This window comes from Gymnoscopelus microlampas, assembly GCF_963454915.1.
Source record: "Gymnoscopelus microlampas genome assembly, chromosome: 7".
Lineage (NCBI taxonomy): Eukaryota > Metazoa > Chordata > Actinopteri > Myctophiformes > Myctophidae > Gymnoscopelus > Gymnoscopelus microlampas.
Genome location: NC_139944.1, coordinates 15240197 through 15312285, shown reverse-complemented (window position 1 = coordinate 15312285; position 72089 = coordinate 15240197). Strand labels below are relative to the sequence as shown.

The window sequence follows — 72089 nt, the reverse complement described above, 5'->3', positions numbered from 1 at the left end:
CACAGTGCAGCTAGTGGTCATCACAGTGATGGAAGCTCACTTAAAGAAAAGTATAGATTTGCATTGAATGTGTAGGGGTTAGGGGTGTACAATGGGTGGCCAATCACAGTGCAGGGTTAGGGGGGTACAATGGGTGGCCAATCACAGTGCAGCAAATGTCAATGTCCCAACCTCACATATAGGGGCGGTTACACCGCCCAAAAAACAGACTTTTGTTTCTAGAATGGTCAATAAAGTGAAAACAAACATTGATATGCACTGCAAAACGAGTTTGAAATAAAAAGAGGTTACCTTTCTGTATTGCTCCAACTCATTTTGGATGGTCTGAGCCGCATGTTGACGCTCCAAAATAGAACCGAGCTCTGAACAGGTTTTGACAAACTCACTTGACACCTCCACCAGCCGTTGTAAACAATGGGAGCCTTTGGCCCTTTGATGACGCGAGCTTCTGGCGCTTTCAGTGTGTCAGAGCATTTAGAGGTTAGAACTATAGTCATTTAGAGGTTAGGTTTATCGGTTGGGGTTAGAGTTGTGCCTGATTACTGAATACTTAGTTGTGCCAGAGGTTATGAGTTACACTGACAGCCATAAATATAAGTTGCAGTGAGAGTGGATTAATGCCAATAGCTGTACCTGGCAGCAGAGCTCACTGACAGGGAGGAGAACAGTCAATCGATCCTCGTCTGTGGTACATTTTTACAGGGGCCAGTTTCGATTATCAGCCACCTGTAAGTGCGGTTTTGCAGGAGAGTACGGATTTACACTGCTTTACGACAGTGGTATGGCGTTCCACATTTTTGTGGCGTAGCAGGAGAACAAATGTACCCCTCGTTTGAGCCAAATCTGGGTTGAACGTGATTAGTGGAGCTCCATCTGGTTTTGTGATTGTGGACGTTATTGACGTTTTGGAAGTAGTTGGACAGGCACATGGTTGTCTTTGTGGTGTAGTGTATCTTGTAGACAAGGCCCATTGCAAGTTGCTGTACTCTGTCATCTACCCTGAGCTATCCGACCCTAGCAAAATGAGCAGGGGTTAAATTAGTTGCCTGTAGCCTGACCAGTTTGGGATGTCTGGAGCCTTGTTTTTAAGGCCTTTGTGATGCTATGGTACCATGAGGTACATGCATAGTCGAAGTGACTTTGGATGAGTGCTCCTCTTAGTGTCCTCCTCAATGTATTCTTACTGACCAGTGAGGAGATCCTGTACAAAAATCTTGTGTGGTTGACTCTTTTGATCACTTTAGTTGTCATTTTATCACTGGAAATGTAGGTAATTTCCTCTTTTTCTAACATTGTCACCCACTTTTACTGTGAAGCCGTCTGCCTTGCCTAGAGAGGTTTACTATGTGGTGATGATTGGAGCAATGGACAAACGAAGGACAGCACATGTCACTTATTAGTGAATGGTTCAGCACCACTGCTGATGGACAGCAACAGGCCATGTGTGCACTGACCCTTTTTATACAGGGATACAATATCCAGCAGATCAAAGCAGCACACAGAGCCGCTGTGTCAGTCTCCACAGAGGCAGTCTGTTTGTAGTTAAGCTATTACCAACACTACAGCAACACATGCAAAGAATTAACTTACTGTACAGTTAACGTACAGGCTTCCATACTGCTGCTAGTGGCTCCCAAAGTATGGGTCGGGACACATTTGTGGGTCGCGGACCGGACACATTTTTATGGGTTGTGAGAAACTATCCCTCTTTTGTGTGTGTTTCCTAAAATGTTTTAATTATTATTTCAAAAAATATATATTTAAAAAAAAATCACACCCTGTGTGAAGGTAGCGGCGCCTTTGATACATTTTGTCATCGATATATGTTTATAATGTGTTTATAGCCATGTGTCACGTGAAGCTTGACCAATCACTTTGTTGACGGGTCTGACCAATCAGAACGTGACGGGTCTGACCAATCAGAACGTTGACGGGTCTGACCAATCAGAACATTGACGGGTCTGACCAATCAGAACGTTGACGGTGAACACGGACAAAGTCAGGTATAGAGCAGGATCTATACGTAAAGGTATAGAGCGGCTAGCGCCGCTAGAAATGAAAAACACATACACACACACACACACACACACACACACACACACACACACACACACACACACACACACACACACACACACACACAAATAGCAACAGTTTAGCAATTACATTTAACCACTTAAACCCTCGAGACCTAGTAAACTGGACCTTATAGTAGGGTCATTTTTGGCACTTCCGTGACCGCGGAGAGCAAAGGTCCGTTTCTCAATGGATTTGTCATCTAGAAGGGTTATTAAACAAATTTGGCCGGGGTGTATTTTTAAAAGGGGCGGGGAAACTTTGTGAGAGACCAAAATCCAAAATGGCTGCCATGAAAATGAACTTTTTAATGGTTTGACCTACAATGATGCACAATACATGGTTCCAGACCCCTTCAAATACAAGATGGCTGCCAATTATGAGCTCCAAAAGGCTTTTTTTCAAAATCGTCACAGAGCCTTCTTATTATGCTCTAATGAAAGCTCTGCTCGTGGTGAGTTGAATAATATACAGTATAAGTACACAGAAGTAATCTCTGAGGTCAATAAAGTCAATGTTTGTGTGTAAACAACAGTTACTGATTTGCGGTTTCCCATTAAATAGGGTCTCAGTAGCCTACTGAGAATATGTTCATCCCATCACATTTTCATGATGAACCAAAATTAAATTAGCACTATAGCCTAACATAAAAGAGTATTCTGTATGCAAAGCTAGAAAGGTTAGTTGCTTGAGGTGAATTTAAAGGTCAACTCATTTGTCACCCTTATTTTGTAGTATTGCTCCCAGTGTTTCCTGTCTGCCTGCTTACTTTTACCTGCCTTGTCTAACCAGTCTTGTGATTGTGTCAGTGTTTCCACCTGTGTCCTCTTAGCCCCCCAGCCTATCCCAGTGTTGATTGTCTGTTGAGTTCACCTGTGTCATGTTAATCGCTGTCTATTTAAGCCCTGTGTTTGCACTGTATCCTTGTTGGTCTGTAGACCTTTGTCATGTGAGATAGTTAGTCCTTGTTCTTTGTGCTCAAGAATCTTGTACAGTAGATTTTGGATAAGAATCTCTCTCCAGAGCAGGATGCACTGCCGCACGTTCCGTCTGTAATGCTTGGTCTACCAACCCCTCCACTACTACCCCTGCTGTAACCAGAGTGTCTGCCATTCCAGAGCCCTTGAATCGTTTGTAGATGGCATATATGTAGGACATCAGCTGGTGGAAATGTACGAGGATTGGGAGGATGTCCTTGAACATTTCTGGATTCTCCGCCTTGAGCTGAGTGAGCCAACAAGAAAGGAGAATGGAATATTCTTCTGCCACATGGCCTCCACACCATGATGTCATTCACCACTGACTTGCTTGGAGGTTCATTGTATGTTGTGTGGTAATAAGGCTTGTACCATGATTGTCTACATGAGACAGTGCATGTATCAGAGTGAGCACGCTGCGGAACTGACCCATCTACTCTTGCTACTAGTGGGGCATCTGTACTGGCAAAACTTTGTCAGTTCTGCACACTTCTGCTTTAGCTGTGCAGAGATGTCCTTCTTCTTGGTGAGTGTTTCACCAGTCTCTTCGCCTGGTTTCTTTTCATAGCTTTCTAGCTGCACATACTGTACATGACATTTGTTCGATGGACTCCTGTAGAGTCACCTGTCATAGTGTCGATCTTGAAGTCGTCATTGTCGATGATCACGATAGCTGGCTTGCTGTCTGCGATCTCATGTGGGTAGGTTGCTTATGCCTCCACATCCATCAGAGCCCAATGGTCATAGAGGAGCAGTGTATCTGCATAGCTGATGCAGACACCGCTCTTGTGCAGAGTGTCTACCAGATCTTTATTCCTTGTCATGCCATGGACATTTTCGCCCAGGTTGATAGCAGAGCTCTGCAGCGTGCTCGCTCTGTGATACATGCACTGTCTCGTGTAGACAATCATGGTACAAGACCACCACCTAAAGAGCAGCGAGTTCCAGGATACAGTGGTGCCCAGTCCTGCTGTCATCCACCACCCAATAAGAGCAAGCCTTAATATCACACAACATGAACCTCCAAGCAAGTCAGTGGTGAATGACATCATGGTGTGGAGGCCATGTGGCAGAAGAATATTCCATTCTCCTTTCTTGTTGGCTCACTCAGCTCAAGGCGGAGAATCCAGAAATGTTCAAGGACATCCTCCCAATCCTCGTACATTTCCACCAGCTGTTGGCAAATTATATCCTTATATGGCAACTGATATCCTTTTTAAGCCTTAGTTATTATGAGCAAATGACTTATATCAGAACGAGACACTGCTGTGCGTTGTGTGAAATTGTTAACCTGTTGTTTCCATACTGTTTAGTACTAGTGTTCTTGGCGCTTTGAGAATACTTTGAAATTAAGACTGGTTGTACTTCTATCCAAAAATGTGTACTCTAGATGTTTGGTTGTAGTAGAATACCTCTTCATGGTGGTAGGGATACTTTTACTTGAGTAAAACATTTGAGTACTTTTGCTCACTGCTAACACATACGCTCACACACTCCCCCACACACACACACACACACACACACACACACACACACACACACACACACACACACACACACACACACACACACACACACACGCGCGCACAAACGCAGACGTATACGCACACACACACACACACACATGCACAAACACATACACATGCACACACCCACACAGAGACTGAGCGAGGTCGCCTGTAGTATATCACTTTGTAAGCCAGGCCTTGGAAGTTTCACACAGGGAGTCAGAGGGAGATAAAGAGAGGAGAGAAACTGTCTGGTTATATGGCCACACTTGCAGTTCAGAGAGAAACAGGGAGACATTGTAACGTGTGGATTCATAAAATTGGCAATTGTAGTGAGAATCTTATTATATTATTAAAGCGTTGGTTGAAACAGACCTAGATAAAAAATCACCTGAAACCAGAAGTGACTGTTTGGTGTTGGCTAGAGTTAGCTGGCCCAGCATAAGAACACGCTAGATGAATAATTTTGTTAAAACATGGTTTGAAATCAGGAGGTTTGTCCTCATGGCAACCTCAGTTGATAAAAAGGAAAAAGTAGCTAAACAATTGGACGCCCTAAAAGAGGAATGGCAGACTCAGAAAATCTTCCCCACAGATGACAGTGTCACGCCCATAACAGCCACATTACTGAAAGAGTACAAAGAGGTGGAGAAAAAACTTGAGGCCGCTAAAGAAGCGTTCAAATCTGCGTCTCTAATCAAAAGAGGTAAATTTAGGGAATTAGTACAATTTATGGAGAATAGAAAGGCACTGATTTTCTCTCTTGTGTCTGCACATGACAGTGTACAAACTCGATCCAAATTGATTATGTCACCCAAAAAACAAGCCAGCTCAGAGAAGGGGCCTAACCCCATCCCGACAGCCTCAATCTATCCAGGGTTAGGCCAATATTCCACTCCCATACGCAAACGCACACATGCAGGCCCCACTAGTAGAAGAGAAAGGAGGAATGATAGACTTAGAACAAACTGAAGCAGATACAGTAGCTCACTATAGGGACCGCATGACATCTGAACAGGAAAAGGAACACGCAAGACAGATTCAGTCAGAAATGAGGCAACAGTCAAAGAAGGATCAGGCCAGTGAAACGAGTTGGGAGAGAAACCAGGAGGAGCGGAGGCTGAGAACAGAGAGAATGTATAACTCATACATTGAGGAGTCAGATACAGAAAGCGCTGGTCACAGGTTACACATAGGACTTAAGTGAGCGAGTGAGGAAGAACAGTTGTTGAGGAGGATTACAGGGTTAAGCAGAACTAGCAGAAAAGGCAGAGAAAGGTAATAGAAGGCAGTATGACAGAGTAGGACAGAGGTCAGGGTGCGTGCACGGACAGCCACACACAACATGACATTGCATGGCCGCAGCAGTACACATACAGAACCCTATACCCGTAACAACAGCTTTTCTCCACCTCTGGATCTAGAGATAAGACTTCTAAAAGCCCAAATCAAAGATGTAGAGCAGAAGAGTAATGATAACAAAAACATAGACAAACATGCTGTCTAGTCAGAAGTACACCCCATGGTGAAATTCTCACATCCTTATACTGTAGCTGCTACCCTACACATTATAATAACGGCCATTTTCCAAAAAACAAAACACCCAAGTGCAGAGAATTTTTGCGGTCACATACTATCGTCTGGACAATATGGACTATCTGCTTTCCCAAATGGAGTTACACTGTTTGCAGCTCTTGGACAATACAATACAAGTGTGGATGGGCCATTCTGCATGGGCAGTGATATAAACAATGCAACTGGTGCTGCATCACAAGTGAAATATGTGCAGGAGAGAGGATTGTACCTCAGGACCCGTTGGAAATATATCTGCTACATCAAATGAGCATTTTGGGGGAGTGCTCAGGAAAGATGAACTGTTTTGCATCTACGTTCCAACAGATGTCATGTGACGGTGTTATGGAGTCACTGGACAATGTCATACCGGGACTCTCCGGCCCAAAAGCATGTGAAAGCAAATTTTCTTCTGACAAGTTGGCATTTGAATAGTGGATGGCTTATGTAGGGCAGAGTTGGTTTAATTAGTTCCTAGATAGAATCGTTGCCCAAAACGTATCAGGATGTATTTGTATGTTTCTGAAAAAGGTGAGAATGTTAGTGCAGCCCTTTTCAGAAAAAAAGGGGGAGAGAGATAGGCCCTCTGACGGTTTTGACAAATCACAGCATTTCGACATATGTACACATACTGTATAGTATACACAGCCACAACAGACCACATGAACCCCATGCATATACACTGAAATCAATATATACAGTACACTGACATCAATGTGAAAATCAGACATGACCTATCACCACTCGAATCAGACAGCACTATCACACTGAAGCATTATAGGCACCCTGACCAAGGCTTACAAGCAGGATATGAAGTAAGAAGGTGACAGTAAGTTTGAGACAATTTTACAAGCAGGATATGAAGTAGTCAGGCAAGTAAGAATAAGTAAGTTTGAGACAATTTCATCCAAGTGTATTTGGAATCATTTCCTTCATGGAAGAGGGAATTAAAATAACAGGATTAAATGTTCATTAAGAACAATATAAAATAATACAAGTTTATAAGGGGAGCAGTATGTTTCTTAAATATTGGGAAGGATTTTGAAGACTTAAGTGACGCATCTAGAAAGCTCCATACCTAGGGCCGTTAAATTTGATGAAGTATTGATGTTTAGAAGTATGACACCCTTGTGGGGTAGGAATGAATGTCAGAAGTAATGAAATAAAATATATGATAAGAATAAGGAGAGGTTTGTTTAAAAACTATTTTAAAAATGTGAACATAAATAAGTAGGTTTGAAAAACATGGACCTTATTTATAGGCAATAATGAATAGTTAATAAAGAAATGTGTAGTGGGCTCATGTTTATTTGAGTGTGATATCATTCTAAAAAAAAAAGAAACACGGGCCGTCACTCGTGTTGTGAGTTGTGTGTGAAACAGTGATGAGTAACTTAATAAATATGAACCTAAAAAAATAATAATAAAAAAAAAATCTTTTGAATGGTCAGTAATTTAGTCAGATGGTCAGTCATTTAGTCAGATATGATAGAAGTGGTGACAGCCCAGTAGTTAGCAACAGTAGTTTTAAGTAATTCAATTTGTATATCTGTTAACAGCAGTACTGGTTATTCCACATACAAACTAACCACAGGGCGACATTCCAGGACTAGCGATTAAGGGGGACGCCCCTGGACACTGGCAATCTGTAAGAATATGTAATACAAATCCTAATTGCATTGGAAGCCTTTATTTGTCAACAGACACAGGAGATCTACCCAGAAGCCACACCATGCAAACCCTTTGAGAGATTTGTCCCGATGGCACCAACTGCAGCAGTACCACCTGTGTTCCCCCTGTGCATAATAACCACTTGTGCATAAAAATACATGTCATGTTTGCTGTATGTTTGCTTTATGTTATGTTTGCTGTATGTTTGCTTTATGTTATGTTTGCTGTATGTTTGCTGAAGGCTCATGTGCTTATTGGGTGTGAGTGTTGCTGCATTCCTTCTATGCGCTCTGTGTGTCCGCTGCTGCATTTGTTGTTGTATTCCTTGTATGTGCTCTTTGTGTCCGCTGCTTGATTCTGCCTGACAGAGAAAATGGGCCCAAGTGCTCCATATCAGATGGGAGTGATAGACGCTGAGACACAGTCCCTGATGGACAATGAAGGACCGGTGGAGGTGGCCGATGCAGAGGCGACAGTGTAGTCCCGTGCCACTTCTCGTCACGTGGGAAACCCACGTGAAAAGGGGGACTGTTGGCAAATTATATCCTTATATGGCAACTGATATCCTTTTTAAGCCTAGTTATTATGAGCAAATGACTTATATCCTTATATGGCAATGTATATCCTTTTTTAGCCCTAGTGATTAAAGAGCCAATGTGTGCGTTTTTACTATTACTGTTTTTTCAAGTCCCAGTTACTAAGAGCAAATGTGTGTGTCTTCATTTGTACTGTTGTATTGTTGTTCGCATAGACCCTAACAGAAAACACATTATTAACTTATGAAATCATTATAGCCTTGCTAGAATTATGTCCTTAGAAATACAGTCACTGTGATAAACATGATCTATTCGCATGGCAGAACGCTGTGTTGTCTCCCAGAAGACACAATTCACTTCGAATGTCTAGGACCGTCACGGTTAGAGAGAGAATACAATGGTGTCTGCTGCGTCTATTTTGACATTACCAGGTGCTGAGACTAGGCTGGTGAGACCAAGACCGTCGGCTGGACCGGTAAATCAGTGGGGCCACTTGCACACCCTGGGAAGAGAACCTGGACCAATGGAGATGCTTACTGCCGGCCGATGCATTGAGACAGTATGCCCAGACTGTTATCTGTAGGGAGGATGTGCTGCATTCCATAGGTGCGAGGCACTCGGTCCGTAAATCAGCCAGGGGGGGACCACTTGCCTACTCTGATGAAGAAACCATGGTGGACCGACAGCGACTTCTTTTGATAACTTTTAGTATAACATGTATAGGATATTATAAATAGGCTCCAGGGACAGATAGCGGGGCTCAGACCTGATGAACTGACCTCGAAGTAACTTGTTGCTGCTAAGGACAGTTGATTGGGAGCCCAGAGATCTCTGTTAAGTACATTTCTATATTCAATCTGTAATTAGTTTAACTTACTGCTTAATTATTAAATACACTTAATTTTAACAGTCTTGTCTGCTTTTAATTTCACCAATTCAACGGACGCGCGGAGACGTGTGATCTGAAGGGTTACAAATTATTACATTGCACAATTTGTCTGCTGTTTTAGCCCAGTCTCCAACACAGCTGATGTCCTACATATATGCCATCTACAAGCGATTCAAGGGCTCTGGAATGGCAGACACTCTGGTTACAGCAGGGGTAGTAGTGGAGGGGTTGGTAGACCAAGCATTACAGACGGGACGTGCGGCAGTGCAACTACCTAAAAGTCTACAGACGAACAAAGATGCAGTGCAAACACAGGGCTTAAATAGACAGCCATTAACAGGACACAGGTGAACTCAACAGACAATCAACACTGGGATAGGCTGGGGGGGCTAAGAGGACACAGGTCGAAACACTGACAAGTAGGCAGACAGGAAACACTGGGAGCAATACTACAAAATAAGGGTGACAAATGAGTTGACCTTTAAATTCACCTTAAGCAACTAACCTTTCTAGCTTTGCATACAGAATACTCTTTTATGTTAGGCTATAGTGCTAATTTAATTTTGGTTCATCATGAAAATGTGATGGGATGAACATATTCTCAGTAGGCTACTGAGACCCTATTTAATGGGAAACCGCAAATCAGTAACTGTTGTTTACACACAAACATTGACTTTATTGACCTCAGAGATTACTTCTGTGTACGTATACTGTATATTATTCAACTCATCATGAGCAGAGCTTTCATTAGAGCCTAATAAGAAGGCTCTGTGACGATTTTGAAAAAAAGCCTTTTGGAGCTCATAATTGGCAGCCATCTTGTATTTGAAGGTCAACAATAGGTCAAATCATTATGTAAACACCAAATATGTATTCCTTGACCAAAATAAGGTCTGGAACCATGTATTGTGCATCATTGTTGGTCAAACCATTAAAAAGTTCATTTTCATGGCAGCCATTTTGGATTTTGGTCTCTCACAAAGTTTCCCCGCCCCTTTTAAAAATACACCCTGGCCAAATTTGTTTAATAACCCTCCTAGATGACAAATCCATTGAGAAACGGACCTTTGCTCTCCGCGGTCACGGAAGTGCCAAAAATGACCCTACTATTAGTTCTGTACTTGGACTGCTTGTTCCATCTACTCTACACCAAATCTCTTTGCCAAAAACAGCGGACACGTTACGTTGTGAGGTTGTAGATCTGCTATTTTTGGCTAATGTTCCCCTCGGAATATGGATTCTGGGCCAGGTATCTGCTCTCTTGAATGTATCTACAGGTATCGAGGTCAGCATGGTGCAGATGATGCAGGAATACACAGAGGATGACAGTCTTTGTGTGCTTGTATTCCATTGAAATCCCTTTCTTGTCACAACAACTCACTAATCTTGCAGCTGTGTTTGCAAATTTCTATACTTCACCCAGCAGATATGTGAGTTTTTTATTCTCAGTTTTTTAATCTGGGAATCTCTCTGTAATCTCTCCCACACTCCCTCTATCCCTCTCTCTCCCCTCCTCTCTCTCCATCTCTCTGTCTCTGTTGTACTCGACATAGCTGATAAACCAGAGGCGTACTTCCTGGTTCAGGTTCTGTCAGTTCGCTTCATCTGTGTCTCAGCAGATCCGATGGAAAAGCTGTGAATGTTCAAGCGTTCATGAATACAAACACATCCATGTTCCTGCATGCTCTCTGGGATGGGGTGGTTTGGGATGCAGGGACCAAAATGTCAACTCTCCGAGTTAAAGGGATAGTTTACCCCCAAAATGTTTTTTTTCCCTATCGATTACTCACCCCATGGAGACTTGAATTCATGGATTTTTTTTTGTTTTTGTCACATTCCTAAACCAATAATTTGATGGCGGCGGCTCCGGTAGGAGACTCAAAGAGTCAACTTTGGGTCTCCTACCGGATCAGGGTTTCCGCAAGGCCGCCCGCCTTGACCGACAGGATTATATTTTACCGGCCAAATAATAAACTAGAAAATGTGCTCCTCGGAGCACAGGTCTCCGCCAGCGGACCTGTGCTATTTTAACTCTCCATTAATCCTGTCAATATTACATATTGTCACGTGTCACTTGACCGATGTTAGCTTGGCTGATGGATAGGTGTGTCACCTCAAAAGATATAAATGATCTTTAGAAGTGACACACCTATTTATAGGTCTCTATTTCATCATGCGTCTCGCTAGCCAATCAAAGCACACCCTTTCAACATATTGTCACGTGTCACGTGAAGCTTGACCAATGTTAGCTTGGTGGACACACGGAGAGACGAGAACGAAAACATAGTCTCCTGGCGGAGACAATGAATCGGACATATTATAATTAACGTCACAAGCATGTTTGAAGATAGGCTACATGCACCCAACTGCTAATTACACTTTGCAATCTGTTGCTGTTTTTATAGTTAACAAAATAATATTTGATTTGTGCTTCACCATATGACGGTGTTGTTGCGTTATAGATCAGATCGTTGTAGATCAGCTATTTTCCCAATTTTCAAATGTTATCAAAAATAGCAGATGCACAAAATTATTCAAAATGTTTAAAACATTTTTTATTTAAAACTTTGGATTTCTCTTTTTTACACAGATCTTCTCTTCTGGGGGTTCCTGGCACAAAACATTTTAAGATGGGGGTCCGCAGCCAAATACGTATCAGTTTGCGGGTCCTTGACATGAAAAAGATGACTGAAACAGACCGGTCACATGAAGTCTGAGATCCACGATGTCTGGAGATCCACATTAGAGCCATACTGATCCAAAGATTACACACAATTGGATCTTTTTTTAAATCAACATTGATGTCGGATAGTGGTTTTGATAGCTAATTGACTAGTCTCTCATTCTGTCTTCAGACCTTCAGCCTCCTGTGCTCTGTCATTTTGTTGAGGTAGCTGGTGCGCTGCAGATGGAGAAACTTGGCGACCAGGTATGAACTCTGGATTAAGAGCGTGTACTAAATGCCTAAACTGAAAACGAATGACGATGCTGCTGGGAATCAGCCAAGTGGACACCCAGCCCATCACAGCATGAGGGAAGTACCCGTTGGTCTGGCTCTGCAGACCCACGGTGGCCAGCTGGGCCGCTACATACCGTTCCGGGGTGGGCATGTCCAGGGTGGGCTTCCTGATACCGGCCATCTTAGTGACCACACCGAAAGGAAGAACGCTCTGGATAATTATTCCCCGATCCTTGTACTCCTCGTGCAGACCGCGCGAGAAAAAATCCACAAAGGCTTTTGTAGCAGAGTAGACAGTCAACAGAGGAAATGGGTCCATGCCAGTGGCAGAGGACATGTTGAGAATGATTCCTTTGGACCTCTCTATCATTCGGGGAAGCACTGAGCGTGTCATCTGGCACACTGAGGCCATGTTGACATTCATCATGTTTGTGATAAAACTGTCCAAATCTGGAATGTTGTGATAGTACTCAGCATATTGGTAACACACACCAACATTGTTGACTAAAACGCCGATCTCCAAGTCAGCCAGGCCAGCTTCAATTTTGTAGTAGATGTCTGTCCTGCCAAAGTCTACAGCTATGGTCTTTGTCTCAACTTTGAACTGTTCTTCGAGTGCCTTGGCCACATAATCCAACCTTTCCTGGGAGCGGCTGATCAGCACAATGGCAAATCCTCGACGGGCCAGCTCCTCTGTGTAGGATTTCCCGATTCCATCTGTGGCTCCCGTCACAACTGCCCATTTCCCCACCTTTGGGGTGAGAAGCTTCCCGTTCCCCAAGACCCAAATCCTACAGCCTGAGATCGATTTATATATCAGACATAACCCCAGGGATGATATGGTGAAAGCTCCGACCCAGAAGAGAGGCTTTTCTGCCTTAAGCAGTATGGTCTGAATATTAAGCAACGGCATGGCAAATAGCTTAGTGTTGACTGGATTAGTGGAGAGATCACATTTAAAGGTCTGAGAAAGAATGGGACTATGACGTCAGTCATCGTCATATTTTGGAAAGTGCACGTGATACTCCAAATTTGGGTATATTTAACATAAACAGATGGACAAGACATACTACATACAGGCATATGGAGATCTGAGGAATTTATACTAGGGCGATTCCCATTGGGAACGCATGGTTATGCAATACCCATTGTACCTGTTGTCAGAGTACCCATTGTACTGTACCCATCGTCAGAGTACCCGTTGTCAGATTACTTAGTGTAGTACCCATTATCATATCTAACTATATAAATGGCGAGCAACTTCCGCGCCCTCGGTGGTGACACCCCACAGCTCTGTGATCGACTAAACACAACACCGTCAGACCACATGTCGCCAACACTGTCGCCACGGCGGGCGGCCTGAATTTACGTTTCGCGTAGGGCACCTGGCATGCCTCACTACACCGTTCCCACCTCGCAACATAATTAATTCTACTCACCAAATGTCGGACACAACGGAAGTGGAAGCAGCTTCGTACCGTTTACCGTGCGCACGACCTCATCACCACAACAGCGGCCAGCCGCTGCGGGGTTTTTTTCCTTTTTTTCCAAACTTTTTTTTTGGTCACCATTTTCTCCAGGCACCATTTCTGGTGTAACGTCGGGTGTTTCTTTTCACCAGCCAATCACCTTTCACGTTGCCACGTCCGTTGCCACGTCGCGCTGACGTACGCTAAACAAGCGCTGCCGTGCGCACAATGCAAACGAGCCCAAAGGCGCGCAAAAATAAGCCGACCATTGCTTAGACACAAAGTCAGACCTGGCAACGCAGCCTAGGCCAATCCTGTGTGAGAGATCTACAAGCTATGGGCCAGAGACGCCACCGTATCTTAGCAACAACTACAGCGCTCACTCTCATTGGTCCTGTCACGCTAAGAGCAGTCTCCAGACAATGGCATCGCAGACAGCTTGCTGTTACTGCTGTAGCCATCACAGGCAGTTGCAGCACGATGGACAGGGCGCTGTGATAGCTGCCATGTCGCTAACGCTAATCTGGTTGTCATGCCTGCAGCGGCTGTGCAATCACTTTGTCAACAATGCACGTTCGTGTGGTGAATGTCTATATTGCTGCTCAGTTCGTCCATTGTACATGGTGTATGTTTGTGTGTGTCTTCTGGAGAACTATGTCGCTCCACAGCAACTACAGTAACTAACGTAATGGCAGGACCGCCACGTGCAACGCATGTTAGGCTGCATTATGGTCATGTAGTAATTTCAGATAATTTCGCTCCGATTACAGCAGTGTTTATCAACCCTTTCACGCCCCCCCCCCCCCCCCCCCCACAAATACACGTACTTGATCTGGGACCCCCCCATTCTGTTTGACTCCGTTCCACAAGTAAATATTGTGAAAATAGCCGATCTACAAGCTCGAAACGCCTCACATTGAGAGGCTTTGTAAGCTTGGAGATCGGCTATTTTCTACATGATTGCCTCTTTCTTACATTCTTTGCCAATGTGGCCCATGTTTTCATAGCATAGTTTATTGACTACTTCTGTTGCAGAAATGGCCATTTCCTTTACTTTCGGTTTTTTATTGTCTCCGCCAGGCCGAAAGGCATGGCGCAAGACTATGTTTCACCCCCTGTCCGTCCGTCTGTGATAGCTAATCTCTCACATCGTTGACTTGATCGCAGCAAAATAACAGCCCCATGTGGAGAGTCAGTGAGAGCTGGATAAACGACGTAAAATGTGTCAAAAGGAGTCTGTACGGCTGTCGATAAATGAACACATGACGTCAGTGGGAGAGGAGATATTGTGTCTTTTGGACAAACAGCAGCGTGGTGCTGATGTTTGTTGTGTCAAGCAGCTTAATGTCAGAGTGTTTGTGTTGGAGCGCCTCAGTGCGGCTGCAGAGTTCATGTGCAACCTCTTCCACAGAGACACAGAGACACTAGAAACTCTGCTGGGGAAAAAAAACACTGCTGGGCATTGACTTTCCTATGGACATTGATCTACACACTGCAGGTATATCTGCTACACACACAACATCAAACTACACACTGCAGGTATGATGCAGCGTTTGCATTACAGCCAGCATGCCAGCGTAGTTCCCATATGGTTTCAAGGTGGGCTAAACCATATGGACCCCATGTCAGCAATGTCAGCGGCATCCACTTCAGTCCCAACTGCGATGCCCATGCAGGCTATAAGTAGCTTCTACCTGGCCCTTAGGTGGGCCCCAACTAGCCATGTTTATGTGGGACCAAGGCGGGTCCTAACTGCGTTTGCCCATGCAGGCTTTAACTGGGTTCTACCTGGGCCCTAGGTGTACCCTAACCAACCACAGTGCAGTGCCCATCGCTCCAATTGTTGTGATGTCAGGGCTCTCAATACTGCACATTGGTGGAGGAGGAGGGGCCGCAGGGCGACCGCACACATCGCTGAACCAATGGTAGCCCACGGATGTTTCCTCTGTGGATTTACAATCTGCCCCTCTATGCCACATATCATCCGCACTACAGGGTCTTCACTGACCGAGCCACGGCCCCACTCACCCTCATGACGCTACGCCACTTAAACGTGCGGCAGCATGCGCTGGGTTGCCAGGTTTGCACAGCCTGCGCCAGAAACAAGCAACCACCTTCATGAAAAAAAAAAAAACACCGAAATGGTCCGCAATGTTCCAGGGGTGTCCCCGCGCGTCCCAACACTCCACAGGGGGTCAGTGGACCATCAGGGGGTCCGCGGACCCCCTGAAACATAACAAATATTATTTCTTCAAATTTTTTCCTTTTTCAAAAAAAAAATTCCACAGTTTCACTCCGGCGATTTCGGTCCCCCAATATACACACGGCCACGCTGGGCCCCGTGCGCGGCTGGGGTTGAGGGGGGCGTAGCCCCCCGAAACTCTAGTATACTTATAATAGGCCACTTAAAGGTCTATATTTGCCAACTCTTTTCGTCACAATGGTGTGGTAATAATTATGATGGTGTGGTGTGCCCATGATAGTCTCCTGAAATGTGTCTTTGCTGGTAGTCGTGTATTGCTTACTGTATGGTTATATCCTGAGGTGAGTGTCCCACCAGGACATGCCGCTTGAATGCCGCCAGTCCACAAATATGTAGAGGAAGAGGAAACATAAATAAACCCAAAAGTTACAGGTCAGAGATCTCAACAGTCAATAAATCACAAATTGTGACAGCACCTCTACGAATGTGCACCTCCCTGCGACTGGAAATCACACGCGCACCCACACACACACACACACACACACACACACACACACACACACACACACACACACACACACACACACACACACACACACACACACACACACACACACACACAATTGCTAATCCGCAAAATAACACAATACAAAGTCAAGACAACATTAACAATATAAGATAATTACCATAAAATTGCTTCATCAGTCAACTCACATATTTAAAAAAGAGCTTTGACAGTAATTTATAAGCTAAGTGTCTTCCTCTTAATCAATAGGGAGTGGCATATTATGTCATATAAAATGAGTAATAGTAATTCTCTTACAACATCTCCCAACTTGTCATTAAGTTTATATCATCATTTGGAACCTCAGAGAGAAACCCAATGCTCCAATGTCATAGGTAGGCCTACCTGTGCCAGCACAGATGCTCTGGCTGGTGTTTCCTGGACCTGAACGGACTGTGGGAGATCAGGAATACAGTAAGTCACATCCCACACAGCAGCCAGCAGCCACCATCCATTAATGTTTACGCATTAATCGGGAAACCTGGAAGTCTGCCTCTGATGTCACTTACTGTTAGTGTAAATGGCATACGGGATCACCTCGGCCTGGCCGCTGCTGCTCCCCCCGCAGCTGCTGCTTCTGCCCCTGAGGCTCTACTGGCCCGTGAAATGCCAGTCCCCGCACCAGAGCGTTATGCTGGGGATCTAGGAGCTTGTCAAGCTTTTCTAACGCAATGCTTTCTGGTTTTTGAACAGCAACCACAAACCTATGCTTTAGATCGTTTCCGTATATGTTACCTGCTCGGCCTGTTGAAGGGGTCCGCTCTCACCTGGGGCTCTGCTGTCTGGGAGGAACAGTCTCCAGTGTGCCAGTCCTATGCTGCTTTCACCCGTGAAATGAAGAAGGTGTTTGATCATCCTTTACGAGGCAAGGAGGCTACTAGACGACTCATGTCCCTTCGCCAGGGGTGGTGTTGCAGAGTTTGCAATTGAGTTTCGTACACTAGCTGCGGAGAGTAGATGGAATAATGAGGCTCTTCAAGGTGCGTTCCATAAAGCACTGAATGAAGACATCAAGGACGAGTTGGCCTGCCGTGACAAGTCGAAGGATCTCGACAAGTTAATTAGTTGCTCCATTCGTCCTGATAATCGCCTCCGTGAGCGTCGGAGAGAGAGAGGTTTCCGTTCTCAGCGGGTGGACTCGTCTTCTGGTGTTCCATTCCATGCGCCATTCCATGTTCCATCTCCAACCAGGGCTCCACTCCGTGTCTCACCTCCGTCCAGCCGCAGCGCTCAATCTCCGAGAAGCCCAGAGCTCCGCCGAGTCTCCAAATGAGGTCCAGTCCGAGCCAATGGAGTTGGGTCGTGCACATCTGTCCCTGGAGAAGACTCATCGGTTGCAGACCAACTCATACCTGAGTGTTATCACAGCCTCGCTCAAGTATTCAGCAAAGATCAACCTTTGTCTTTACCACCTCAGCGGCCCTACGATTGTCCCATCAACCTCCTGGATGGCGCTCCTCTTCCCAGCAGTTGGTTGTATGATATTTCTCGGCCTGAGCGGGAAGCATTGGAGAAATACATCCGGGACTCTGTGGCGGCTGGAATCATCCAACCCTCTTCATCTCCGGTGGGTGCTGTTTTTTTTTTGTTGGCAATAAAAGATGGCTCATTAAGACCTTGCATTGATTACCGTGGTCTGAACAATATCACTGTTAAAAACAACACGCTCCCCTACTGGCTTTTCTCTCACGCAAGCTTGATTTTGCAGAAAGAAATTATGATGTCGGCAACAGGGAGCTTTTGGCAGTTAAAGAGGCATTGGAGGAGTGGCGCCATTGGCTGGAAGGTGCTGTCCAGCCCTTTTGTATGGACTGATCATAAGAACTTGTCATACATTCAGTCAGCAAAGCGACTTAAATCATGGCAAGCAAGGTGGGCTTTGTTTTTTGGCAGATTCAAATTTTCTCTCACTTATCGTCCAGGTTCCCAGAATGCAAGAGCTGATGCTCTATCTGGTCAATACTCTGTGGAGGAGAGTGGTACCGATCCTGAACCCATTGTGCCACCTACCTGTTTAGGCTACTCGCCGCCGTCACCTGGGAGATCGAGTCGAGGGTCCTGCAAGCTCAAACTCAACAGCCTGACCCTGGTAACGGCCCTCAAAATTGTCTGTTCGTCCCTGATGCTGTGCGCTCCCAGGTCCTTGAATGGGGCATTCTACCCACAAGACCTAGTTCTGGCCTTCTTCGACCCCTGCCGGTTCCGAGTGGTCCGTGGTCACATATAGCTGTGGACTTTTTCACTAGCCTGCCACCATCAGGAGGTAAAACAGTTATATTGACCATCATTGATCGTTTTCCAAAGCTGTCCATCTCATTGCTCTGCATAAACTTCCTTCTGCTAGAGAGACTGCAGACCTCTGACATCGTCTCAGACAGAGGTCCCCAGTTCACCTCTCACGTATGGAAGGCTTTCTGTACAGCCCTGGGTGCTATTGCCAGCCTCTCCTCAGCTTACCACCCTCAGACAAATGGTCAGACTGAACGAGCCAATCAGGAAGTTGAGGCTGCTCTACGCTGTATGGCGTCTGCAAATCCATCCACCTGAAGTTCTCAATTGCCTTGGGTAGAATATGCACACAATTCTCTGTCCAGTGCCTCCACTGGTATGTCACCATTCCTCTGTTCTCTTGGTTATAAGCCTCCTATGTTTCCAGCTCAAGAGATCGAGGTAGCTGTTCCATCTGTCCAGGCCCTCATGCGACGCTGCCATAAGACCTGGAAGCGTGCCCGCGCTGCTCTTTTCAACGCTGGGTAGAGGATTCAGAACCAGGCTAATCGTCATCGAACCCCAGCGCCTCAGTACGTGCCTGATCAGATGGTGTGGCTTTTGGCCAAGGATATTCCACTCAGTCAGCAACAAAAAGCTCCTCGTTATGTGGGTCCTTTTGAAGTCATGTCCATCATTAACTCTTGTGCTGTTCGTCTGAAGCTCCCGGCTTCTCTCCGAGTACATCCTACCTTCCATGTTTCCCAGATCAAACCAGTTTCCACCAGCCCACTGGTCCCTCCAGCGCCTGCCCCGCCACCACCGAGGTTGATTGACGACTACCCGGCTTACACAGTTCAAAGACTGCTGGACGTTAACCGCCATTGGTCGAGAGCTGCAATATCTAGTGGATTGGGAGGGTTATGGCCGGGAGGAGCGTTCTTGGGTCCCTCGAAGATTTATCTTGGATCCATCCCTCATTCACCAGTTTCATCATGACCATCTGGACTGGCCCAGATGTGCGCCAGGTGGCGCACGTAGAGGGAGGGGTACTGCCACGGGGTACTGCCACTTTACCTTTCTCCCCCTCTTTCTAGTTCTCTCATCTAATTGCCAGACCCAGGGGGTCGGCCTACATGAGGCTTTGTCGGTCGGTCTGTCGGTCGGTCTGTCCCTCTTTTCCTCTGCCGGCCAAGTCCGGCCATTCAGATTTCAACCACTAGGGGTCTGGCAGTACCAGGTCTCCTGGTTCCCTTGTTATATGAGTGGAGACGGGGGTTCAAGACAGGAGGCGGTGACCTGATCCACCATTGCCTGAACCCTGCAAGAAACTTTACATTATGACAGTATTTTATACATAAAAAATAACACCCTGTTTGAAGAGAGTGGTGCCTTTGATGAGCACCGTATTGATGTTGTCATCAATGTTTGTTTATTGGACATACACCCGGACACACGGACACACAGACAAAGTCAGATATAGTGGTTGGCACCACTCAAAAAAGGAATTGTAGCAAAAATAGCAAACCTACAAACCCACAATGTTATGTGGCCTGTTTTGATTTAGGATACTAGAGGTTTGGGCCGCTTCACGGCCCTTACATCTAGGCCCGATCAGCTACATCACAGTTACGTTGCACCAGTGATCCAACTGATATGGCCATAAATGGAGATACGCAGTAGGGTGGGGTCCTAGCGGCCAAATGAAAGATGCTACAGCCTAAAAGAAGGAAAGTTGCTGTGGCTAAAATGTTAAAATGTAGTTTTATATTAATAACTGTATAATATGTAAGTACATTGAAGGCGGGGAAAGAAGCCTAAGTATTAGCCAGAGCACGTTTGGAGGCAAGTGGAGTGATCGTGTGCTGAGTAACCCCGGACGTACTTTTGAAGGCCATTTCAATTATAGTAGTAGGATCGGATATGCTATTTCCACTGTTTAATCTTTGGCAGGGTGGGGGGGGGGGGGGTATAGTTACAACATTGTTACAGTATCATGTTGAAGTATTTTGTCCAAAAACATGAGTTTTTTAAAAAAAAAAGGTTTTATCCATATTCTATATATTATTATTAATATAAACTAGAAGTTTGGGCCGCTTCGCGGCCCTCACATCTAGGTCCGATCAGCTACATCACTGGTACGTTGCACCAGTGATCCAACTGATATGGCCATATATGGAGATACGCTGTAGGGTGGGGTCGAAGCGGCAAAAAAAAGGTGCTGCGACCAAAAAGAAGGAAAGCTGCTGTGGCTAAAATGTTAAAATGTAGTTTTATATGAACTGTGCAATATGTAAGTACATTGAAGGCGGGAAAGAAGCTTAAGTATTAGGCAGAGCACTGATCAACAGTCTGTGGCAAGTTTGTAGGCAAGTGGAGTGATCGTGTGCTGGCCAACCCCGGACGTACTTTTGGAGGTAATTTCAATTATAGTAGTAGGATTATATATTAAATGCAGATTTGTTGGCAGTAGTTTTTCATTCAGGATTTGAATAGACAAGAACTTGTCTTGTATCTTAACCACTTCAACCTTTTGTGGACTGGTGTCAGAATATGACTGCTGTTTATGAGCTTTTTTTCAGGGGGTCCCCAGCAAAAGTAGTTAATTTTGCAAGCATCACAATCATTTTAACCACTTTATACATGTATATGTTGGCAAAAATAACATATCTACAAGCTCACTGCAAGCTTGTACATCTGTTGTTTTTTGAAAATATTTTTCAAATGTTATACAAAATAGCAGATGTAAAAAAGATATTCAAAATGTTATAACATTTTTTATTTAAATTTTGAATGTTTCATATTTTATTTTATTTTTAATTTTTTCACAAATCTTCTCTTCTGGGGGTCCCTGGCACAAAACATTTTCAGATGGGGGTCCGCAGCCAAATACATATCAATTTGATATGACATGAAAAAGTTTTTTTTTTTTAAGATATTTTTTGTGGCTTTTATGCCTTTATTTGACAGGACAGTAGGCTGACAGGAAATGGGGAGAGAGATGGGGGGAAGACATACAGCAAAGGTCGTCAGGAACGGGAATCGAACCGGCGACACGCTGTCATGCTGGATTACCAGTTTATGTGATATGCGCCTGGACCGCTAGGCCAGCGGACGCCCTGACATGGAAAAGTTTGACCGACTGACGTTAGATGTTAGATGACTGAAACAGACCGGTCACATGAAGTCCGAGATCCGCAATGTCGTGAGATCCACATTGGAGCCATACTGATCCAAACATTACACACATTTGCCAGATCACCCATATTACTTGTAATGTGATGTGACAATAAAGTTTGATTCTGATTCTGATTGATTCTCCTGTGCACTGACTATCATTCTTTTGAGGTAGCTGGTGCACTGCAGAGAGACACTTGGACATCAGGACGATGCTGATGCTGCTGGGAATCAGCCGAGTGGACACCCAGCCCATCACAGCATGAGGGAAGTATCCGTTGGTCTGGCTCTGCAGATGGCCAGCTGGGCCGCTACATACCGTTTCGGTGTGGGCATGTCCAGGGTGGGCTTTGTGATACCAGTCATCTTACTGCTCATGTTAGTGACTAGTCTTCTGTCTTCAGACCTTCAGCCTGATCATCGTGGACTTCAGAAGGCGGGAGAGAGAGCACGCAACCATCCACATCAATGGTTTTGCACTGGAACAAGTCGAGGACTTCAACTTCCCAGAATAAACATTTCGAGGGACCTCAAGTGGACAACACATACGCACACAGGTGGTTCAGAGTGAGCCCCCGCATTCTCAGGGTGTTCTACACCAGCACCATCGAAAGCATCCTGATGAGCGGAACCACCGCCTGGTTCTGAAACTGTACAACCGACCGCAAGGCACTACAGAGAGTGATGCGAACGACGCAGCGCATCATGGGCGGTGAGCTTCCCTCTCTCCAGGCCATACATGAGAAAAGATGTGTGGCTAAGGCCGGAAGCATCATCAAGGACATTTTCCATCCGAGCCATGGTCTGTTCAAGGCGCTGCGACACCCACAGCCAGGCAAGCGATGGAGGAGCATCGGTAGCAGCACCAAGAGACTCTTGAACAGCTTTTATCCAGCAGTAATCAGGCTGTTGAATGAGAACTAAGCCTGTAGACACTGTGCACTGAACTGTGTCTTTATGTACAGGTGATCTGATCTTCTATGTTTTAATTACAGACACATTCTTCCCTTAACTTATTATGTACATTAGCCACTCTCTTAAATGCACTTTACTGTACTTCTACCTCTATCTATCTTTTAATTGTATTAATGAGCTTGTACAATTAAGAATTTCACCCATATTACTTGTAATGTGATGTGACAATAAAGTTTGATTCTGATTCTGATTGATTCTCCTGTGCACTGACTTTCATTCTGTTGAGGTAGCTGGTGCGCTGCAGACGGAGACACTTGGCCATCAGAACGATGCTGATGCTGCTGGGAATCAGCCGAGTGGACACCCAGCCCATCACAGCATGAGGGAAGTATCCGTTGGCTCTGCAGACCCACGGTGGCCAGCTGGGCCGCTACATACCGTTTCGGTGTGGGCGTGTCCAGAGTGGGTTTCGTGGTACCAGTCATCTTACTACTCAACTTAGTGACCACAGCAAAAGGAAGAACACTCTGGATAATTATGCCTTGATCCTTGTACTCCTCGTGCAGACCGCGGGAGAAAAAATCCACAAATGCCTTCGTAGCAGAGTAGACGGTCAACAGAGGGAATGGGAACATGCCACTGGAAGAGGACATGTTGAGAATGACTCCTTTGGACCTCTCTATCATTCGGGGAAGCACTAAGCGTGTCATCTGGCACACTGAGGCCATGTTGACGTTCATCATGTTTGTGATAAAACTGTCCAAATCTGGAATGCTGTGATAGTACTCAGCATATTGGTAACACACACCAACGTTGTTGACTAAAACGCCGATCTCCAAGCCAGCCAGGCCAGCTTCAATTTTGAGGTAGATGTCTGTCCTGCCAAAATCTTCAGCTATGGTCTTTGTGTCGACTTTGAACTGTTCTTCGAGGGCCTTGGCCACATCATCCAACTCTTCCTGGGAGAGGCTGATCAGCACGATGGCAAATCCTCGACGTGCCAGCTCCTCTGCATAGGATTTTCCGATTCCATCTGTGGCACCCGTCACAACTGCCCATTTTCCCACCTTTGGTGTGAGAAGCTGTCCATTCCCCAAGACCCAAATCCTAAAGCCTGAGACCATTTTGTAGATCAGCCGTACCCCCAGGGAGGATATGGTGAAAGCTCCGACCCAGAAGAGAGGCTTTTCTGCCTTAAGCAGTAAGTTCTGAATATTTAGCAAAGGCATGGCAAAAAGCTTAGTGTTGACTTAATGTGTGGAGCGATGACATTTAAAGGTCTGAGAAAGAATGGGACTATGACGTCAGTCATCGTCATATTTTGGAAAGTGTGATACTCCATATTTGGATATATTTAACATAAACAGATGGACAAGACATACATACTATTTCTATTCTAAGCTCTGATGGAGTTATTTTGATTGATCATAATTTGTCTAGTGCCCTAAACCTGCTTTAAATGTCAAATGAATATAATGCTGTCATATTGGCCTAAACTCTGTCATGTACTATTCTGCTATTTCTCTGTCTATGCAAGGTCAAACTAGCTACAGGCGTTCTGTGGCTATCAGTTGTTTTAAGAACACTGTATCTCGGTGTTCTCTGCGCTAACAATTCCTTCAGCGCCACTGAAGTCATCACTGACCAGTGACAGGTCAGACCCGAGGTCAACGTGTTATTCGAGACATGTGGACGCTGTTTATTCAAAGATAAACTGTCACACCATCTTCATCATCTTCATCATCTACCATCATCATCCTCATCTGACGACGACGTAATCATCACTATCCACCAATAGCAGGACGACACCTCTAACGGCTGGACGCTTGATGTATCTTCAATGATGTCATATGTTTATGTTACTGGACGCTGTTAAAGTCCAGGGCTTTCTCTGTTTAACGGGAGAGAGGCGACGACCGATGATGCGTGAACCTGCTGATACTGTAACCTTCCATTACTCTCTCTCTCTGAATAATAGACTTTCGTTACATCCAATGGCTGCCTGTGTCCTGAGTCTGTTTTTTTCTTGTCGCCTTTGATGAAAGTTACCGGTACTTATATACATACTGATGTGATGTTTCTGCCATGCATAAGTATCTATACATATGGGTGATAAGGAAAAAACCTACTTTATCAAGCTCCATCTCGAAAGTCATGGAAAAAATAGTCTATGAACAGGTCGACAAGTATCTTGCCGAGAAAAATCTAATCTACAAATTCCAATCTGGCTTCAGAACAAACCACTCCACTGACACATGCCTTCTCTATTTGAACGACTCTATCAAACAAGAGATCGAAAAGGGCAAATATTGCGGCATGGTCATGCTGGACCTCCAGAAGGCTTTTGACACCGTTAATCACCCAATTATGATCAATAAGCTCAAAGCAATAGGTTTTGATGACACGTCAGTGAACTGGATGAGATCCTACCTGGAAGGGAGGGAGCAAGTGGTGGAAGTAAACGGCACCCAGTCCCCCCCCCCTCCCAGTGACTTGTGGTGTTCCCCAAGGAAGTATACTAGGGCCCTTACTGTTCCTGATATATGTGAATGACATGTCGTCAGCCTGCGACTGCAACCTGTTCCTGTTCGCAGATGACTCGGCCCTGCTAGTCTTGGACAGGGACAGGCTGCAGGTTGAGAAAACTCTCAGCTCTGAACTCAACAAGATCTGCATCTGGCTCTCCGACAACAAGCTCTCATTACACCTGGGCAAAACGGAATGCATCCTCTTTGGGTCCACTCCTAACCTCAGAAAGGCAGAGAGCTTCACGATCAAAGCGGGTGATGATATCATCAAAAGAAAAAACGAAATTACCTACCTGGGCTCTATCTTGGAGGCTGACCTCTCTGGTGACAAAAATGCTGAAAAAACGATCAAAACGGTCCACAAAAAAACACGCTATTTGCGGAGTATTGATCGTAAAGTCAGTAAGAAGACTCTGAAGACTCTTGCAGTGGCCCTCATACAAGGTCATTACGATTATGCATGTACTTCGTGGTATCACAACACCTCCAAGGCCTTAAAAACAAGGCTCCAAACATCCCAAAACAAACTTGTAAGGCTACTTCTTGGCCTCAATTACAAAACCCATCTAACCCCTGATCATTTTGATAGGATTGGATGGCTTAGGGTTGCGGACAGAGTACAGCAACTTGCTATGGGCCTGGTCTTTAAGATATACCATAACATTGGGATCCCCCTGTATTTGTCAAAATACTTCCAAAATGTTAATGATGTCCATGATCACAATACCAGAGGAAGCTCCACAAACCTTGTCCAACCCTTTTTTGGCTCAACAAAGGGAAGTAACTCGTTCTCATGCTATTCATCAAAAATGTGGAACGCCCTACCAAAAGGAGTAAAGGAGTGTAAAACCCTACTCTCTTTCAAAACAGCCCTAAAGATACACCTTCAGGAGGCTGCAATTGGAAAATGGCCCCTGTCTAAGTCCTAACCTAACCTACCCCCCTACCCCCCCCCCCCCCCTCTCTCCTTCTCCCTTTGTACATATTTCTCACTCTTCATACCAGTAACCTGTAAACTGATTGTATGACATTCTATAGTAGTTGTGTATATCTGTCTGTCTCTTATATGTCATCATGATTTGTGTGCATGGGGAACTCATTTGAAACAAGCTCAGTGCTTTTATGAGTCTTCCAGTTTAGTAGACCTTGTATTGTGAATTTGTACTTCCATGTACTGTTGTTCTCATGTCTTACTAAATAAAGTACATCAATCAATCAATCAATACAGGCATATGGAGATCTGAGGAATTTATACTAGGGCGATTCCCATTGGGAACACATGGTTATGCAATACCCATTGTACCTGTTGTCAGAGTACCCATTGTACTGTACCCATCGTCAGAGTACCCGTTGTCAGATTACTTAGTGTAGTACCCATTATCATAGTATTACAGTTTTTCACAATTGTTATCACACAAAAAGCGAAAATTTGGCACAATTTGCACACCCTTCACTTCATGTACTAATCGCTCGACCCAATTTGGCACTACTTCACACTGTCTTATCTGCATTAGATTCTGACTTTCCTTCTTTACACTCTGATGACAATTACATTATCACCTTGTGGTCACACTACTACACACAATGTTCAGTTGTTGCTGTCATGCACTAGGGTAATACATGGCAAAAATAGGGAGTCCACACAAGGTCAACATTTAAATTATATTTATTATTCTGAATTAATTAAAGAATATGGATAAACAAAAAAAAACACGTATGAGGTGTGAGTAAGTCAGTAACCAGTAATGTAATGCAGTGTATGGATGAGTGGAATGTTCTGTGGCAAGTGTTGTATAAGGTGTGTAAATGAACTGAAAACAAAAGGGTTAGGCCCCACAGGCCAGGTAGCAGAGATCCTGCTTTCAGGGAGGAGAGAGAGAGAATGAGAGGTTGTGGGAGAGCTCTCTATCCACCTGTTTCCTAGGCTTTTCACTGTGTTCCACTTCCTGTCTTTTGATCCAATGAAATCCAATGAAACCGGTCAGATGACTAATGATATCCAATGAAATCCGACAGGAAGTGGAAAACACACAGCCAAGAAACAGGTGGATATACTCTCCCAAACCACCTCACCCAGCTGCACCCAGTTGGTCTAACGGCCTGCTCCACTCCGCCCTACTCACTCAGACCACATCCACACGGAGACGTTTTTGGGTGAATCCGCATAAGTTTGTAATCGTTTTGGCGTTTCGTCCACACGGAGACGGCGTTTTAGGTCCGCAATACGCTTCTTTTTTAAAACGTTTCTGTGACATTTTTGAAAACGTCTCCGTGTGGATGTGGCCTCAGGCTGGCCATCAGTGAAGGCAGAGGGGGCAGGGCCGTCACATTGCACACACTTCTCAAGTAAAATCTCAAAGCATCAATCTACAACACACCTTGTGGTCCAAACACTACACACAATGTTCAGTTGTTGCACACACTTGAGCAGCCCAGGTGGTGCAAATTGCTCACCAGACCTGAATGTTTAGAGATTTGAATATTTGTGTGTTGTAGATCGATGCTTTGAGATTTTACTTGAGAAGTGTGTGCAACAACTGAACATTGTGTGTAGTGTTTGGACCACAAGGTGTGTTGTAGATTGATGCTTTGAGATTTGGGTGCAGTACGTTAGTCCGACAGCGCATCCGACGTTTCAATACTAAACCCGAACCAAACCCGCACCCTAACCCTAACCGCACGCGGATGCCACATAGTCGGAGAAAAGGTCTGTCGGATTATCGCATGCCTCCCGCTCCAGTGCCTGAGTGGTTCCAGGACCACCCGCATTTTTCCGTTCTGTACCTTCCACCTTATTCTCCTTTCCTGAATCCCGTTGAAGTTCTTTTCAACTTGGAGGTGGAAGGTATATGAACGGAACCCACAGAGCCGGGTCCCACTGCTCCAGGCCATGGAGGAGGCTTGTGGCTACGTCACTGTTAGGGCTGTGAATCTTCTGCTATCTCACGATTCGATTCGATTCTGATTCTTGGGGTCACGATTCCGATTTTTTCAAAACAAACGATTCTCGACTGAAAAATATTTTTTTTCTATTCAAAAAGATTCTCGCTTACAGTAAAAAAAAAAATCCAATTCAAAATCGATACTGTATTTTTTTCCCCGATTCAGCCCAGAACTTGCCACTTGCCACATCGATTCTGAATCGTCCAACATGAGGGCTTCATGCATGGCGCATGAAGCCCTGACAGGCCTCAACAGTGACTAGGGCTGCAGGAAAGAATCGAGGCTTTTCTTCCAACGCTGCTTGGACAGGGAGAACATTACCTGTGATGTGGATGAGGCCCTCTGGCCAGACATGAACCGGAGACATGAAGCCTAAATCATGTAGAGAAATAAAACTTTTTTGGCTGCATATTTGTGTTTTGTTTTATGTTTGACTATGAAAAAGGTAGGCCTACACTGAGTCATTTTACAAAAGGAGAAATGGCTCATTAATTGTCATTCATATGGTGTGTTCCATTTATATGATTGTGTTTTCAATTTTGCCCTGCAGTGTGCTGTAAATGCTTGGTAGTGTGCAGCACATGCTTAGTTGTGTGTACTGTAATGAATGGTATGTGCATGTCATTTGAAAATATGGCTGTGTGTACCAAATGAAAACACAAGTTCCATTTTGTGAACAGTTAAGAGATTTGATGGCAAAGAGTCATCTTGCGAAGGGAGTGTAGGGTTTAGCATTTTGTGTGTGAGGTTTTCAGTTTTATGTGTGCAGTTTTGAGAAAGCCGTTATTGTTTTGAGAAATGTGTATTAACAATCGTGAAAAACTGTAAAGGCCACTTAAAGGTCTATATATGCCAACTCTTTTTGTCACATTGGTGCGGTAATAATTATGATGGTGTGGTGTGCCCATGATAGTCTCCTGAAATGTGTCTGCTGATAGTCGCGTATTGCTTACTTTATGGTTATATCCTGAAGTGAGTGTCACCAGGACATGGTGTTTGAATAGAGTCCACAAATATGTATGTAACACTATTATATGTGGGAATGTGTAGCAGCACAAAGTCAGGACAAAATACATGGTTAAACCAAAAAATGGACAATGAAGCTAAACTTAAAATAAATACTAAACAAAATAAGAAGGTTTTAAACACGAGAGAGAGAGAGAGAGCGAGACAGAGAGAGCGCAAGGAAACACATAAGTAAACTCAAAAGTTAGAGTCAGAGATCTCAACAGTCAATAAATCACAAATTGTGACAGCACCTCTACGAATGTGCACCTCCCGACTGGAAATCACACACACACACACGCACACGCACACGCACACACACACACACACACACACACACACACACACACACACACACACACACACACACACACACACACACACACACACAACACGCCTGCACACATGCACGAACGCATGCACACGAAACTTTCTATATATTCTCAATGAAAGTCCACTGCTGCCGTGAATTCAGCTTTTCTTTAGGGCCCACTCGCACGCGTCTGAAGCGTCGGGTTCCCCGTTTACTTCCATTCTCTGGGAGCAAATGGGGTGCAGGCAACGTGTGAAGTCTGACATGGAATTGATTGATGAACCTTGACCGGGTGTCAACCAATAGTTAAGAAGCCTCGTCATTGACCCCACTTAGTTGGCAGCCATTTTGTTTGTAGTTTTTTTTTTCAATAAGTCAACACTTCAATTTATAACGAACTACACAGCACAGCCCTGCAAAGACAACATGGGAAATTGACATGTCTGAAGCATCGGCTTGCATTGACAGCAACTTGTATGAAGTTTGTTTGTTTTGTTATGAACGTTAAAACAAAATTGTTTAGCCTATGTTACTTAATTTACAAATAATGTATAAATGAACATTTCAGTAAAAGCAACTCATTTTTATGTCATATGTGATGGTAACAGGTACAGTGGGCCCCTGACACCTCTGAGCACCTTTCTTTTCCCAAATATGTATTTTATTTTGATTTATTTTATAAATGGGGGCCAAATATATACTATATTTTCTTATAACATTTAACGCCCAATATTTCTACAACTGCTACAAATTGCTGAAAACCTGGGGATGGATCACCATGTAATTTTGGGCATACATTTTTATCTGATATTGTACCATGCATGTTCAAAATATGGATTCTAAATATTATTTCTGACTATTTTCCACAGCATTTATTCTTTATTTTTTTACAGTTAGGAAAAAAATGGCAATTTAACATTGAGGTGCCCACAATGTTTATGTGACCATTTGACCTGTTAGGGGCCTTCAACGTTTTTCAGGCCAAGGACCCCGTAGCTGAGAGAGGGACCCCACAACATACTGTATAAAATTGTGTTTAGGCCTACACATTATCTTTTCTATTAATATGTCGGATTCACGCCAATGTCCGACATTTAAAGGGATATTTCACTTTCAAACATGTTTGGGTTCATTTTAACATCTAATCAGACTTTTGTGAGCAGCACCCCAGATAGTTTTTACATTCTTTGATTCAGTATTTAGATGATATTCATTTTATCAGACACGCCACCTTCTTTTACAAACCCATACTGTAACTTCAAACTCCATTATAACCATGTTAGATTCATTTAAAACACACTCTTTGGTTCTGGTGACTGATATTTCTAATACTTGAGGGGGCTGTGTTTTTTCAATAACTTTTTTCATTTAATAAAATGAATAAAAAACATTTTTTTATAAAATATCTATTTTATAAAATATTTATTTTATAAAATATTTATTTTATAAAATATTTATTTTATAAAATAAATATTTTATAAAATAAATGAAGAAATTAATTGAAAAAAACACAGCCCCTCACACATTAGAAGGACAATATCAGTCACCAGAACCAAGGACGGGTGTTTTCAATGAATCTAACATGTGGAGTTTGTAGTTACAATGGGTTTGTATAGGAAGGCTTGATAAAAGGAAAATCAAATATCTAAATACTGAATCAAGCAACTTAATGAAGTCTGGGGTGTTCACAAAAGCCAGAGTAGACGTTAAAATGACCCCAAACATGTTTGAAAGTGAAATATCCCTTTAACCACTTAAACCCTCAGGCCTAAATGTGACATTTGGCTGTGTACTTGCATAAAAATATATAAAAGAAAATCTATCACACAAAGATTTGGCGGCCCCCCCTATAGTAACTCTGAGGACCCCTAAGGATCCCGGATCCCCGTTGAAGACCTGTGACCTGTAGCCTGTGACACATCACAAACGTAATTTAGCACATCATAATTATTAGGCAACACTGCTCTCTGACAAGATGTAACACGAACAGAAATCTGCTGAGTGCTTCTTATGACACAACTAGCATTCCACACAATTCTGTGTGCGCGTGCGTGAGTTTCAATCATGTTTTGACAGCATCACTGTTTATTCATGGTTACTCTATAACAGTGGCTCTCAAAGTGGGGTCCAGGGACCCCCAGGGCCAGGGGTCCCCAGCTAAATTAGTTAGGCTATAGCATAACAGTCAGTCCACTCCACCATTAACCCCCTATGGCTATTTAAAAATAACCAATCTTCAAGCTCAGTGCGTTGCAATGCGTTATGAGATTGTAGATCTGATATTTTCCTTTTTTTCTTTTGGAATATTTAGAAAAATATTTTAACAAGATCTTGCATGGGGTCCTTGGCACACATATTTTCAGATGGGGGTCCGTGGCCAAATACATATTAATTTGAGGGGCCTTGACATGAAAAAGTTTGAGAACCACCGCTCTATATGGACCTTTTATTTTGAAATGTTGGTGTGCGCGTGTACGTGCGTGCCCGTGCCCGTGTGTGTGTCATCGCTCCACCCTCCCTCCTCCCCTATCCGCCAGCGTTGCCATGTCTGCTTATTATAAGCAACTTTGGGCTTGTTTTTCTGTAAAGTTGCTTGTAAATATTAGAAGTGGGTTGCGGTTTTTTGGGCATGTTTCTAAAAGTGTAGTTGCTTATTTGAGCTTGTTTCCTAATGTCGTTTAAACTTCCTTAGGACACAACTAGCATTCCACACAATTTTCAAGACAAGGTCGGACCCCCAAATTAATAGGTATTTGTCCACGGACTCCCCTATATATTCTATATAATGCTTGATATAGGCCTACCAGATTTGTGTTAAGGGGGTCAAATATTTAAAAAAAAAATCACGAATGTGACGCGTTGTGAGCTTGTAGATCAGCTATTTTCAAATAGCCAAGTACATTAAAGTGCTCGCGTAGCGGTAGCTCCAATCGGAACCTCTCCCTCCGCTGTATAGCTTCGAGATGAGGTTCCTCGTTTGTCGGTGCCGTTTGAGCGAAAAATGTCCGCACATTTTCCACTTTACATGTTTCTTACCCCTTTCTGCACATCGTATCCAAAAAGTAAAGGTTTTCTGAAATACTCTCAGATGTTTGAAATTTTAACATACAATAACATCTATCCAACGAGTTGAAAAAAAGCGTTTAAATCGCTTCTCTCCTCAGCCGGTTCCATAATATTATGCATTAGAATATGCAATTCAACATTTGACCAGTAGGGGAATCAGTAATGTTATCTCTACGGGCGCAACTTCCGGGTATGTCTTAAAACATTTAGGAGAGAAGCTATTTAAACGCTTCTTTCAACTCGTTGGATAGATTTTATTGTACGTTAAAATGTCAAACATCTGAGAGCATTTCAGAAAACCTTTACCTTTTGGATACGATGTGCAAGAAGGGGTAAGAAACATGTAAAGTGGAAAATGTGCGGAAACTTTTCGCTCAAACGGCAGCGGGCCTCGTAGGATCTCATCTCGGAGCTACATAGCGGAGGGAGAGGTTCTAAATGGGGCTAGCGTAGTAGCGGTAGCATGTCGCTTCTTTTGGGCTTGTTTTCATAGACCTGGTTGCTTATTTCTCTCACACAATCTGGTAACACTGCTATCCGCCCTTGTGAGTTCAATTGAACCGAAGTGAACCAAACATCACATCAGTGTGGTTCCGTTTGACAAGAAGAAGCAGAAGTGACCCGCATAAAAGAACAAGTTGAGAAACAAAGTGTAACATCATGGCATCAGAGAACATCAACAACAGCAGGACAGGTCCTAACCTCCAGCAGGGAGCAGGGATCTTCGCCAAACGGTTCCAGAAGTCACTCAATCGAGCCCAGGAGAAAGTAAGTTTAAACTTTATACTTTCAGTGGTGGAAAGTAACTGAGTACATTTACTCAAGTGCTGTACTTAAGTACAGTGTAATAATTTATAAAATAACCAATATTCAATACTTTCACTTCTACATCTCAGAGGCAAATATTGTACTTTTTACTCTACTACAATTATTAGAAAACTTTACTAGTTACTTTGTAGATTTGGATTATTATTATTACAAAACATACATTAACCACTTCAGCCATATACATTTCGGCCATTCGAACTTTTACTTTTGCTACTTCAAGTACATTTTGATATCAATACTTTTGGACTTTTACTCAAGGTACATTTTGAATTCTGGACTTTTACTTGAACAGAGTATTTCTACATTGCAGTATTGATACGTTTACTTAAGTAAAACATGTGAGTATTTTTTCCACCACTGCTCAAACTCCGAAAATAGCGGATTTACAAGCCCATACATGGATCGACTATTTTCGGCAAGTGAGAAAACTATCATCATTTATGACAACAACACAAACAATGATGGGCTTTAACACACTATGATTGGAGGTTGTTTGTGTTGAACTGTTTGGATCATTGGCACAGCTGAGCTTGTTGTGTCTTTGTGACATCTTCATCCATTTAAAATTTGGATTACACTTTTTCTTTACTAGTGTTTTGTGACTAGATTAGTGTTCTCGCCACTCGTCTGTCTGTCTGTCTGTGTCTGTCTGCCTGCCTGCCTACAACTGTGTGTGTGTGTGTGTGTAAACGTATGTTTTCTCATGCCAATAAAGCCCTTTGAATTGAATTGTGTGTGTGTGTGTGTGTGTGTGTGTGTGTGTGTGTGTGTGTGTGTGTGTGTGTGTGTGTGTGTGTGTCTCTCTCTCTCTCTCTCTCTCTCTCTCTCTCTCTCTCTCTCTGTACTACTCTCTGTGTGTGTGTGTGTGTGTGTGTGTGTGTGTGTGTGTGTGTGTGTGTGTGTGTGTGTGTGTGTGTCTCTCTCTCTCATATATATATATATATATATATATATATATATATATATATATATATATATATATATATATATATAAAATAAATACTGCATATAACGTGTTTTTCCAGTCTCTGGCTGACTGTACAATATAACAACATGTTGCAACTTCCTGAGTCTGCATTTTACTTCCCGTCATCACAGCTGCACCTCCTGCAGCCACTGATTGTGGTTTACTGGTCTGTAGGGTTGCCAAGGTAACATATTTCTATCATGGAGGCAGTCATCAACATGATAATGTCAGCTTTTGACAGCTTTTAGAAGAAAATCCATATGAAGATCCAAATCTTCATATCTCGGACCCCAATATGAGACATTTTTGTATCGTTATTGGTTGATAGATTGAATACTTTAATAACAGTTTGCAAAAAGTGCAGTGGTACGGTTATGCAAGGAGGTTGAAATCACAACACAAAAAGCCCTGAGGGCTTGTTTCCATTGTGGTCTTGTGTATTCAATTCATCAAGACATCTAATGACATACAATAACATACAGTATGGGGGGTAATTTCTGGTGCCAAGCTTAGAAGACATGTCTAGGACCAGTTGCAAATTGCAGACATTGGTCTGTCATTTGGTCCAGAATTCCATTATTGTCCATATGTACTGTATGTATAGAGATTGTCTGTCTGTCCTCTATGTACTGTAGGTATAGATATAACATCTATCTGTCTATCTACTGTATATATATATATATAGATAACATGAATACTGTATGTTCTCTTGTTGTATTTAGTATTTTGTACATGTAATTATGGTGAAGATTAACTATCGGTCATCGACTGTATCTGGGACTGGGACCCCCCTCAGGCCCATGTTGAGAATCACTGTTGAGTGCTTGTTTGACTGCAGTGTCATCTCTTCAGGCTTATAGAACATACCATAAACCAGTTCTTCTCAAACACTAGTATGTAAAGATCAGGTCCTGTGCCAGGGAAGATTTGCCTAAATGTTTTGAAAATGGCAGAACAAGCTCACAGCTGTTTTGTGATGCAATGCATTGTGAGCTTATAGATCTGCTGTTTTCAAATAGCTGAAGTATAAAATAGGATTTAAAGTGTTTAAACCTCTTTATGCTGGGGACCCCCTGGAACCTCCTTCAAGTACCCCTGGACCCACTCTGCCATAAACCATCAGTCCTGTTAAGAACGTACGTGACTTCTCACAGCTGACCTTCTCTCTCATACAGGTCCTCCAAAAACTGGGGAAAACCATGGAAACCAAGGATGAACAATTTGAACAGTGTTTCCTCAACCTCAACAAACAGCAGGTATCTGTACTAAGTCATGACATGAGCCTTTCTTCATGTAGCATTCCATCGCTACACAGTGAAATCCTCAGTGTGCATTTAATGTGACCAAATGCAATTACAATTACCATGTGGGCATTTAGCAGACGCTCTGATCCAGACCCTAGAATTATAGATCAGACTAGGTTTCAGACTGGTTTTCAACCCTATTCATATCAAGGTCCATTATTTATTAGGCATTTGATTTTAACAAAAGTTGATCAAAATAAGATTTTTTTAATTAAGTAATGCAGAGGTTTAACAATAATGTAAAATGAAACCGGGTCCATTGGTTTCATTTTACACTCTCAAGAGTTAAAGATGTAATAAGGGTCCATTTGGTTACCAACTCTCCATCATTTACTGTAGCTGGGGACCACCTGGAACCCCTTCAAGGACCACTGGTGGTCCCCTGACCACTGGTTGAGAACCACTGGACTAGAGTAAGCATACATTCTAGAATAGAAAACAACACGGTAAATAGTCACTGAAGTAGAGTGCAGAGAGAATAATGTAGCGCCTCAAAGAAACTAGGATACCAGGTAAACAATGAACCTAGCATCTGTCTAAACAACATGCTGTATAAAACCAAATGGACACATTTGGTCACATCTGTGTGCACAAATGGATAAATATACACTGAGGATTTTACTGTGTAAGGTCTAGGCCGGCTACTTTGAAACGTCATGTCTCGGAACACCCACATTACCTTCATTAGGCCATATGGACCCCCATTTCAAATGATTCTGATATGAAAAGATGACTTGGGTTTAAATGAAATTGTCTAAAGTCAGACATTGTGAATAAGCAATAGATTCAGTGATACTAAAACATTGTTAGAATAGTCACTCTCATATGATTAGAATTGTAATAATCCCATGTGAATTGAATTATAACTCATTATACTACTCATCATTTGGCTGAGGACCTCTGGAACCCCCTCAAGGACCCCTGGGAGTCCCTGGACCCCACTTTGAAAACCTCTGGTCCCGGTTCAAGCATAGAGTATGAACAATAATTGTTGCATTCAAAGTTATCGGCAACTGTTTTGTCACCCGGATTCAAATTGAAGTCACATTGTGTTACATTGGAAAAGCTCTTATCTGCCCGGCCTCATTCACCCTCAGAAAAACAGAACAAACACTTCTCAAACAAGCATGTTTAGTCTAACAATGACACTGTCATTTGGTTTTAGAGGTCAAGCTGCAAGCTCAGCGAATCCATGTAGCTCTGACAACTGGATTTGTTGTTGTTGTTTTCATGAGAAAGGGCTCAATCAGTTTTCTTATGTGATGTGTTGTGTCTTTTCCTTTCTACATGTGTTGTGTCTATTCTGACAAAGTATCAGGAAACTGGAGATCGTCAATATTTTGATGGGGAAATCAAATCAAATCCTTAGTGTTCATTTATCACCATACACATTAAAGCTCAATTGTATGAAGGTGTTGCTGAAATGACATGACAGATCTGGCAAGCAACACCGTCGTACTATATTGAGTGTAAAGTAGGCTTTACTGTAATGGTGTTTGGTAATGGTAGTAACATGTTCTTTTACTCTGGTTCCATCTAATTTGACATTACATTAACAACCCCTTATAACATTATAAGGGGCTGTGTCCACTGAGTTGTTTTTTCCCCCTGTGCGCAGCGTATATTTTGAATAGGAGCACCATGTATTTACACCATGCTAGAAACACCAGCAGCATGACCAGGCACTGATAGTCTATTCTGTTCTGCGCGTTCACATCTGGTGTTCTTATCTAGTCACAGAGAGAAATATTTTTCAACTCTGGGCGTTTGGACAAAAGCACAAACAAAACACTTTGTTGGACACACGGCCTAAGGACTTTACCGTGTAGTTGCTAGTTTTTAATATAATGTCAAATTAGATGGAACCAGAGTTAAAAGAAGGACGAGACATGCTGAACTATTTTATCTCGCAGTAACTCAGGTTATTTAGTCTAAACCTAAGTTCTCCATTCTTCCCCACACAGGTCGATGGAAGCAAGTTACACAAAGACGTCAGAGCCTACTTTAACGCAGTCAAAGGTAGGTTCACACAACTCACTACTTTACTAGGTAGGTAGGTTCACACAACCCACTACTTACTGTAGTCAAAGGTTCTCAACTCACTACTTATGTAGTCAAAGATAGGTTCTTAACTCACTACTTATGTAGTCAAAGGTAGGTTCTCAACTCACTACTTATGTAGTCAAAGGTCACTACTTGTGTAGTGAGTCGCAGATTATTTATTGTAAATATTTCTTGTTTTTCATACCAGTAACCTGTAAGCTGATTGTATGACGTTCTGCATAGTAGTGTATATCTGTCTGTTTTCTTAAATGTCATCATGATTTGAGTGTGCGGGGATCTCATTTTAAATAAGCCGCTGTGCTTTTATGAGCGATCCAGTTTAGAGGACCTATCATTGTAAATTGTACTTCCCTGTACTGTTTCCATGTCTTTTCTAAATAAAGTATTCAATCAATGTAGTCAAAGGTAGGTTCTCAACTCACTATATAGGTTCTCAATATAGAACTTGGCCCACTGAAGATATGTGCAAAAAACAAATCAATTACAGATGGATTAGTGGAGGTAACTGACATTTGTAGACTCTGTTAAACCACTTAAGCCCTATATACTTTGTCGTATAGGACAAATAGCCAATGTACAATCTTCTAGATCTGTTATTATTTGAAGAAATGTTTTAGTTTTAGTTTTACTTGTTTTGAAAATGTTCACTTAGGCTAGAATGACTTGCCCAAAATAGGGACGTCAGCTTGGAACGGGTTTTAAAAGTTCAAACGGTTGCACACATTCTCTGCTGTAACACTAAAAAAAAACAACACTGACAGTGAGAGTTTTCTGATGTGTGAGAAATCCTCTCTGCGGGCTGCTCAGGAGAGAAAGTGAAGAAGGAAGTGGCTAGTGTCTAATTTTAGAGGATGTGCTGTCTTTTGCATTTCTGGCTGACAGAGACATAGATGGATGAGAGGTTGATAAACATACTGTAAAATCAAAATGGAAGACAGGAGGTTGGGCTAACATGATATCAGTACCATAATCCTGACCTACCTCAACAGCTATTTGCCCCCCAGTTTGATATGGCTGCATTAGGCCACAGACCTCCATTTGATATTATTTGTATCTCTGGGATCCCAATCTACACTTTAAATCGATATCCACAGTGTTATTTTAACTCAGAGAGTCTACAAATGGAACCAAATGGACCAGTACATTCTGAGTTACAGACCCTTGGAGGCCCATTTGGTTCTTCGAAACTCTCAATCGTTTAGCTGCGGACACCCTGGAACCCCCCCAATGGACCCCTGGGGAGTCCATGTAACCCACTTAGAGAACCAGTGCCCTAATTGTTTTATGACCAATGTTGCATGTTTCTCTGGGTGAAATTAATCCGAATATTAATGTTTATTGCGAGGTATGTCTCAGTGAGGAAGGTGCATTATGCTGAACTAGGTCGATGCCCATTGGGAACATATGCCCCTCCGGTTATATTGTACCTGCTGTCAGAGTACTTTGTCCAGTACCCATTATCACAGTACAGACCGATGCAGAGATATTTCTGGACAACCACCGATCCGGCACATCACTCCCTCGTGTCCTCTGTGATATACCCGCCTAGTTTGAAGGCCGGACGGACGGTTCCCAAGATATGTGGGGGACAGACAGACAAACAGAGATTATGTGCATTTATAGAGAGATAGCAACTGTATAGAAACATCTCAGTTATTTACAATTATTGTCATACACAATCTAAACACAAGCAACAATATAAAGATATAGGGGTTAGCAGAAATGTCTAGAAACTATATCAAATGTACACTATACAATATGCAATATCATATAGTGATATTGATATTGATGATCAAATTGATAAGATGCTGATCTACTGTAGGTTACTGATTTAAGTCTAATCATTAAATATCTTTCCCCAGCGATGCATGAATCATCTAAACGTCTGTCAGAGACATTGAGAGACGTCTACGAATCTGACTGGAATGGAGGAGAAGACCTGTCTGTCATCATGGAGGTGTGTGTGTGTGTGTGTGTGTGTGTGTGCATTTGGTGGAAATGCAGTCTAGATCTTCTCATTAATTAGATGCCAGATTTGTATTTAATTTTATTAAAACTAAGTGTATATCTGTTGGCCAATAGAATGAGCAGGAACCTTGAGGAAGTCATATACTGTATTATATTTGCTTAAAGATGTGTCAAACTTGAACCCTAGCATGCAGAGATTTGGTTTAGATTAAGATAAATTGGTACAGAGCCAAATCAGCTCTGTTCACTAAGAATAGAGTGTTCAAAGTGATGCTAACTGGTAACGTCGTCTTGCAGAGTGAGGACTTGTTATGGAACGATTATGAGGAGAAACTAACTGACCAGATTGTTCGCACCATGGAGAACTACACAAGTCAGTTCCCAGAAGTGAAGGTAGCGTGATCATTTTTTTCTGTCCAGTGTTGATTTTTATGTTTTAGAATATAATGGATTTAATTAGCCACGCATGGAGGCATTTGACTTCGGCTTCCCTGTGGCTGGATTAAAACAGACAGCATACAACAATGACACAATAAAACACCTTAAAGGTTATATGACATTAATTTTCACTTTTTTTATTATGTTTTTTTGGGGGGTGTTATGACCCCAACAAAAACTGAACTTTGAACATTAAGTGGATTTTCTGTGGTCTGGGGTTTTCTGAATAATTAGGCTGAAAAGTAATCTGTGATTGGCCCCTGGACTTTGATATCACAGTCCATTAATCCCGCCCCTCCCCTATCCATTCCTTTGGGGGGGGGGGGGGGGGGGATGATTGGCAGTCAAAATCTGCGACACCCGCAGGTAAAGATTTATTTTTTTCATAGCAGTTGAAAAGGCTTTAGAAATCAGAGAGAAAATGGATCACTGGAGTGGATTTTTCAGTTAAAACCTTTAATACACGCTTGAAGGACCATGATAAATACTTTTAATGTGTTGTAAAACTGAATGTCATGAAACCTTTAATGAGACATAAAACCTGACTACAGTACACATTCCAGTTCCATGTACTTGAATGTAGCTTTTTACATTTTGTCCTTTGCTAAGACCCTCCCTAAAACGGCCACCATCCAATCCTACATTAGCAACCGTAACCGTGTGTGGGAGGCCTGTCAAGCTTTCAGCACAAGAGAAATCACTGACGCAGTGTGCATATCGTAGCTGTCGGGCAGAAACCTTGTATCTCCATTTTTCATAATTATGTCATTTGTAGTGCCCTATTTTAAACTGACAGTGTCGTGCGAAAAGAGACAATCTACAAGTTACGAGCTTGTAGATTGGCTATTTTCACTATTTCTGAAAGATTTTCCTGAAAAGTTACTTTTTGGAGATACAAGGCTGCGGCCCGACAGCAACGATATGCAATGTGCTAGTCCGACAGTAGATACCCTCAAAGTTTAGAGGGGGTGCGTATTGTGTTTTCCCCTTTTTTTCCGAAGCCAAATACACGAGAGGAGAAATGTTGGATATAGATTAAACAGTGTGGAAGACCTCACTCACAGCTTAATCCATCCAAGATCAACAAACACTCTCTCTCTCTTTCTCTCTCTTTCCACACAGTGCACTCGTGGCAGTGTGCACTCGCTAAAACCAAACAATGCTTTCCGCTTACCATGCTCTGTTCCTGACAGATTGGCACTGAAAAAACTATGACCATGTGGACACACACACACACACACACACACACACACACACACACACACACACACACACACACACACACACACACACACACACACACACACAGACACTAATTTGGAATCTCTGACTGTTTAAGGTTGAGTTTAGGAGTCATTTCAAGGAAGTGATTGTGCCTTTTTTTTCAGGAACGTGTGGCCAAACGTGGTCGCAAACTAGTGGACTACGATTCAGCCCGCCACCACTTGGAGGCGCTGCAGAGTGCCAAGAAAAAAGATGATGCCAAAACAGTCAAGGTATTTCGTTACTCTATGTAAAACTTACAAAACCACATTAAGAAAAAAACATTGTCTATAGTCGCCAGTGCCAGCAATTTTCGAGTGTTTTCACTCACCTTTGAAAAATTATAGAATATTATTCTTCACAGCGATCGACCCGCCGATCACTTTAAAAGACGTAGGGGGGGACTCGTAGAATCGGAGAAAAAAATGTGTGCCGCCGCGATCGTCCATTCCATAGTTGTGGGCAGTTGAATGAGGGGTGGTTTTCCCCCAAAGCAACAGAAAGCAGAGAAAAAGGCTTTTTTTTTTTATGGAAGTGGACGTGGTGTTTTTTTTGTGATCACATGGTTTGCTGCTTCTGTGCCTCAGAGGGACTCAGATGGTGATTGCGGGTTGGCGAACAGCGCCATGTGGTCCATAGGTCAGCCTATCTCCTGTTTCTTTAGCGTCAAGCAACTTGATATCGTTGCTGTCCGGCAGAAACCAGCTAACTACATTTTTTCCCCCCATAAATCAGTGCTATTGAACACCCTTTACGTCTGTGTGTTATAAAAACATTGTTGAGCCAATGAAAAGTATTAAAAAGTGTTTCTGACAAAACCAGCTTCTGACAAAACCAGCTAACTCCATTGGATCCTCAGGCCTGGCTTGCGTTAGGGGAGGGGTGGTCCCCATACATATCAATGATGAACAAAACCTCCTAACTCTTTTTGTCATTTCCTGTAAAATTTACATTTGGGAGTTACTGTAGCTGGTTTCTGCCGGACAGCAGAGATATACAAGCACAGTACATCCCTCTGGACATGACGCTATTATGTCACATGATGTGAAAGTACAAGCCCTGGACATGATGCTAGTATGATTTACAACTACACTCTCTGGACATGACGCTAGCTAGTCTTACTAGCTAGTCTTACCACAATCCTACCCTTGATGCTGAGTGCCAAGCAGGGAAGCATTGGGTACGATTTGTTGTATTTGGTATGACTCGGCCAGGGATTGAACCCTGACCTCCTAATCTGAGGGCAGACGCTCTAACCACCAGGCCATTGAGCTGGTATTGCTGCTTATCTTTGATAAAGCTTTGACTGCATGGTGTGTGGTGCGTGGCACACACCAGTCCGCTGATTGTGAGCCAGGGACCACCGTCCTGACTAAGAAGTAAACCTGGGGACCACTGTTGTGTTGGGTGGGGATTTGAGTTAGGATTAGGTTGCACAGAGTCTGTCTATTCTTGGCGACTGTGGTGGACACTATTAGCCAAGCTGTAAGCTCTGTGAATTCTGCCTGACAACTCATCCAGAACATCACAAGGGCCTGTGTTTCATACATGTTTCTTCACAGAGTGTGTGGATCTTAATGAGCTCATCCTCTTCTGTAGTAGTTAAGCTTGAAGTACTTTGGGAATTGAAGCACACGCATCCTCAACTGACCACCGAAAATATGAATGTGTTAAATTCTACTGTTTCGCATAGCACACGAATACCAACAGTAACAGTTGTGGTCTCTGTTTCTCCAAAAATAAAACAAAATAAAACTAGAAAAAGTGCTCTTCGGAGCACAGGTCTCCGCCTGGTCAGGTAGAATCGGCCTCCTGGTGGCATTATAACAGGCAAAAATTTGGGGCAGAGGTTTGGAATTGGCATCCATGGAGTGTGTGTGAAGTTTCGCTGCGGTCAGGCCAACTGTACCGGAGATTAGCTGTTCACAGACCGAAGGACGGACGGACAGGGTGCAAAACATACTCTCTCGCCAAGCCTTCGGCTTAATGGGGGTGGGTGTTTCACTTTTCTACCGTATATTACTGAGGTTTGGTCCTACTAGTCAGAGACCACATTTAATACCTCCACGGACCACCAGTGGTCCATGGACCACCAGCTGTCAACCCCTGCTTTAGAGATACGCAGAGTGCACAAAACCACCTGGGTTTTCAATGGTAAGCTTAAAAAAACACATGAACACATTTTGGGGAAGTGGGTCTGTAAGCATATAGGCCCCGGCTATTTTTAGGAATTGTCACCTGTGTGAAACACCCCAAATAGTGAGGTTAATGTGGTTATGGTGCGTCAGCTATCCTGGAAGAGACCACTTCCTTCACTGTAGGGTCAAAAGGAACTCTCACAATGGTTGTGTTTTTCATTTATTGACATTTTGTCTTGCTGACATACTGTAAGTGATTTTTGCTGTTACAGTATTTTATTACATAAAAAGTCGCACACTCCGGCTCCATATGCAGTAGTTTTTCCTCCTTTTTAAGATTGTTCCCGAAGGTCAGCACCTCACCAAACCCTTGGTGTGCGTTACCGTTCCTGCTACAATATATTGCATCCCATATAGGTATAAAGTAAAAAACATTTCAGTTCCTCTGCATTGCAGCAGCAAGACAAAATGGCAAATAAATTGCAATAAAATAACAATATTATTCATACCAAATAAATATCAAAACTTTATTGCAATAGTTATTATTTGTTAGGTGTTGTGTGCATGGTTCCTATCTAGATGTCTATGGATGGATGGATAAATCAATCAATTGATGGACAGATATTTAAATCTACAATGAAGATGCTAGGACAATGGACTTCATGATGGAGCTTATTATATTGTGGCACATGCAAATAAAAGAACTGAGAACACGAAGGTGACTCTTAACTCATCCACTGCCACTGACGTAATAAACATAATTATTCCCGTTTACCAACCCTGCCACAGACGTAAAAAACGTAATTATTAATTTTTCCAAAAAAAAAAAACTTTTTTTTTTTTTACCCAAAGACCAAGGAGATATGATTTTTTGAAGGAAAAGACTCCCATCCACTTCCTTGTTAACTTAAAGCTTTAAAATTCTGTATCTCAGCTCCTGAGTACTTTTTTTTTTTCAATGAAAAATCTCTGGCAGTGGGCAAACGCGGCTAGCAATAAGTCTGGCAGTGGATGAGTTAAGTGTCGTGAATCAGATGTTACATAGGGTTTTATTTTATTCATCTAATATAACTGTTAGGTTATATTAGATGGTTTATTACTCCCATCTCCCATCTTCCCACCAGGCGGAGGAGGAGTTCAATAAAGCCCAGAATGTCTTTGAAGAAATCAACAATGAGCTGAGAGAGGAGCTGCCGGTTCTCTATCAGAGGTAGAACATCACATCTTCTGTTCTCTATCAGAGGTAGAACATCACACATTGTTCTCTATCAGAGGTAGAACATCACATCTTCTGTTCTCTATCAGAGGTAGAACATCACATCTTCTGTTCTCTATCAGAGGTAGAACATCACACATTGTTCTCTATCAGAGGTAGAACATCACACATTGTTCTCTATCAGAGGTAGAACATCACATCTTCTGTTCTCTATCAGAGGTAGAACATCACATCTTCTGTTCTCTATCAGAGGTAGAACATCACATCTTCTGTTCTCTATCAGAGGTAGAACATCACACATTGTTCTCTATCAGAGGTAGAACATCACATCTTCTGTTCTTTATCAGAGGTAGAACATCACATCTTATGTTCTCTAACAGAGGTAGAACATTATACCTCTGATAGAGAACACATTGTTCTCTATCAGAGGTATAACATCACACATTGTTCTCTATCAGAGGTAGAACATCACACATGGTGTTCTGTCCGAGGAACAATAGAACCTTCTGTTTTCTATCAGTGGTTCTCCCCCCCACCACATTAGCACGGCCACATAGCTAAAGCCCTATATATATATATATATATATACTCGTTTGACAAATAGCAAACATAGACGATCTACAAGCTCACAACACTTGTAGATTGGCTATTTAGCTGCTTTTGAAACCTTTTAAACAATGTTAATGTGCTCCACAATGATGTTACATCATAATGAATTTATTGTCACTTCCATAATGCACACTCAGCATACATGGGAGCAAAATACCGTTCTCCTGTAAGTAACTCATGGTGCTTGTCACATTCAAAACAACAAATGTGGGATGCATGTGGGAGTTAGCTATGATTTTGTGAAACCTGTTTAAAATGTTAGACTACCTCCAAAGAGACAAGGCCTCACTTGTTACTTAGGCTTGTTTTTCTTGGCCACATTGTAAAATATTTTGTATTTTAGATAGCATGTTATTTAAACAGATGCTACATGTAGGTTCATTGTTTACCTGATATCCTATAGTTTGTATGAACTAATGTACATTTTGTATGATTGTATTATTTTGATAGTATATTGTTTAGGTGCACTACACTCTGCATTCGTATGTGTTTACCTTGCTTAGTAAGTCGCTCTGGAGAAGAGTGTCTGCTAAATGCCTACTGTACATTGCAAATTTTAATTGTAAATTTTCCCCCCTGTGATCTTTGGCGGGGTCCAAACCCCAGATTGGCAACCACTGGAGTAGAACAATCATACCCTTTTCTGAGATCTCTTCATAATGCACAGATACTCACCAGGTATCTTGGGTTTATTTGGGTTCTAGTGTGCTCAGCCTAATTTGCTGTCCTTTCTGTAGTCGAATAGGTTGCTACGTGACTGTGTTCCAAAACATATCAAATCTGAGGGACGTCTTCTATAAGGAAATGAGTGTGGTAAGATAACATCCTCCTTCGCGTTGTTTGTTACTGGTGCAAATGACTGTATTGCTATGATTACACTGTGTTTTATATACCTAGTTTGAGAAGGAGTCCTGCACACTGTCTTCACTTACTAAACTAGTTTGATTGTTGGACCGAAAAGTGTTTCTGTTTTCAATAAAAACAACTTTTGAAAGTGAAGACAGACTTCTCCTTCTTTTCATGTTGATTTCTTCCTACCCACCTGTCCTTGCAAGTGGTACGCAAGAGGACTCTTTCTACTGTATGTACCTAATTTGAACCAGTAGTGGTAATATTCTTACTATTCTGCTCATCTATGGCTGAATTAATAGAGGTTAAAAACCGTAGTGCTTTTTAGTGTTTGCGTGCGTGTACGCGCGTGTGCGTGCATGTTGCGACAGCTTGTAGTGAGATTGTGATAGTTGAGTGATAAATCAGGTACATTTCTGTGTATCTGTGACTCAGCTAAACCTGTGTGTGTGTGTGTGTGTGTGTGTGTGTGTGTGTGTGTGTGTGTGTGTGTGTGTGTGTGTGCGCGTGCATTTTCAGCTGAACCATGAGTTGTACAACATAATGAAGAAACTGGAGACTCAACACTCAGGGAAGGCTTTCATCATCAAGGGTCTTAATAGGTAATAATTACACTTGACAATCTTTTATTTCTGCTGTGTGTGTGTGTGTGTGTGTGTGTGTGTGTGTGTGTGTGTGTGTGTGTGGTTACAGTTTTAGGGGCCGTGTCCACAGAGCGTGTTTTATGAGTGGAGGGGCGCTTTGGATATCATGTTCATATAGCGCTCATATGCAACGTTTATTAACACCTGCAACATTCAAACCGATCAACCATTGCTGTGCTCGAATGTCCTGATGTTATTAGCACAAACAGCTTAGCTGAAGCAGTGAATATGAACTTCTCATGATTGAGATAATCGTCAAGTCGTAAATTACCAGGTTGTCAGACGCAGCCAGGAGGAGGGCACTCTCCAAAAGTTTAACTGTTTCCTGCTTAAAGTGCCCAGGGCGCTGCGCCAAGAAACGGCGGGCGTCGGGAGCACTGAAGCGCTAGGAAGAGGAGTGCACCAGCGCATCTTTACCATGCAAATGCATGGCAGACTGGCACTGCCAGCTCAAAGACGCTCTCTGTGGTCCCTTAAATGTTCATGAACGTTGACGTTTTGCCAAGATGGCAAAATGAAATGTTACTCTCTACAAAAAAAACTGTCTGAGAGGGCACTGGTTCTCAACCAGTCCGGGGACCCTCAGGGGTCCTTAAGGGAGTTCCAGGGGGGTCCCCAGCTAAATTATTGATAGTTAGGAACCAAATGGACCCTTAGGCACCTGTAACACTTGAGAGCGTACAAATGGAACCAAATGAGGTTCCATTTGTGCACTCTCAGTTAAAATAACACTGAGAAGTTTACAGTGTAACTGGAGGTCCCAGATTAATAAAGAGATTAATAATAGCATCAAATGGCGGTCCGTGGCTAATGCATATCAAATTGTGGGTCGTTGAAATTTAAAAGGTTGAAAATCACTTGCCTTACTGCAGAATGTGAGTTACACCTTCCATGCTACTCATGTTTTGGCTTTTTCAGCAGCGCCAGCAAGTCCAAAAATAGGAAGTCCCTGGTCATCTCCAACCCCATCCCTTGCAACACGGCCTTCCCGGCCGACCACATCAGCGTGCATTCCTCCACGGACACGTCTGGACCCTCTGCGCCCCGCTCGCACACTGAAGACATCTCAGAGGAGCCCGGCCTGCCGGAGCAGCAGGACGCCGCCAGCGCTACCGACGTCCCTGCCAAAGATGTCCCTGCCAAAGATGTCCCTGCCAAAGACGTCACCACATCCGATTCAGACCAAGGTTGTTCAAGTTTTGTGTTTTTTCATTAGTATCTTTAACCCAATTAATACCGATTCTACAAATGCCTTCTAAATCAGTAGTTCTCACACTTTCAATATTTTTCAAAAATAGCAGATGTACAAGCTTGTATATCTGCTGTTTTTGAAAAGCAACGCAAACATCTGAAATGACACAGATGCTTTCCCTATTTTAATGGGTTAAAGGTAGGGTAAGTGATATTGCTTTGTTAAAATAAGTGTTAAATAGCTCTATATTCTGATATTAATCCTTGCTATAGTGATTGTCCAGTAACAGGAGTCTCCCTGTCTCTCCATCGCTTTAGAAAAGATAAAATGTATTTTTTTCAGGTCATGATACCAATTAGAAATCTGTCCAATACAGGAGACAATTAAAGTGAAATTTGAAGTGATGACACAAAGAAATAAGCAGACAAAATTGGTGAATCATTTTCACTAGTTTCAAATAATTTATATATATTTTTTTTTACAACAGGGCAAAAAACGAATGTATTGGAAATTAAGGTAATTTCCACAAATTAGTGAAGTCTCGTATTTGTTTTAATCTTGATTCAGAGGAGCTCAGCTCCGGTGGCGCCGACACACCTAAGAGCCAGTCAGTGTGCGACAGCGAAAGCGGCGACCGGAGCACGGGCAGTCAGAACCCGGAGGACGCAGAGGAGGAGACCACCACCATCCACTCAGATGACTCCGGGGTGGGGGATCCGAGGTCGGAGGGCACAAATCAGGAAGTGATTGGCCCCTCTGAGTCTGAGGAATGCGACGTCCCACCAAGGTTATTGTAGTTTTGCAATTTTTCATTAGTTTTTATTTTGTTTTGGCTTTTTGTTTTCAATTTGAGTTTGTCAAAGTGGGTTTCACTTTCGTCTTTTCTTTTAAATGCTTAGTTTTAATTGTAATATGGGGGTAGGGGGCGTAATAAAAAAAAGTTCAGGACGATTTTTTAGCATTGACCAACAGACTAGCTGTTGCAGCTAAAATATTCGGAGACTTCATATCCACCCAAAACATTAAGCTTATGTATGAATTATTCACAAAGGACATTTTCTATTTTTTTATTTTATTTCAGTTAACAATTTTGTTTTTTGTTTATTTAACTATAAAAACCCTGCATCCCACACAGCCTCGAGCAGCAGGAGAGCGCTGGTGATCCACCGCCCCAGAAGGCTAAGAGTACTAAGCCTCCACCGGTTCCTGCTCCACGCCTCTCCTCCCGACCTTCAGAACGACGTTTAATCCCTGCTGCTGCTGAGGCCAGCCAGGTGGAAGAGAAGGAAGAAACGGCAGCAGAAGACCAGAGGATGAGTAACTGTGACGACTCTCTACAGAATCCGCCCGGCTTCCTTTACAAGGTACAATGATAATAATGAAGTTGAAATACTTTCAGCCTGGCAAACAACCTATTTTGGGCATGCTATTATCGCTATTTGTCATGTGATTGTTGAATTCATAACCTGAGTTGAATTGGCAGTGATATAGGTTGATATTTCCACTTCTAGCTGGTCATTATATTGATGTGAGTTTGTATACACCACCAGGGTGTGGCGCAACAGAATCAAGCAGCATCAGAAGATGGCCTGTTGCAGTTTGAAGAGGGAGATGTCATCCTTGTGCTTGAAGACACTCATGAGGTTGGTGTGTTCAACATGTATAGTAACACTACTTAATACCTAATATCCCTATATTCTGAGGGGAACTTTAGAAGAGGTAGAGTGTGATGGTGCAGTCGGTAGCGATGTCGCCTCACAGCTAGAAGGTCCTGGGTTCGATTCCCACAGGGGACGCTGTGGGCGCTGGGGGCGTGTTCTCTCCTCCGCATCAGTGCCCATACCCTAGGTGGGGTTGGCGAAAGGGCCTTTCTGTGTGGAGTTTGCATGTTCTCCCCGTGTCTCCTAGGGTAGGTACCCTCACAAAAAACATGCAGTAATCCTGGTCACTATACTGCCTCCCCCTGGTCAGCCGAGGCGCCTGATGGAGGGGAACTGGTTGGAATAACGTGTTCCTTCCACGCGCTACGTCCAACCAGGGAAACTCCCCCCTGTCAGGTGACAAGAAGGTCAGTTGGCTCTCATGCAATGAAGGAGGCATGAGCTCGGCCATGGCCTCCCTAGGTTGGCAGAGGGAAGGTAGTGCCCAGGATTACATAGACAATTGGCACTGGGTGTTAAAAATAGGGTTACAAAATCGTGGGATAAAAATAAAAAAATAAAGAAAAAGAAAAAAGAAGAAGAAGGTAGAGGGTAGAAGAGGTAGAGTGTAGAGGGAAAAAGAGCAGACAAAGTATAGAGCCTAGGTTCAAGTTTACTAAGTACTGAGAGTTTTAAATGTCTGATAAATACACTGATCACAGTGCTGTCAAACAAGTCTATGAAGCTATCTATGTAAAGGTTTCATCTGCAACACATTTTATACAATACGTAGTGGGGGTCCCTGCTTCATCTCTCCCTCAGCTAAGGGGTCCTTGACCTGAAAAACGTTGAAGACCCCTGCTGTACAGTAGACCCTCTCCCTCATGCTAAACTTAAAGTGACTTCTAAGTTCCACTTCTCCCCAAATGAACAACTTTATTTTCCATCCTGAATGATAAGTCAAATATTATTGTTGCATTTTTTTGCACATGTGCAATAACTGCAAGCCAATGTTCAGAGGCCTTGTATTTGTCTTAATTTCTTTCATTCATATTTCTTTATTTGGTAATAATTCAACTAAGCCAGTGTTTTGAGACATGTTGTCTTTTATTGCTACAAAATAAATGATAAAAATAAATTCTACATGCATAAATAATAAAAAAATAAAAAATAGAAATACCCACATGATCGGTGTTCGGTATTGGCTGATCAGACTTGTGATCGGCACCAAAAAACATGATCGGAGCATATCTACTATTCATATGTTCAACGTTCACATGTAAAGCGGAAGACCTGGGTCTTCTGTGTGGAAAGCCAACATCTTATCCACTGACTAGCCTAAGCCTAAATTCCCCCTTAACACTCGCGTGACTAAGCAATCAATGGGACCGATTTTGAGAATTGAAAGTGGCTTAACTTCTCTCAGGAAGCTCTGAGAGAGTTCCCCTTTCATGACTTTTCCTAAATATATGTTTCAAACCATCACCGTTTTTTTTTTTTTTTTTAACTCATTATAAATATGAAATACATACCATGTATCCCATCCCAGCCGTTTTATTTCGGCTAAATTGATCGCTCTCCCCCTCTCTCCCCCTCCCTAGAGCACTTTACACCTCGAGACCCCCCACAGAGCGGCCCGCAGCGCACCAGAGAACTGATGCGCTGCGGGTCTATGTTGCCATGTCTGCTTATTATAAGCGACTTTGGGCTTGTTTTTCACGTCTTTCTATTATTATTATTATTATTATTATTACCCATATAATTACATTATAATGGTAATAATGTTCTACTCCACTACACCTCAGAGGCAAATCTTGTACTTTTACTCCACTACAATTATTTGAAAACTTTAGTTACTATACTCTTTTTCGAATTCAGTCATTGTAAAGTCACTTTATAAACAAGGTCGGCTATAGTAACTTTAGTTACTAGTTAGTTTGCAGATATAAATAAAATATATAAAGCAGTCAATAATAAAACCAATCACATCACTTTATAAACAAGCACTGAAAATAACGAATGAAAAAACGATTAATGTACTTTATTTAATAAGACAAAAAAACTGAAAAACAGTACATGGAAGTAGTTTGTAGATCAGATATTTAGCGCAGGAGTAGAGCATGAATGAGCATATTTGTGGAACATAGCGATGTGTTCACTTGTTACGCTGAGAGGAGAGGAACAGAGAGGGACAGAGAGGAGACGTTTCTGTCAGCGTGGACAGCTGATAGAATGAGAGCTTTACGCTCAGACAATTATGTGAATATTATATAATATAATATAGGTTTGTCAAGAGATATCCATGTGTTTTGGACAATGGAGATAGTCACGTAATTAGACCGTGGCTTCAGCGTTCATATAGGCTCCATATGTTTCACGTTAGTGAGTTCTCTCTAACGCTCTGGAAGACCCCTCGCTCTGCGCTTGTACAAGGAATTCCACTGCCCTGCCAGCGCTCAAGTGTAGTGAAAATAAACTAAACCATTTCGCTACTCACCGAAGCAAAGGCTGTTTTGTGTTGTTGAAAGTTTATTCTCGGAGGTGGGAAGCCTCTCAGCACCCCACCTACTCTGTAAAATACACTTTTTGGGCAGAAAATAAAATATGTCAGCGAGACGGAAATTTATTTTATTTACTCCACAGTGCCCTCTACAGATCTGGAGTATTTGACTTACCATTAACCAAAATCTGTAGAGGGCACTGTGGAGTAAATACAAATAATTTCCGTCTCGCTGACATATTTTATTTTCTGCCCATAAAGTGTATTTTACAGAGGGTGCTGAGAGGCTTCCCACCTCCGAGAATAAACTTTCAACAACACAAAACAGCCTTTGCTTCGGTGAGTAGCGAAATGGTTTAGTTTATTTTCACTACTCTTGAACGCTGGCAGGGCACTGGAATTCCTTGTACAAGCGCAGAGCGAGGGCTCTTCCAGAGCGTTAGAGAGAACTCACTAACGCTCTGAACCAGGGCTAAACGTCGGGTCTGTGTGATCAATGCACAACAACAACTCCTCCACGCCGCTTGCTCTCGGTCCCAGCATATCCACGGACTTATTATTGTAATAGGCTACATATTTTATTTCATGGCCTTGGAAATGGAATTGTATACTTTAGCTCTCATAACAATATCTACTGACAAACACACTGACACGCAAATATTGATTGATTAATGTACTGTATTAAATAAGACAAAAAAACAGAAAAACAGTACATGGAAGTAAAAATGAGATCCCCACATACACAAATCACAAATCATGATGACATATAGGAGACAGACAGAAATACACACTAGCCTACTGCTTCATGTCTCACTGTTTTCTCAGGGCAAAACGCACGCAGTAACATTTTCATAGACCTGCCTGCTTATTTCTCTCTCAAGATTTGGCAACCCATTTCAACTTTCACAGTGGCTTCAGCGTGCATATAGGCTCCATGTTTCCCTCAAGAGTTTAATGTGACGCTACAGATTGCACTGTTTTATACGCTTTTTTATAAACATTTTACAGAATCTGCAGTTACCATGACTACTAAATTATTATTTTATAATGTTTCTGCCTGCAACAACATGTGAGTGAGTGAGCTAACTGACTGAGCAGAGTGGAGTTGAATGGCTATTTAAAAGACAATGGGGGCCCCCACTGGGTGGGTGAGAAGGTGTCAGTCAGTCTGGTGCAAAGAGGTGAGACAGTAACCAATCGTAGAGCTTGATTTCTAGATCAAATTGATCGTTTAGCAGGCTGTGTGTAGGATAATGAAACCCCAGTCATGCCAGTGTTAATCGGGGGAGATATAGGCTTTCATTGGTCATCAGGCAGAGGCTCTGAGCCACTACTGCTACACTAAAGGCAGGTACACACTGCAGGATATAGTCCGATTATGCTGTCTGCGACCTTTTTTGGCGCTCGCCGACAGAACCTCCCGATCTGACGCAGATCGGCCTTTGATCGGCGAGATAAGATAATGCTCGCTGCGTGTGAAAGGCTCAGCGAGACGATCTGGCCGCGATCATCCGCTCTGCGATGGCTTTGCGACCGTTTTCAAATATCTATCTGGTTAGTTATTCGGCCCTGTCGCAGACAGGTGATCAGACAGTATCATACAGTATGAAAGGGTCTGCGAGGAGATACACGCTACAGCCAATGATAGCACATTACAGCAGCCACCATGGCTAGGAGAGGATCACTGACTGGACCTGACCAAACAACAACAAACAGACCCTCCCCCGCAATATTACCGTCCTAGTCCTGTTTTAAGTTAAACATTATAAAACTGAATGAGAGAGAGTGTGTGTGTGTGTGTGTGTGTGTGTGTGTGTGTGTGTGTGTGTGTGTGTGTGTGTGTGTGTGTGTGTGTGTGTGTGTGTGTGTGTGTGTGTGTGTGTGTGTGTGTGTGTGTGTAATATGCGTGTGCGTGTCTGCGTGAGCAGCGTGTCTGTCACTGTCTAGCCTCGCATGCCTTTTTTGTTTGTTGTTGCCAGATTTTGCTAGAGAAATAAGCAACCACATTTATGAAAACAAGCCCAACGAAAGCGACTATAGGGCAGGCCACATCAGCACTTTAACCCTACATACAAATACATTGCAAATTGTAAAATAGCCGATCTACAAGCTCACAACGCATCGCAACTATTTTCAAAGAAAAATCTTGAGAAAATTGTGGAATATTTTCCAAATCCACACAGATCTTGTATGGGGGTCTATGGCACAACATATCTTCAGAAGGGGGGAGGTCTGCGGACAAATATTGATTTGGGGGTCCTTGCCATGAAAATGTTTGAGAACAACTGGCTCAAACAACATTAGGAAACAAGACCAAATAAGCAACTACACTTTCAAGCAACAGAAAAACAATCCCAAAGTCGCTATAATAAGCGGACATGGCAACACTGACTGCTTCTGACGAGTGAGAGGGAGGGAGAGGGAGATATATCACTAGAGACGTTGATTAAAATGAATTGGAATAAAAACAAATACATGTATGTATTGGGTCTGACTCTGGACAGCATCCTAGTGAACTATCCTACAGTATGCACACTAAGACCTTTCTTAATGATGTTTAACATGCACACTAAGACTTAGCCACCGTAGTTACTAATCAAGCTGTTGTTTTGTTGGTTGGTGCAGCAGGAAGGCTTGGTGACGGGGCTCAGAGAGGAGAGCTGGAAACAGCATAGAGATGTTAAAAACCACTGTGGTGTCCTTATGGAGAAACTCATTCAACCACTGCACCAAGACTGACACCACACACACACACACACACACACACACACACACACACACACACACACACACACACACACACACACACACACACACACACACACACACACACTGCACAAAGACTGAGGCAACATAGACTCCATCCTGCTGTTGGTTGGTGACGCACACACCCACAAAGTGTGCTACACAGGATATGACCTCACGACGTGTTGGACAATGGCGATTGCGTCTTGGAACATTTGTATTGTAAGGGCTATCTGAATTGTTATGGAATGTTTGGTTTTATGTGGTAATGCAGTATTCTGGTCTTGTTTGCGTCTTTATATGAAACACTGTGAAACAAAAGAATGTTGTTTTTTTATACTGATTTTCATATTAAAGTTGAAATTAAAATAGGAGTGTATAGTGTGTTGTATCATTGGTACAGAGGCTGATTAACATACATACACATAGTGGTCTAAATAAGCCTAGAAATCTGCTCTTGTCGAGTATGAATTGTGCTTTAGATCCTGTGCTGTTTAGGAATACATGTTTTGTTGCTGCTTCATTTCCTTTTGGGAGATGATTGATACGTTTGTTAATTTAACAATGTATGTTAACCACATTTTAACTACATTATTATTACATTACATTATTATTATTATTATTGTTCTTTTAAAGACATTATGAAATGGCTTTTTTTGCAGAAGCGTGTTTTGCTGCTGGCTATAGCACATTTATTGCTGGTTTTTCACCTCAAATATTTCCCCTTTTTATTGTATTGAAGACAAGTCAACAGTACTGTGTCAGTATAATTTTCCCCAGCGAAGCTACTCTGAGGTAAGCCTACAACCATCAGCTGAATCAGCATCTTCCCAGTTCCAAACAAGGACCTGTAACTAACTACATGTCTCTGTGTTGAAGTCATTTGCTGTTGTAATAAACAACATCATGCATGTTTCTACCAAGTCTTCACAATGACGCAGACCTTGTGTAATAATGGGCTGACTCCTTCTACAATTATGTTTGCCTTTTGGCCGGAAAGAATATCGGCATTTGTATTTCACAATAACTCATTAGGATATCAGGGAGTCGGGTGTGAAGAGGAATGAGTCACTTAATGTACAGTATTAGTCACTTCATATATCTGTGTGATTACTTAGAAATGAGCAGACAAGCATTAGCCTGGATCCTGACCATAGACTCCGCCCACTCTCTGAGTGAGCTCCTCTTGGTCTGGCATTATAATGTCAGCCTATGGCTTTTCGCGATCGAAGAGATACCTGACAAATCAGAGTCGGAGGTGGGAGTGGTCTAACGACAAGCCAATCAGTGAATATCTGCTAAAACAAGCTGTACGATGACGTCAGATGTAGGCGGATCCGTGAATCTCTTGTGATTGGTTTAGGGAAATTCGAATCCCATCCCTCTGGTAATCGCGGACACTGCAGCCAATGTCAGACTGAAGCTCCACGCAGCTTCTCTCTGATAATCAGGCTAGACAAGCATGGCTTAGTATCCCTAGTTTTCAAACTACACACACACACACACACACACACACACACACACACACACACACACACACACACACACACACACACACACACACACACACACACACACACACACCATTACATAAAAATACCAAATAGCACATGTTTTGTGCTAAACATGTCACCATTAATCAAGAAGAATTTTAACCAGTAAACATTGAAATCAAGGCTGGCAGAAAACAAAATCATTTATTCTTCCCTAATCCACTCCCAATTCAACAGGTTGTCATTTGTGGTCTACTACTGCCATCTAGTGGGCACTTAGTCGAACACGTCATATTACATGAATAATATGTCAGAAAAAAACAAAAGTACCTACAAATAAGCAGATGTTAATGTCATGGCAAATAATAATTTCTTAAGCCCTGTTCAATCAATATTATTTCTTCACCTCAGTTCATACAGGGTAGGTTGAGTGCGGAATGGTTTTCTCTCTCTTAAAGATATAAGTTATTACAATCCATGTAGTAGCATTATTGTGTGATATGGTACAGATTTGTTACATAAATATGGCGTTTCAGAATATGTATGTAGTTTAATTTATTAAAAACTAGGCCGACCATCACAACATCCCATCACAACAGTTTCCAAGGCCCAACATGGGCTGCCTTTACGGCTACCACCATTCCCCTCAAAGCTATGGGAGACTTGCCTGCCTGCCTTTTTTTTTTAAATCTAAGAATCCCGTATTTTATTCTCTCCGCCAGGAGAGTTTGTTTTTACTTTCTGAAACTGGGACTAACATTGGTCAAGCCTCACGTGACACGTGACAATACGGTGAAATAGTGTGATCCGATTGGCTATGACGTATAGCGGCCTATAAAATACATGTGTCACTTTGACAGAGTCTGTGCCTCTGTCAAAGTGAGGTAAGACAGTTCCAACAATCCTGCATGCAAAGCAGATACTTTAATTAAGCTAAAGCCTCTCTAGATGGGAAGGCCTCGATCCTACAAATGCTTAGTTAACAGCTAAGCGCCCAAGCCAGCGAGCATGATTTCGAGTTGACATGGCTGAGAAATGGACAGATAGGACACTTACACAGACAGGAGGGATAGGACACTTACACAGACAGGACGGATAGGACACTTACATAGACAGGACGGATAGGACACTTATACAGACAGGACGAATAGGAAAAACCCTACTCTCCTTCAAAACTGCCCTAAAGATACACCTTCAGGAGGCTGCAATTGGAAAATGGCCCCTGTCTAAGTCCTAACCTCACCTACCCCCCCCCCCCTCTCCTTCTTCTACTGTACATACTTCTCACTCTTTATACCAGTAACCTGTAAACTGATTGTATGACATTCTATAGTAGTTGTGTATAACTGTCTGTCTCTTATATGTCACCATGATTTGTGTGCATGGGGAACTCATTTGAAACAAGCTCAGTGCTTTTATGAGTCTTCCAGTTTAGTAGACCTCGTATTGTGAATTTGTACTTCCATGTACTGTTGTTCTCATGTCTTACTAAATAAAGTACATCAATCAATCAATCAATCAGGACACTTATACAGACAGGACGGATAGGACACTTATACAGACAGGACAGATTTTTTTGTAAGAATTAGAACATACGAGAACATGTTCTAATGTTCTCTTATATTCGGTATAACGGCCTATAAATACGGCCTATAAATACATGTGTCACTTTGAAAGAGTCTGTGCCTCTTTCAAAGTGAGGTAAGACAGGAACAATCACAAAATGGCTGAGAAATGGCGGATACTGTAACAATTGGATAGGACACTTACACAGACAGGACAGATAGGACACTTACACAGACAGGACGGATAGGACACTTACATAGACAGGACGGATAGGACACTTATACAGACAGGAGGGATAGGACACTTATACAGACAGGACGGATAGGACACTTATACAGACAGGACGGATCGGACACTTATACAGACAGGACGGATAGGACAGTTTGAACATAAGAATTAGAACATTCCCAACATTCCCAACACAAGTCTGCTGGCGGAGAGTTGTGCTCCGAGGAGCACTTTTTCTAGTTTATTTTGTATCCACGTCTCCTGGAGGAACTTAAGGATGTCACAGCCAGGAGAGGGGACCAATCTGTTTTGTGTTGCACCATGTGTGAAACTTTTAAGACCTCTTCAGACTCCACCTCACCCCATAGCACTCACCTCTTCAGATTCCAACTTACCCCATAACACTCACCCTCTTCAGACTCCACCTCACCCCCTAGCACTCACCTCTTCACTTTTCAGACTCCACCTATCCCTCAAGCACTTCACCCTCTCTTTTGACTGATGCTAGCGATTGACCAGGATATGGCTACAATTCAGACATATCTTGGTCACTCGTTCTCATGTCTCGGGTTTCTTGATCTGTTTTCTCAACCTCAAACGTTAAGAATATGATTGAGAAAGCATCTTAAGAATGTGATAGAGATGACACGTTTCTTAGACATATATGCTACAGTAGGTCCATTGTTTACCTGGTGTCTTATAGTTTCGATGTTATGTAGATACTGTAGCATGTTGATTAGACAAATGCTAGGTTCATTGTTTACCTGTTATCCTAGTTTCTTGATTCACTGACTACACTTCATGCTTCAATTGTACATTGTAATACACAGCTGTAGTCGATGGAGCCTGGGGTCCTTGCAGAGTGCAACCATAGACTGCCCTTGAAGGAGAGGTGGAATCGCCGAGATCTGGAATATCTGCCATCAAAGGTGAACCTGAGATACGATCTGTATCCATCCCATATTGAGATCCTCTTGGTGGATTGTGGCAAAAGAGACGCCTTGGGGGATGGATGGCCTGTCGGACCCTTTGCACATTTAACATCTTTTATCGTAGGGGTCTCAAAAACTTGTTGAGCCTCTTCAAATCTAAATAGTTTTGTCATCTGTCAACATATAACTACCATGTAACAACAATATGAAGTAACAATAAATCACACTCGCTGGAGGTTATTAAGGGCAGTTTGTGACACTGAAGTCACAAGGAAAGGCGGACTTCAGAACGGTCACCACTGTTTTCTACTTGCCATATTAGGGCATTGGCTTCCTTGATTGGTCAAACAAACCCATAGGATTCACTGATAGACAATCTTCGCATGACGTCACACTGTGCAATATAAGGGGTAGCACACCAGGTGAGATTCTATCCTTCACACTGGTCAATCGCAGTAATGTGAATCATGACATATTGTTTTACATGGTGTATAAAGCGCACAAATGTATTTTCATTTTTATTTTCTTCCTCTGTTTTGTGTCGGCATATAGAGAGCTTAGATCCATCCAAGAACTAAAAGATCTAGACTTTGGCCACAAGTACCCACGGCATGGGCGCCTACTGCTGCATTGGCTAGCCAATGCCGTTGACATTGACCAGGACAATGTTGTTAGACTGAACTTTGAACCTGAGAATGGAGATTATGGAATCCACCGTTATAACAACTTAGAACACCTGCTAGAGCGATGCGTAGGGTGCACTTACTACACTTTGGGAAATATAAATCCTCATGGCACCAACTGGCGGGTTCTTCCGGATTATGTGACTCAAAACTATTGCTCAAACCGGGAAAGTAACACGGATAGGATCATCTTGAGGATGCCAGATACAGCGGATATGACCGGCCAGCCTGGCAGGATTATTGAAGAGTTGTACATTACGCAGCACTATAATCGACAGAACACTTACCGCGTCACCACTGAACTTTTGAGAGAGATACGTGACTGCTCCAGAGAGATAAGTGACTGCTCCAGAGAGATACAAGACCGCTTGAGAGATATACAGAATTGTTCGAGAGCGACACAGGACCCCTCAAGAGAGATACAGGACTGTTTGAAAGAAATACAGAATTGTTTGAGAGAGATACAGGATTGTTCGAGAGCGACACAGGACCCCTCAAGAGAGATACAGGATTGTTCAAGAGAGACACAGGATTGTTCAAAAGAGATACAGGATTGTTTGAGAGCGACACAAGACCCCTCAAGAGAGATACAGGATTGTTCAAAAGAGATACGGGATTGTTCGGGAGAGACACAGGATTGTTCAAAAGAGATACGGGATTGTTCGGGAGAGACACAGGATTGTTCAAAAGAGATACAGGATTGTTTGAGAGTGACACAAGGCCCCTCAAGAGAGATACAGGATTGTTCAAAAGAGATACGGGATTGTTCGGGAGAGACACAGGATTGTTCACGAGAGACACAGGACCGCCAGCATTGCTCAAGAGAGATAGAGGACTGCTTGAGAGAGATACAGGACCATTTCCACATGGACATCCCCAGCATGAGCTCTATGGAAATGGAACAAGTGCATAGCAGTCTGAGACTCCAAAACTGGCTGCCGTATTTATCATCTGCTGGACTGCTGTTCCTACTTCTCCTGTCCACATGCATGTCAGGTCGGAAAAAGAAAAAGAAGAAAAGGCGCTACGTAAATAATGACTGTCGAATGGAGTATAAGCGTAGGCATAGAAGATAAAGCCCAAAATGTGAATGTGAATCTTTTTTTTAGGCTGAATAGTTTGTTTGTGTGTGTGTGTGTGTGTGTGTGTGTGTGTGTGCACCATGAGTGGAATATAATTGCCAGACCCAGGGGGTCGGGCCTACATGAGGCTTTGTCTGTCCCCCTCTCCAAACATTCTTCTCCATACATGGGCATAAAAGAGGTCTGTCTTCTGTCCTCTTTTTGATTGGCCAAGCTTAGCGTGACGTAGTGCTCTGATCTTTCAACCACTAGGGGTCTGGCAGTATCTCCTGGTTCCCTAGTTTTTTTCCACAACAGTGTTCGCAGACAATCGCAGCCCACCCATCTGACCACTTAACACAGCAGCCGAATGAATGGCTTTTAAATTGTCAGATGGGTGGGCCGCGTGCATTTTCAATGCATGTTTATTTTAATGATCAATCAATCGGTTGTGTTCTGGCTTGGATCAAAGGAACTAGCGTATTAGTATTAAGACCTGGTGAAATGGCTTTTTTGCTCATTTTATTAGAAGTTTCAGTCTGAATCAGTGTTTCAACCAATCAGAAGGTGACTCACTGAGAGTGTTTGGGTAGCCTGTCGCTCACGCAACCCAAGGGAGAGAGAAGCGGCCAGTTTGAAGCATGTTTGTTACTACGTTGCTTGTTATGCCTAATCTAAAATGTTTTCAGATACATATTTTAGTGTGCTGATCAAGTTTAAAATTATGATACACCGTCTGGACGTCATCTTGAACTAGATTCAAAATGGAGTAGCCCTTTAATTAAATAATTCAAGATTCATATTTATTCATAAGGGTCTGCCTATGCCATCACGTAATAGGTTTTCGTTTGACAGGAAGTAATTACAATTGGTCTTTTAGGGACTTTTTATATAAGAATACACAAAAATGGATTTCTTTAATTTATTTTGGTATCTATTGCTAGGTATGGCCATATTGTTCAGAACCATATATCGACATTCTAATATAGGCATCTATATATATATATAGTTATAGTTGGCCCTTTTATGACAATATATGGAGATGTATATACATCTCCATATATTTTCATAAAAGGGCCAAGGACTGACAGCAACAGAGATTTCCATATATGGGCATAAAAGAGACACAGACAGACTGGTACAACGGGTCTGACAACTTATATACTCTGACATATTGCACTCTGAGCAATATTACATGGCTCCACCTCGTTCAGACAGTCGTGCCAATAATCACGTTAACGCACACCCTCTTGTGTAATATTGTGATTATACAACAGTTACCATCAAAATAAAACACATACAAATGTATTCATAGTGTGGGGCGTTTCCCCAAACTAAACACATAGAGAAACAAAACTTAACTGTTTGCTCAATCTCATTGTAGTTAATATATTCGATGCCAGATAAAAATGAGAGACAGCGATCTTGGATCTCGGCCCTCCTGATATAAAGGCCAGATTTAACTACTACGTCTGCAAACTTCCCATAAAAACTGCTAGCCTAGCTACTTAGCCGGCTCTGCTCTGCCAAGACTCTGTCTGATCAGCACAGCTGATTTTTATATTTTCATTAGTTTAATTTGAGAACGGCTAGGTGTGCTGTCATGCTCGTTTGAGCACAGGTAGAGAGCCTATTTCAACCAATCAGATTGCTTCGTCAGAACTACCTGTTGTATAATTTTCATTTCACCACGTCTAAGTTCGTATTTATTAACATCACGTTGAAGTTTTAATATTTATTTTACATTATCAATAACAAATTAGTATTTGACCAATTATTTGGTCCCACAGGTTGGGAATCGCTGCTCTAAACTGAAGACTTTTTATTTATGTATTGATAAAGTCAGATGCTCAATCCCACCGCTCCACCAAATCACTGATACATATTTGGATGTCAATATGATATCATATTGATGATGTCAGAGTTGTCAGCGCAACTGAATTTACATCATTGCAACATCATCGCCTCCATATTAACACAGAGAGCAAAACAGTTGCGATTTGTAATCTTGAGGGAGCATTCTTTTTTGTTACCACCGCTCTCTCACTTTAAGAGTGCGATATCCAGTTACCACAACTGACTTTCCTGTCTTGCGTGGCTTGTAGCTTCATTCATAGACTAAATGTCTTTGTATTTGTCTTTTACCGAAGAGGATTTCTCCTGTCCTGTGTGTCATGACATATTTAAAGAACCTGTTCTCCTGTCATGTAGCCACAGTTTCTGTAAAGCCTGTCTGCAGAAATGGCTGGAAAGGAAGGAGCAGGAATGGCTGGAAAGGAAGGAAATAAAGAAGTGTCCAGTTTGTAGTAAAACAGCTTCAACGGATGATCCACCCTGTGTTCTGGTGCTGAAGAACCTGTGTGAGACCTTTTTAGAGGAGAAACACAGGAAAATAGAAAAGGAAGAAGTCCCTGAATCCTTGAAGCTCTTACGGGAGAAACTGAAGATCTTTAATAGAGTTAAAACAAACTGTGACAAAGCAGCAGAACACATTAAGATCCAGACCCAGAAAACAGAGAGGCAGATAAAGGAACAGTTTAAGAAGCTTCATCAGTTTCTACAACGGGAAGAGGAGGCCAGGATCACTGAACTGAGGGAAGAAGAGCAGCAGAAGAGTCAGTTGATGAAGGAGAAGATTGAGGGTCAGAACAGAAATATATCACCTCTTTCAGACACAATCAGAGCCATGGAGAAGAAGCTGAGAGCTGAACACATCCCATCCGTGCAGAACTACAAGGCCAAAGTGGAAAGAGTTCAGCTCACACTGCAGGACCCACAGATGGACTCAGCAGCACTGATAGATGAAGTCAAACACTTGGGCAACCTGACCTTCAGAGTCTGGGACAAGATGAAGGACATTGTCTCTTACACTCCTGTGATTCTGGACCCCAACACTGCTCGTCCCGGACTGATCCTGTCTGATGATCTGACCAGTGTGAGATGTGGAGAGGAACAGAATCTTCCTGACAACCCAGAGAGGTTTGACTACTGGTACTGTGTCTTTGGTTCTGAGGGCTTTAACTCAGGGACTCACAGCTGGGATGTTGAGGTTGGAGAAAATAAACACTGGTGTGTAGGTGTGGTGAACGGTTCTTGTCAGAGGAAGGGACACAGTAGGGGTCAATACTGGAAACTAATGTCACATGATGGTGAATACACAGCAGTCTCCACATCAGAGCATGTCCATGTTCTCTCAGTGAAGCAGAAACCCTGGAGGATCAGAGTCCAACTGGACTGGAACAGAGGAAAGCTGTCCTTCTCTGATCCTGATACTAACACACACCTACACACCTTCACACACACTTTCACTGACACACTCTTTCCATCTGTTTATATTGTTGATGATAGTGTCCCTCTTAAGATGTTACCAAAGAAGATCAGTGTTAACTAGACAAAGTGCTCCTCAGAGCACAGGTCTCCGCCAGGTCAGGTAGGTTATTGTGACCTCCAGGTGGCACCATATTAGGCCAATGTGAAGAGGGTGCAATTCTTTCTTAGGCCTTTCACCCCATACAGTCGGATGCTGCATTCGTGGATTTGAGGCATTTTGTTTCAATTTCTTTTGTTGCACAAATCAACCTGCTGGTGGCACTATAACAGGCCAATGTGAAAAGGGTGGCATTTCTTCCTCTACCAATTGCGAATGTGTGTGCAACATTTCACGGAAATTGCATGCTGCGTTCATAATTTGAGGCATTTTGTTCAAAACGGACCAATCCTGCAATCTTTGGAAGCCAATGATAGGATGGAATGTGTGAATATCGGACAGATCCGTCTTGATCACATGTACTGACTGGCCCTCATTTATCAACTTGGTGTAAACAAAATAATGGGCGTACGGGCGAGATCGCCGCAGTTTTCGGCATGTATCAATCTATCGTGACTTTGACTTCAGCGTACGACCCGCTCAGATCTCACGCCAGGTCTGAGAGGGTGTAGACTTTGGCTACACTCAGGCATCTGGACACATGTATCCACTACATGTATCCAAATGTATATCTAACACTAATAAATAAGGCAAAGATTAAGGCAAAAAATATAGCGTTTTTTACTCCATTGATACATGTGGCACTGGTGACTGGTGAAGATAGATGACAGAGTAAGTAAGTGAAGGATTACCAAGGGAAAAAAATGTCGAAAAGAAAGAAGGCTGGTGAGAAAGTAATGGGTGGTGCACAAAAGAAAAGAATAAAGAAACAAAAACTTCTAGAGCAAGATGCAGCCAAATGTGCAAAATTACCAGACTTCTTCCAAGGTGGAAGGGCCAGGATGCTAGTGAAGCAGCAGCAGGACCCAGCACAGCCGACACGAGTCACACAACGTCAGGTGTAGGTGGGCACGGTGGAAACTTAAAGCACGTTCAAAATGGCTAAATATTAAAATTTGCTGGCCATGCATTTGTTATGCAAATGATTTGGTAACACTTTACAATAAGGGTAAATACTTTGTAGTCCTTATCTAATGGATGCAGGCAGCAGTGGTGGAAAAAGTACTCACATATTTTACTTAAGTAAAAGTATCAATATTTGTACTGCAATGTAGAAATACTCTGTTACAAGTAAAAGTCCCAGAATTCCAAATGTACTTGAGTAAAAGTACAAAAGTATTGGTATCAAAATGTACTTAAAGTACCAAAAGTAAAAGTACTCATTGTGCAGAATGTCCTATTTCACAAGTTAAAAATATTTTACAAAATCGTTTGAAAATAGCAGATCTACAAGCTCACAATGCGTGGCATTGTGAGCTTGTAGATCGGCTATTTTCAAATGGCTGAAATATATATATATAGGGCTGTGTTTTTTTGTTTGTATGTTTTGTAATAATAATCAAAATCTACAAAGTAACTAGCAACTAAAGTTATTGTTGCTCACCATCAGCATATTTATCAAGTCACTATGACTTGATTAGGTCACATTACACTTAATGTAAGCAGTTAAGGGATGTGTATTCACAGTTACTTCATACATTATTTGATATATAAATAAATTAGCTGGATTCCTCTTCCTCCTACATAAGAAAATGTAAACCCCTCCAAGTAAATGTGTGTGTGTGTGTGTGTGTGTGTGTGTGTGTGTGTGTGTGTGTGTGTGTGTGTGTGTGTGTGTGTGTGTGTGTGTGTGTGTGTGTGTGTGTGTGTGTGTGTGTGTGTGTGTGTGTGTTAGCAATCATTCTTGCATTGATTGCCTTTGTATTAAGTACTCTCTACAAACTGGTTTATAATAAATACATTTTATCATCATCATAATTATTGTTATTATTATTATTATTGGCAGGAGCTGTGAAGGCCACTGTCTATAGTGGAGGTGATATTGGTGGTGGTGACGGTGAGGAGGTGATAGATTTGGAGGACGAGGAGGACGAGGCAGCGGCGCAGGTGGTAGATTTGGAGGACGAGGTGGCGGAGCAGGTGGTCTTGGAGGAGGAGAACGGAGGAGGAACCAGCAATATTCCAATGACAGGTACTAACAGATGCAGTGTGTCAGGCTGGGTAGATGTGACTCTGCAAGAGCATGTCAATGAATGCGTAGAATAAAGCCAAACACAACATGAGGCTGGGGCTAAAGGCAGGGGATCATTTGTTACACTGCTCTCCAATAGAACAGTCAACAAAGTCATTGAAGTTATCAGTAGTTTAATTAAATAATTAATTTCCAAGGATGTAAGGAAGGCAGGAATGTTTTCTGTGCAGATTGACACCACACAAGATGTTACCGCCACAGGGGTAGCAGAGGAAGCACATTCCTTGAGTGCAGAGGAAAGGTACAGAGTCAAGGTACACAATGTCATTTCGGACACAGTCACTCAAAGCATTCAGACTCACTATTCCACAAATGGCGCTCTTTGTGATGATTTTGCTTGTCTTGACCCAAAGAATTTTGGTATTGTGAAAGACCGCGGACTTCCATTTGAATCGCTCACACAACTGAGCAAGTGCCTCCTTAGGTTTGATGACAGAGCCACGCCTGCAAGGCTCCAGTCAGAGCCCTCTAGTCTGGCTAAACAGTGGGAGAGACTTAAGGAGCCCCATTTAAAGGCATACACTGTTAGTGTGAACAGGGCCGAAATTGTATCACATTTGACTTGCAATTTGTTTGTACTATTGCACTCTTCTCCTTTAATAAATAATCCAGAATAAAACTCACAACAATAAAATATAAATGCACAATAAAGTGCTGGGTGCGTAATTACTGTGAGTCCTATCTGAACTAATTGTTTGTCGACTACGCCACTTTTGTTATAGAGGGAAGTCCCCTTTGAATACACTTTAACTTCTTCTTCAGGCTTTCACAGGTTCGAGGTTAACTGGTAAGTTTCAATACTTTTGGTTTTGAGAATACAACACTGGCATGAGAATATCCCTTTAAGAAACTGGACACGAATACAGTGTATCAAAAAAGGTAAGTCATATTTATTGGGTCCCTAATACATTGGCTTCTGTGCCTTAAAAACAATCAAATAAACACTATACTAATAAAACCTATATAAACATACAAAACACAATTAATCTACACAACAACTATAAAATAAATTATAAAGTTGTGCAAATTACGCGGGGCTTAATCACAAGGGTTCCTTAGCATGGGGGGTTTCTGTGCAACAAATACTTTTCAAGTAAAGTGCTGTGCCAATAAAGTGTTTCAAGATACTCAACACGGTTTGTTCAGGGGTAATGCTGCATGTCCATATATGGGGGTAAGATGGGAAAGGGTTTGAGGCCAGTCGTCTTCTCTCTTCTTTCTCTCCGCCTGCAATTATAGAGATCTAGACCAGTTCACTGTGCATTTACACGATACATTTGCGTTGTCTCAGGCAGTGGTTATACAGGGATTCAACGTTGCTTGTTCGAATACTCACTCGCCAGCCAGGTTTTTACACCTGGCGCTGAGTTGGTTGCGTATGCAACGTTATCGCCACTTTCCAGTCTCAGCGCTCCTTATATGGTCTGGTCTCACTCGTCTCTCATATGGTCTGGTCTCACTCGCCTCTTCCTCCCCTTCGGTTCGATCGCTTTCTCCTCTTGGTTTCTCCTTTGAATGTAGGCACACCTCGGCTTCCAAACTCCTAGGTGGCTGGTATGTCTACTTCATCTATGCACTCCTCTACTCCGTGTCTCGGCACAACCTTCCCCTCTGCTGTCCTTCTCCTCACTGACGCCTCTGTCACTTGGGTGCTCTGTTCTCTCTTTCAAACGGTCCCGCCTCCGCTTTTGTACCTGCCAAACCACACCTCCCTCTTCTTTCATTTGTCCGTGGTGACAGTCTGTCTGGGGACATTGGCCATGACCGTGGCCTTGGGCGTGACCGCGTGACTGCCGCTCTGCCACTCAATGTCTCCCAATACATGTGACCAGGGGATCATGGGGAAAACAATTATAAACAATACAGTGCGTAATAATAATTGGTACAAAAATAATAAGATGGTGGGGTTAAATGAGGCAATTATACACATTAAGCACCAATAAAAACAAATTACAAAAGTTTTAAGAACCCCTCATTTCACCCTTGTCACATTCCCCCCTACTTTTTCGTTGGCAGTCCCTGGCAACTGGTTCTAAACGTCATGCCCGTACCTCTCAGGTGGCTGTCCTTGGTTCGCTCTTCCAGAGCGCCGCGGACCTTCAGGTTCCCTAGGACCGGGGAAAAACCCTACATAAGGCGGCCATATTGGTCCCACCGGTTCGGCTACTGGGGCAGGTTCGGGGCTCTCCATCGGTGACCTGGGGGCTATACACACTTTTAATGCATTCCTATGGATCGTTCTATCTCGCCCTCCTTTTTCAGGTCGGATCCTGTATACGAGGCCCGCATCCCCCACCCTCTCCAATACCACAAAAGGTTCTGGGTCCCACCATGGGCCCAGTTTACCTTGTCCCTGTCGGTTCCGGTTTCGTACCCACACCCTCTCTCCAGGTAACAATGGTGGCATACCGGCTCGGCGGTCATAGACCTGTTTACGCTGTCCTGCTATATGCACCATTTTTTTCTCGGCTGTCCTATACGCTGTGGCCATTCGTTTCTGGTGATCTTGCACCCAATCTCCCACTCCCATTCGATTTTGTGACAACGGTACTCCTAATGCTACATCTACCGGACGCCTCAGGTGGCGACCAAACATTAAGTACGCAGGCGCATAACCTGTCGCACCATGTTCAGTATTGTTATAAGCGTGTACTAACTCAGGTAAGTGTTCATTCCATCTGCCTTGGCGATCAGTATCTAGAGAGCGCAACATGTTTAACAGTGTTTGATTAAACCTCTCCACCCCCCCATTACCAGCTGGGTGGTAAGGGGTGGTGCGACTCTTAGTAATACCGTATGTATGACACAATTGCTGCATTAATTCGGATTCAAAATTCGGGCCTCGGTCCGAATGGAAACGAGCCGGGCAACCGAATGGCTGAATAATATGTGTCCAAAGCGCACGGACAGTCGTGGGCGCAGTTTGGTCACGCGTTGGAATAGCCCAACTGTACCTGGTGAATAAATCGGTTGCTACAAGAATATTCTGCCATGCGTCATTCGGCCTACCTAATGTGAGAAAATCAATAGCCACTACCTCCATAGGATACGATACTTCGAATGGCTGTAAGGGGGCCCTGGGCTCTATCCTGTCTTTCAGTAGGCTGCAGGCAACACAACCTCGCTGGAACTGTCGCACCGCCCCCTCCATGCCCGGCCAGTAGAACCGGCGCCGAAGCTGCGCCAAAGTCCGGTCCACTCCGGCGTGTGCCGAGGCCTCATGGAGTCCTTTCCACACCTCCTCTCGTCGCGCCCCTGGACAAACAAGCTGTAAGTAACATTCTTGTGTATGCTGATCAATCACTTGCCTATACAACACATTGTCTCTGATGCGCAACCGGTCCCACTGTCGTAACATTTGCCTGGCTTCCCGTGACCAACTCCTCTTCTCCATAAGGGTAGGCAGTTTCCTCCGCTCTACGCAACTCTTCACCATCTGGATGTCCGGATCTCGATCCTGTGTTCCCCGCCACTCAGCTCCAGCCCACCCGTCCTCTCTCTCCACCGGTGCCAACTCCACTACGGCCACTCCTACAGGTTGAACAGGGAACCTAGACAGGGCATCTGCGTTCGCATTGCTTTTTCCAGGTCGGTACTTTATATCATAGGTGAATGATGCTAGCTGGGCTGCCCAGCGCTGTTCCACCGCGCCTAGTCGAGCTGTTTGAAGATGCGCAACAGGATTGTTATCTGTATAAATCGTAAAATGAGCGCCAGTTAAGTAATCTTTAAATTTTTCGGTCACTGCCCATTTAAGTGCCAAGAGTTCTAATTTAAAGGAGCTATAATTTGCATCATTTTGTTCGGTAGGGTGTAGACTTCGGCTGGCGTAGGCGATTACTCGCTCCTGGCCATCTTGGACCTGTGCCAGAACGGCGCCGAGCCCGCGGCCACTCGCATCAGTATACACTACAAACGGTCGGTCATAATCTGCATAAGCCAGTATTGGAGCCTGCGTAAGGGCAGTTTTAAGAGCATCAAACGAGTTTTGGCATTCAGGGGACCACTCTATTTTACACTGATGGGACTTCACATAATTCGGGACTCCGATCAACAAACTATTTAACGGCCTAGCTATGGCAGCAAATGAGGACACGAAGCGGCGATAATAACCAGCCAGACCTAGAAAAGCGCGGACCTCGCGGACAGTCGAGGGTGGGTTCCAGTCTCTTACCGCAGCCAACTTTTCAGGGTCCGGGCGCACTCCCTCTTTGTCTACAACGTGGCCCAAGAACTTTACCTCCGGTTGGAGAAGCTTGCATTTATCGAGGCGCAGTTTCAATCCGTGTCTCCACAGCCGCTCGAAAACCTGGTCAAGGTGCTGCATGTGAGAGGAAAAGTCAGGTGAATATACAATAATGTCATCGAGGTACACTAATAATGACTCTGTCACCTGGCCACTCAAGCATCGCTGCATTAATCTTTGGAAGGTCGCGGGGGCGTTACATAAACCGAACGGCATACGTTGGAACTCGAACAGTCCTAAAGGGGTGGTAAACGCTGTCTTTTCTCGATCCCGAGGGTCCATACCCACCTGCCAATAACCGCTGGCCAGGTCGAGTGTGGAGAACCACTGAGCCTTGGTCAGGCTTGTTAAAGTCTCTTCAATCCGAGGTAAAGGGAAGGCATCTTTGTGCGTCACGGCATTCAGTTTACGGTAGTCGACACAGAAACGCCAGCTGCCATCTTTCTTCTTCACCAGGACAATGGGCGCTGCCCAGGGACTGCAACTCTCTTTTATCACTCCCTTGTCCAGCATGTCACTCAATAAGGTCTTCATTTCTCTATACATGGAGGGCGGCAGCGGTCGGTGCCTCTCGCGGATGGGTGCCGCGTCTCCAGTTGGTATTTGGTGTTGCACCACGTCCGTCTGCCCAAAATCTTCATTATGGACTGCAAACACCTTCTTCCATTTACACATCATCGCATGCAGCTCTTCTCTCTGCTGGTCAGGTAGGTCATCTCGCCGGGTCAACGCCTCCATCTCCTCAGGTAAGGTCTTCACGGGTCCCTCGTCTTCGATGCTCACCAGGGACACTTCCACGGCTCCGTCGGTTCCTAGGGACAGGTTCAGGTCTCGTCGTCCACGGACGTCGGCCTCCTCCACTGGATATAGCTTCCCTAACTTTTGATGTCTGCCCACGGTCACGCTATACGCGTGGGGGTTGCAGATGCGCACGGGGACTCGGCCATTACGCACGGTGACCAACGCTCGGGCCACTCCCAGATCAGTTCCTTCCGGCATGGCCTCCATCAGGGCCTCGTATTCGGCTCCATTTGGACCTTTCCAGGCACGGCCCCATACTACTAACTCACTGCGGGCGGGGACTCGGATTCTCCGTCGGCCGACAGGCCACACATAGCCCAATGCTCCGTCTTCGTGGGTCACTGCCTCCACTCTCCTACAGGCGGCGAATGCTTTTTTCCATGGTGTCCTCTCCTGTTGGCATGGAAACACAGACCTCCCAGAGAGTTTAAATAATGCATGCCACACTGCGTGGACTACGTTCATCCCAATGATCAGCGGCTCAATACAATGTTCATCTTTTACAATTACGATTCCTCTTCCCGGTATTTTCAGTCCTTCTAATTCTAAATCGAATATGGCATAGCCAGAATAGGGTAGATCAAGGCCGTTTGCTGCCCGTAGGCTAAACACCAG

At 43.2% G+C, this 72089-nt stretch overlaps 2 protein-coding genes and 1 pseudogene across 4 annotated transcripts; 1 reads left to right on the top strand and 2 right to left on the bottom strand.

The window, feature by feature from the left end:
* Nucleotides 1-12069: 12069 nt before the first annotated feature.
* LOC311048453 (very-long-chain 3-oxoacyl-CoA reductase-A-like) lies at nucleotides 12070-17280 on the bottom strand (the record flags this gene model as incomplete). Its single annotated transcript, XM_084061711.1, has 4 exons — nucleotides 12070-13121; nucleotides 16771-16818; nucleotides 16963-17103; nucleotides 17193-17280. 4 exons carry the CDS (start codon nucleotides 17278-17280, stop codon nucleotides 12070-12072), a joined length of 1329 nt encoding a protein of 442 aa, XP_083917837.1.
* Nucleotides 17281-21810: 4530 nt separating this feature from the next.
* Nucleotides 21811-23954, bottom strand: LOC311048452 (very-long-chain 3-oxoacyl-CoA reductase-A-like; annotated as a pseudogene). Its single transcript has 2 exons — nucleotides 22997-23954; nucleotides 21811-21861 (listed from the first exon to the last, which is right to left on the bottom strand). The product of its transcript is annotated as a very-long-chain 3-oxoacyl-CoA reductase-A-like (transcript).
* A 9168-nt stretch (nucleotides 23955-33122) lies between these two features.
* Nucleotides 33123-55314, top strand: bin2b (bridging integrator 2b). 2 transcript variants are annotated; one of them, XM_084061388.1, is made up of 14 exons: nucleotides 33123-33348; nucleotides 35551-35631; nucleotides 37644-37698; nucleotides 39606-39700; nucleotides 40009-40104; nucleotides 41538-41645; nucleotides 44675-44760; nucleotides 46113-46188; nucleotides 46744-46826; nucleotides 47790-48055; nucleotides 48628-48847; nucleotides 49196-49424; nucleotides 49611-49703; nucleotides 54826-55314. In XM_084061388.1, exons 1-14 carry the CDS (start codon nucleotides 33241-33243, stop codon nucleotides 54937-54939), a joined length of 1710 nt encoding a protein of 569 aa, XP_083917514.1. In that variant the 5' UTR covers nucleotides 33123-33240; the 3' UTR covers nucleotides 54940-55314. The 2 variants fall into 2 exon arrangements, with proteins under 2 accessions (XP_083917514.1, XP_083917513.1); XM_084061387.1 differs by having other exon boundaries at nucleotides 33124-33348; nucleotides 47787-48055.
* The last annotated feature ends 16775 nt before the right edge of the window (nucleotides 55315-72089 follow it).

Bases quoted from the DNA above. Each gene is read 5' to 3' on its own strand.
- bin2b (XM_084061387.1), top strand. From the start codon at position 33,241: ATGGCATCAGAGAACATCAACAACAGCAGGACAGGTCCTAACCTCCAG. The intron at 33,349-35,550 runs GTAAGTTTAAAC...TCTCTCATACAG, and splicing joins TCAATCGAGCCCAGGAGAAA to GTCCTCCAAAAACTGGGGAA. The intron at 48,056-48,627 runs GTTGTTCAAGTT...ATCTTGATTCAG, and splicing joins CACATCCGATTCAGACCAAG to AGGAGCTCAGCTCCGGTGGC.